The sequence below is a fragment of the Gymnoscopelus braueri genome, assembly GCF_963280865.1.
Source record: "Gymnoscopelus braueri genome assembly, chromosome: 14".
NCBI classification, from domain to species: domain Eukaryota; kingdom Metazoa; phylum Chordata; class Actinopteri; order Myctophiformes; family Myctophidae; genus Gymnoscopelus; species Gymnoscopelus braueri.
In genome coordinates, this window is record NC_137619.1 from 53,855,519 (window position 1) to 53,927,607 (window position 72,089).

The 72,089-nt window shown below is 42.0% G+C and overlaps 3 protein-coding genes and 1 long non-coding RNA gene across 5 annotated transcripts in view; 3 read left to right on the top strand and 1 right to left on the bottom strand.

Annotated features, from left to right (window-relative positions):
* Positions 1-32,091: 32,091 nt before the first annotated feature.
* Positions 32,092-34,199, top strand: LOC308100712 (piggyBac transposable element-derived protein 3-like; the record flags this gene model as incomplete). Its single annotated transcript, XM_080449780.1, has 4 exons — positions 32,092-32,556; positions 32,677-33,144; positions 33,262-33,393; positions 34,191-34,199. The coding sequence occupies 4 exons, from the start codon at positions 32,092-32,094 to the stop codon at positions 34,197-34,199; spliced, it is 1,074 nt and encodes a 357-aa protein (XP_080305906.1).
* Positions 34,200-41,889: 7,690 nt separating this feature from the next.
* Positions 41,890-47,038, bottom strand: LOC308100225 (uncharacterized protein). Of its 2 annotated transcripts, XM_080449194.1 has the most exons (11): positions 46,725-47,038; positions 46,118-46,299; positions 45,780-45,924; positions 45,571-45,614; positions 45,412-45,438; positions 44,468-44,539; positions 44,029-44,178; positions 43,446-43,590; positions 42,815-42,886; positions 42,696-42,717; positions 41,890-42,007 (listed from the first exon to the last, which is right to left on the bottom strand). In XM_080449194.1, the coding sequence occupies exons 1-11, from the start codon at positions 46,936-46,938 to the stop codon at positions 41,974-41,976; spliced, it is 1,107 nt and encodes a 368-aa protein (XP_080305320.1). In that variant the 5' UTR covers positions 46,939-47,038; the 3' UTR covers positions 41,890-41,973. The 2 variants fall into 2 exon arrangements, with proteins under 2 accessions (XP_080305320.1, XP_080305319.1); XM_080449193.1 differs by lacking the exon at positions 42,696-42,717 and having other exon boundaries at positions 41,896-42,007.
* A 98-nt stretch (positions 47,039-47,136) lies between these two features.
* LOC308100226 lies at positions 47,137-49,676 on the top strand. The gene is made up of 3 exons (XR_013934423.1): positions 47,137-47,500; positions 48,231-48,304; positions 49,650-49,676. It is a non-coding gene; the product is annotated as an uncharacterized lncRNA (long non-coding RNA).
* A 21,895-nt stretch (positions 49,677-71,571) lies between these two features.
* LOC308100713 (general transcription factor II-I repeat domain-containing protein 2-like) overlaps positions 71,572-72,089 on the top strand; it is a gene marked incomplete at both ends in the record, with an annotated part of 1,176 nt that continues 658 nt past the window's right edge. The window contains one exon of the mRNA XM_080449781.1: positions 71,572-72,089. This exon is cut by the window's right edge and continues 658 nt beyond it. Coding sequence (XP_080305907.1) covers positions 71,572-72,089 — 518 coding nt within the window.

The window sequence follows — 72,089 nt, forward strand, 5'->3', positions numbered from 1 at the left end:
TGCCTTGATCGGGACAAAGGAAATAGCCACATCACACCTCTGCCTAGAAGACTGCCCAGAAATGGACCACAGGGAAACCATTGGTCTGGTGAGTAAAGAATAACATCTTCCATATTTGTAAGATGAGCATAATTCATATTGTCCACAAACATGGGTGGATCCCATATCTATAATTGTACTTGAACTTTGCTATTTAGATACCTCAGTAAAATTATATAATGTGTACATTGGAAAATGAGATCGACAACAATGTGTGCCATCTTATTTTACTGACCCAATCATTATAAATGGTGTTTGTTCACTTCACACATTACAGTATGTCCAGTTTGTCTCCCAGTGCAGAGAATTGTGTTCTATGTGAACTCTTGTTCAATATACTGTGGTGTTCCTCTCTCCTCTGTACATCTCTGGGAGGTACAGTAGGTACTAAGACGCAAGGAAAAAGTGAGGGAAACGAGGATACAGTTCAAATGCATGGGCTCAACATGTGTATGTTAATGAAACTTTGTTCCAGTTGCTGAAGGAAGACTGGAGCGAAGAAGACTCTGCACAAGTAGCCAACCTTTGTGTGGAGTGGTTTTGCCCGGTGCCAACTAGGGAGACAAACCGGCTTCTTCTCTTCCAGCAGCTGCTCAATCATGCTGTATGTCTGTATGTTTGTCTATGATTTGAACAGTTTAGAGTATGTTGGAGCATGTTTCAGGGGGCAGTCAAACCAGCTCTTTGAAAAACCTTTAGAAGCACACCTTTTCAAATTAGTAAAAATCCCAAAACCACTCTTGAGTTTCATCTTAAAACTGCACCTGACCAGTAATGCTGACTATGACCACTTGGGGTTGCACCTTCTAATAAATGTAAATTATACTTTGTTTTCTCTCTTATCAAGCCCATTGCACACAGCACGGTTTAAGCTCGTACACACAAACGGACTAAGCCTATTCTAAACCCGTTGAAAGTCACTACCTATACTACAATGGTTCCTCTTTGCATCATTTATTAATAACGATGAATGTACAATGTAAAATGATTTAACTATAATTAACTATTTCAGGTACTTGTACAGAACAAATGCCCAACTCAGGCAACTACGAAAGGGTTTGAAAGACACTAGCATTTTGCCACTATTGGCCAGTCGCCCAGATGTTGCACCCCTTTTGTTCCCCAGAGAGTCTGATGTGATCCTCACCCCACAAGTAAGTTGATAATCAAGTCTGGTGTCTCTTCCTCAGAATAAACCATTTACCTTTTTAGGGGCATATTCCAGAATGCAGACTATTTATTTTTCACCGTTGTTCGCTCCTGCCCTGCAGAAGGCTTTTTAAATTTTTTGGTGAAAAATGTTTGGTGTGCATGCTCTTCTACTTGATGATGATATCGGCACTTTTCAGATGGTCCTACAGTCCATCAAATGGCCGACAGCGAGCAGTGACGACAGCGAAGATGAAGTCGCACCTGGCTCAATGAGCGCCATCTCAGGATTCTTCCGAGCATTTGTGGAAGAGGGTATGTTTGTAAACCAATGTATAACAATATTATTTACCAACATGTTTCGATGTAATAAACTAGTTTTTATTACTTCAGCATCCCCAGACACTCTGCGGCAGCTAATGAAGTTCTGGGTCGCTTGGGAGGTGCCATCCAGTTCCCTCAAAATGGAGATCGTCCGGTCAGATGGCTGTAACCCCCTGCCAACATCAAGCACTTGCGGGACGCGCTTACGGATTCCAGACCACTACACCAGTTACTCTGCTCTAAAAAAAAGACCTCATGGTTTGTCTGCAGTCGGTTTAGAGTGGATTTGGCCTGGTTTAATTGGTTTTATTTGGAAAACTTGAATGTGACTTGGGGTGCAGTCACACCACGGAGCGGTTTGTTGCCATTTGACGATTACCACCCAAAAAGGCTCAATTCCCATAGAAAAACATTGGCAGAATACAACTGTGTGACCACACCCTTAGGCCATTATTTTAAGGTGAAGTTGTGTAAACCCAGCATCGGGCACTTTGCTCTAGTTCTTACTTTAAACTCTTAGACATTTTCTACTTTGTTCAGTTTTACTACTTGTTCAGTTTTATCTTAACTTTTAAGATCAATTTTGTATGTTCAGCAACTGAACTTAAAAACAATTGTTACATGTGTTGTTACATTTGAAACATGTTTGTTCACTGTGTGGTCTAAGTATGGCCAATCTACTTGAAATCTGCACTTTCAGGAAATATTCCAACTTACAATGGAATGTTACCAAACAAATGTTCATTGATCTTGTTATAGATTGTTTATTCACTACCAGCTGTTAATGTGACTGGTTGTAATTTGAGTGATAAGCTTTAATGTTCACCAACTAAAAAACTTAAGTCAATTTTTTTTGGGGTTGAAACATGTTTGTTTTCTTGGATGTCAGTATTCCTACTACTCGAAATCTGCACTTTCAGCCAGGTAGTAATATTACAAGTTACGGATTAAGTCTGTTCATGTCTGTAGTCAGAATCAGCAGCAACTTATCTTGTAATTGTTGAATGTCTGTTCACTACCAGCTGTTGTAAGCTTTGGATGTCCACCAACTGAGAACTTGGGTCAAAAAAAGGGCTCTTAATTAAACTAAGCAAACAACAGAATGTGTGGATTTCTACTTTTGTTAATAGTTTTGCAGAGGGGCATTGACCAAGTGAGCGAAGGCTGGGCATTGGTGAATTGAAACTTAGAAACTGCATGAATTAAGACATGACATACTTATTTACAAACGAGCTATTTCTGTTAGGACAGAGGATTGGTATGGTCAAAGGTCTGGTTCCGGCCATATGTTGTCCATGTGTCATAAGAAGGCAATAAGGCATGGTATCATAAGGATATCAGTTCAGATTCTGCTTAATGATTCCAGTTATCAATTCCACATTTCAGTTCTATAAAGGTAAAGGCAATTGCTAAGATAACATTCTATTAAGCGTTACCTCAAGTAAATATCACTGTATTAGTACCTGAGATCTGATGCTGAAACCCTATCTTGAAAATACTTGTTAAAATTAACCAAAAACAGTTGTCGATGTAAGCTGATTTTATATCAATAATTGTCAACCTTAAGAAATGTATTTAAAAGTATCCTCTCATACATTTATGTCAACACAAAGAAAAGCAGCAGTTAAAGCTTGTTGTACGCTTTATTTTTATAAGAAATACTTGACCATTCAATGTAGTTAGTCTTCAGGGTCTTGCAAACTTTCAACATATGTCGACACCATTGGATTCTGAAGGTTGCAGAGGATCAATGTAGTGCTGTAATACAGCCAGTTGCTCAGCTGTTAATGGGCTCTCAAGGACAGGAACATCCACTCCAAAATGTGGTTCTGGGACCTCCCCACTTTCCTCCCAATCAATTTGAGGAATGTTAATCTCCTTAAGAGTTGAAAGAAAAACAAAGGAAGGGCTGTGTTTTTTTTGGAAGAGTAAAACATTGTGAATTGTGTGTATTGCCGTAATTTGCTAATTAAGAAAAAGGAGTATGACAGAAAATCAATTATATACCTCTGGATTTGGAATGGGATGCTGCATCTGACCAACCTCCCACAACTGGTTTGGTGTGAGGTTGTGCTCAGTTCTCATCGGGTGATTATCCCATCCTTCTCGAAACACATCTAGGCTGGCTTGGAGACGTGGCAGAAAAACAAATTGAAGGCAGAAGCAGTGCATGGCATTGCTCAGATCGAGGAGGCCCTCTTCCTCCAGCAGATGGAAAATGTGGTAAAACACATTGGTGACCCCAGACCAAACGTCATGCCACAGTCTCTCAATTCTGATGAAAATAAAATGCAAAATATATACAGACGGGTCCATAAATATTTGGACATCAACACAATTTTAATCAATTTGGCCACCACGATGGATTTGAAATGATGTCAGCTTTAATTAGAGTGCATTTACATCAATTTCTATGGGCCTCCCCTTTTTAAAGGGACCAAAATGTATGGAATCAAATTGTCACTTTTAATAAATGGTTGCAAATAATTTGCAATCAATAACAGCCAGATGTCTGGAACCCATAGTCATAACCAGACGCTGGGGTTTGTCCCTGGTGATGCTCTGCCACTCTGCTACTGCAACTGTTTTCAGTTTGTGCTTGTTTTTGGGGTATTTTACCTTCAGTTTTGTCTTCAGCAAGTGAAATGCATGCTCAAGTGGATTAAGGTCAGGTGATTGACTTGCCCATTGCATAACATTCCACGTCTTTACCTTAGAAAACTCTGGTGGTTTTCATAGTATGCTTTGGGTCATTGTCCATCTGCACTGTTATCAAATTATAGCTGACAGGTCTGCACTGAAAGCACATCTTGATTGTTTCATTCAAATCTATTGTGGTGGTGTATAGAGCCACAATTAATTGTGCCAATGTCCAAATATTTACAGTGCTACTTTCCATTTAGATCATTGTTAACAAACGAACAGAACATGATGTTGTTTGCAAAATGATTATTTCTTGTCCATTTGTTTGTGAGGTGAGATCACAGCTTCTCTCTACTTTTGTGTGATATTGATAGCATACAACTTTGAATTTGTTTGCAGTTAATTCCTATTGCTTACTGGATATTAAGAATTTGGGGATTTTGCTGTATTTTGTCAAATGTATCGCTGTTGATCAAGACAAAATAAGCATCGGGTTTTTGCGATTAGATGTGCAGTGCACACTGCGCTGCCAGCCACTGACAACCAATTTAATACCTTTACTAGTTAGCCAACACTGCTTTTGCAAATATATATATATTTCTAATTGGTCCAAAATATTGTCTATTCATGAAACCACCTGCTGACCAGCTGTCAGCATTGGGCAAAAACATGTTTATAGGTGGGAATATGTGACCATTCCTCTCTATTACAAAACTAGACTAATTGGACCCAGAAGTGTTGTTTTTCTATTTACTTTTAATATTGAAATGTAATCTATAGGCCTATTGTATGAAAATAAACTTTGTTGCTAAGAGTTGAGTGTTGAACAAACGGCACAATGTCATAAATGAGTGTCCTATAGTCTTACTATTAGACCGAGGCACTGCCGTAGCGTCGGATATTACCCGATGTTTGCTTTCTAAGCTTGATCTAGCCTTTTGATTGCCTTTCAATAAAACCATATATAGACATAGGTATCACCTACATGTTACTGATTATAGTGAATGTTATATTATTGTAATCCGTTGTTTATTTCCTGAGCAATGGAATTATGTTGCGGTGAAAACTCTTTCTGAGACGCTTGGACACTATACCGATGTTGGCTCCATGAGCTGTAGCCTTTGATTTCCTTTGAATAAAACCATATTTGATCAAGGAATTGACACTCTCACTTCTGGTGATCATAGGAAAATTAGAATCACAGATTTTCGTTGAGAATTAGCAGAGAGAGAGAGAGAGAGAGAGAGAGAGAGAGAGAGAGAGAGAGAGAGAGAGAGAGCCTGATGTTGCCATTCTGCGCCGTTGTGCGCCCGGCCCGACAGCTACTGTATCCATTGCAACCACAACAACTGTACAAGGACAAAACGATAATAATAATTATTAGTATTATAATAATAGCATCAATTCATTCACCATAATAAAGAATAGGATGGACGCACACTGTCGCACAGGCTATTATATCGCATAATCCAAGTAAATCCACCGTGCGTAAAGGTGAGTATAAGGATCTCGTTCTCTCACTTTATTATGATGTGGGAACATCTTAGGATCTCGAGCGCTCAAGTTAATAAGACGTTAGAACGAGATAAGGATCTCGAGCGCACGACATAAGGATCTCGTTCTCTCACTTTATTATGATGTGGGAACATCTTAGGATCTCGAGCGCTCAAGTTAATAAGACGTTAGAACGAGATAAGGATCTCGAGCGCACGACATAAGGATCTCGTTCTCTCACTTTATTATGATGTGGGAACGTCTTAGGATCTCGAGCGCTCAAGTTAATAAGATGTTAGAACGACATATATGTCGTTAGAACGAGATTAAAAAAAATCTGCACCATGGCCCTTTAGGGACTCTGTACTTGTCTATGTTTCCCTAAACATAAGTATTCTGAACATTTTGAGCACCTCAGTAAATCTGTAGCGCCAACGGTTTAGCAGATAGAACCATGTTGGAAGTAATGCACCGGTTATGGTCATTTAAAAAAGGGCGTGGTCATTTTCAGGTATTTCGTCCTGGATAGAGAATTAGTCAAAGTTCCTAAATTGTTCCCCGGGGTCATATTAGCCAAGAACAGTTGAGATATTCTCTCCTAAATTAAGTGCATACATATCTTAGCTAGGTCCTCTACTACTAGGAAAACGGGGAACATAGGACCCGGGGAACATAGGACCCGGGGAACATACATTTTAACCGATGGACGATAACGGAGGGTTTTGGGTTGTGGTGGTTTCCCACGAGCTGGACAAGATCATAAATTATGGAATATCATTACGAATAATAATAACAATAATAACAATAATAATAATAATAATAATAATAATAATAATAATGTTACTTTACAACATGTTTGTTACTACCTCTGCTATTAAAAATGCTACAATATATTAGTCAAATTGAGAGCGGGTTGTGCTTTGGCATAACGTCACTGCCATGCGCCAAAAAACAGATCTACAAATGAATAAAGTGTTGCGACGTGGCGATACCTTGTAGATCTGCACTTTTGCACAACACCGTCGTACTACGGAGAATGATTGCGACAGATAGATAGCAATAGTAAAAATTGCTCTTTTGAATGAGACATGACTGTTGTTTACAACGGAGGTTTTATATTGATCTTACCTGGGCTTTCATCAGCTTTAATCGGGTGGATGCCACGGGGTCCCGCGGTGCCGTTGGAACCAAATGGACCCGGGTCCGCGTGTGGATCATGGATTGTCTTTTAAAGACCTTTTCCTTTTTTTGGGGCGGTGGTGTGAAATGTTTTATTTTATCACAAGTCTCTCGCGACTCGTGCGAGTGGAGTTGCGCATCATATGCGCATACAATAATTAATAAATAAATACACTTTTTAAACCACGGTAGTACCGTATACCTTTACATGCCTACTTGAATCCAGACCCTCGTTGACTCTCGCTCACTCACTCCCCTTCTATGCATTCATAAAAAAGACAGAGCTGGATGTTGAATCCTGCGGGTGAGTTGGAGCGTTCTAACTGGGTGATCTGCTAGTTTGGGATGGCTCGGGTAGAAGACAGGGTTAAAGGGCAAGACCACTTTGGTAGAGGTTTGGGTTGTGTAGTTACCTACATGGCCCAAGCCCCCAGAGTTGCTGAGAAACATTGAAGCTGCCACCCCAGTGGCCAAAGCTGGAACTGCAGGCGGGGAGAAATACATGCACGCGCAAAACATGCTGAGAGATATTTATATATATAGATATAAATATGTAAACATATTATACATAAACACATATGCATTTAGTTATACATAGGCATCTCGAGTGTATTTAATAAATATATCGCGTTCAATCCTTGACACACGGGCTGCCGTAGAACGCAAAAAGGACACTAGTGCGCATGCTCATAACTCTATGGGGGTACAAAATCAAACCAATAATTCTACTTCCGGCAGGTTTCCGGGTGCTTCAAAACGCCACTGAGCACATTCATTGAAATGATAGCTGGGGGCGGGGCAATCCGCCCTCTAGTTATATTATACCTCTATGACATGGCCCCATGACCTACATGGCCCGTTAGGCCATGTAGTGGGATACATTAGCAAAATTAACGATACAAAGCTGATAATAGCGCCAAATTTTGCATGAGGCTTCTTTAGGACCTACTGATGGATTCTAGCCTTGGGTACCAAACTTTATTTTGAATATTTTCCATACAATTAGGCTTATCAATATCCATAAAAAAAAAAGGCCAATTCACCTTTTGGCCTATAACTCTTGAACCGTAGGTCATAGCATCACAAATATTTTTTCCCTGGACTCCTTGGATCATGACGCAACTTCCCATATAGGTCCCGCCTCTTCTCCGATTTCAAGATTTTCCGCCATTTTGCGTTATCTTCAAAACACATATTTTGCTACTACTCCTAAATATTTTGTCCAAAACTCACACAAATCGGCACACCCTCTGTCTTTGGTCATGTGATCAAGATTTATCAGTCAGAAATTTCATATTCCCTTCGGATTGGCTACGATTGGCTTCTGAAATTTGTGGGAGGGTCTGTTTGGAAAAAAATGGCACAAATCATAAACACAGCGTCCTATTTGCCCTAAATTCATATCATTGAGGGGCCATTAATAAACGTAGAGCCAATGCGATTTCACTTCCACCCATAGGGGGCGCAACAAATTCTACAAATGTCACTGTTTTTGCACCAAATTAAGTACAAATGGTCTTGTGAGTCAAACATTTGCAATTGCAAAGTGGAGAACAGTCCAAATTTGATTTGCCACATTTGCAGGTGGAACAGTCCCCTTTACAAGAGCATTTGATCAGCTCTCTGCATGCTTTGGAGACTTCTGGAATTGTCATCCAAACTGGCACCCATGCCTCAGATTCCTTGGTCCATCCATACTCATGTGGGGAAGGAATAACTTGTTCTGTTTGTAGGCTGGTCGCCCAGATGCCTGCTTGATACACTGCCCGCTTAACATGCTGAAGTAGTGCATCTTGGGTGGGTGGCAGTTTCTCCATTGACCTATTCCCATGACAGAAGAGTTCTTTTCTAGTCTGGTTGATGGAGCTCAAAGGACTGGCATTGTCATACAGGATAACCGTCAGTCTCTCAAGCTTCTGGAACTGCTGACTGTCAACATTCAGCAGCTGGAAGGGATGTTTGGCCAGACTGACAAGTATCTCTGTGACATCATCATAGGCTTGCCAGGCATGCCAAGCTGACTTCTTACCCTTACTGTGGAAAGCAGATGTTGTGTCACAACCTGACAATGCATAGAACATAGGCAGAGCACGAGATTGTGTATCCCCTAGAGATTTACACACGTGTTGATGCGGTAAAATATGTTTTTTACCCATGCCAAAATCCACCCAGATGTCAGCCAAAGGTTGAATCGTAACTAAATCATGGAACAAGCCTGCAAGGATTACAATGACATCAGTGTCCACAGTACGCACAAGGATAGTTTTTGCTCCTTGCTCCAGTGCATGGCGTACATGAACCAGAATCCTGGTGTCATGATTGCAACAGGTCATGGTACTACTGGAACCAAAAAACGACATACACAGCTTTGGATGGTGGCCAGTTCAACTTTTCAGTCCTTGAAGTCAAAAGGGCAAACAGCTCCCTCTTATTTGTTGGGTCACAAAGAAAATCCATCCAATTGCCTGGTAGCTTTGTCTGACCTGACACTTTCCTACGAACACCTTGTCCTCTCTTTTCATGGGTGGACTCCTTCAAACCATCTGGGATATACGTGTCCCATACAACATCCAACCGCTTCGTTTCCTGCAGCTGCTTCAGCAGATATAAAGGATGAAAACGTCATCTGCATACTCATCAAATGCTTTTTCTTTGAAGCCAATTACAGGCAAACAGTATGGAATATCAAAAGCCTGTTGGACGGTCATTGTCACATGACTCACTAGACCATTTGTACTTAATTTGGTGCAAAAACAGTAATCTTTATAGAATTTGTTGCGCCCCCTATGGGTGGAAGTGAAAACGCATTGGCTCTGCGTTTATTAGTAACCCATTAATGAAAAATTGGGACAGATAGGACGCTGTGTTCATGATTTGTGCCATTTTTTTGACAAACAGACCCTCCCACAACTTTCAGAAGCCAATCGTAGCCAATCCGAAGGGAATATGAAAAATCGGACTGATACATCTTGATCACATGACCAAAGACAAAGAGTGTGTGCCGATTTGTGTGAGTTTAGGACAACATTTGTAGGAGTAATATCAAAATATGTGTTTTGAAGATAACGCAAAATGGCGGAAAATCTTGAAATCGGAAAAGGGGTGGGATCTCTATGGGAAGTTGTGTCATGATCCAAGGGATCCAGGGAATAAAGATTGTTTATGCTATGACCTACGGTTCAAGAGTTATAGGCCAAAAGGTGAATTGGCCTTTTTTTTTAATGGATATTGATAAGCCTAATTGTATGGAAAATATTCAAAATAAAGTTTGGTACCCAAGGCTAGAATCCATCAGTAGGTCCTAAAGAAGCCTCATGCAAAATTTGGCGCTATTATCAGCTTCGTATCGTTAATGTAAAAAAATAGGGTTAAGGTACTGGACTAATGATGGATCTCCAAAGGTGGACAAGAAATAAAAAAAAATTTTGGCTCCAGATACAAGTAATGGATCGCCACAGTGTGTTGGAGTGTGTGTTTGTCATCTAGGTGTCTAGGCTTATCATGTCTTAGTTTAGTTTCAGAACATAAGTGTGTGGTGGTTTTGTTCTCAATTTCCAATGTTTATACATTTGTTGTGTTACTTAGAAATGCATGCCAACAAGGCTGTGGGTATGTAGGTATTTCCCTGCATTGTGTTGTGCTCCCCCCTCTCTCTCTCTCTCTCTCTCTCTCTCTGCATGTATTTTCCCATTGATTTGTATGGTTGTTTGGGTGGTGTTGAGTGATTGACTGTATACCAGCTAACCAGCTGGTGTGAGTGGTGATTGATTGTGATTGGTTGTCTACTAGATGGAATCCAGTTGGTGATTGGCTCCTGTGACCTGTGCTCTACTATAAATCTGGCTGCCAGTAGATTTCAGATGTGATTCCTCTGTCCAGCCTTTACACACACCAGCACTCTGTTCTCAGTATTAGCTAGTAGTATCTAGAATTGCCATGGGCAAATGCTTAGTTCAATGAATAGTGGAAGGAAATTATAGTGCTGCTAAAATTAAAGTCTTAGAAGTATAATAAATGTGTCTTTAGAAAACTGCATATTATAGGAGATTAGAAGAGTAAAAAAAGGAACCAATACATAAATCTAGAATAGAGGACCTTTGATTTACAGCTACGGCCTGGTCGGCCTGGTCTGTTCTGACATTTTTATAGTTGCTCATTTTTATATCCTGCTATTACATATAACAGCTCAGCTATTCTGATCACTTAAAGGGGCTACACCATGAATGTAAAACAAATATATTATATATAAATATTGCCCCCTAATATTTGAACAGGTTGTAAGCCTAAAAAAAATCCAGATATTTTTTCTCACAATCTTACTGTCATTCCAAGCCTTTTCAGCTGCAATACCAAAACGTCCTCTTTTTGGCAGAGGGGCGCTACTGAGCAATTCTGTCTGTCAATCATCACCTCCCCCTGCCCTCCTCATCCCTTTTCCCCGCCCCCATTAGAATACGGCCCGCCTTTCGCCCAAAACAGGAAGGAAGTCCTTGTTGCCGTGCATTTAGCGTCCTGGTTTCATAGCAACCGGCTTTTTTTTCTCCCCCATTTATTGCTATGGCTGCAAATGCTCTTTCATTTGATCCAGTATCAGCTGTAGACACTGATTCTGATTTAGTAGACTCCGACGACGACCCGGCACCCGTGTTGAACGTTCGGCCTGCGAGAGCACCGAGAGTAGTGGGTGATCTTTATGCCAGAACAACTTGGTAATGTAACATTCTAACTATTCTCCGTTGTATAGATCTAGGCTAGGTTGCTAAAGCTAACGTGTTCTCCGTACCTATTTCCTTGCAAAACAATCGCTCTAGAAGTCAACGATGCTTTTGGAAACATATTAATCCTTATCGACGCAGACAAATTGCCTTTTATATCGCCAGATTCCATAAAAAAAAATATACAGGAATATAACGCTATCATTAGAAGTTATACAGCATGCTGTTATCAGTATCCATAAATGGCTTTTAGAATTTACACCTTATAAATATAGATAGTCAGTTCAGTATTTCATAATCTTCATTTAGCCTAGTCTGCAGGCAACATGAGATTCAGTGTGTGATTAATTGTGCATGCAGTACAATCACAATGTTGTAGACAGTACACGCATAAGGCCACTATGTACTATAATGATCCTAATGTTTTGAGATTGATTGATTGATTGATTGATTGAAATTTTTATTAGGCAAAAGAATGTAAAACAACACAGTTACATTTATAATGCTTTTGTCTAAAAGGTCCGGCCAAAAAAGTCCTTGCGGACTTGTTTCCGTTGGGGTCCTTGAATTAATTTCACAGACATATATAGTAGCAACCAAACAGTTCAAAAATCAACATGAAAATACAGATAATACAGAACAAATACCACTATGTACAAAAAAAATCACACCCTGTGTGAAGTGGGCGGTGTCTTGCTAGCTAATCACAATACTGAATGGAGTCGATCAATCATGTACAAAGGATAAATACATTTATTGAAACACTCTTTATGATGGACAAAACCATAACTTGAAAAAAACCAAATTTTGTTTTTTTTCAAGTTATGGTTGCTTATATAGGGCTATGCACATGTGTCATGTGACACTGGCCAATCACAGTCCTGAATAGGCTGTGATTGGCCAATCACAGCGCAGGATAATTCTACTAATTTCCTGGGCCCAGATCACAGCGCAGGAAAATGTACATTTTTCCAAATCTCACTTATAGGGGCGGTTTCACCGCCCAAAAAATGCATGAAAAAAAATATATATATATGTACAAAAAAGAGGGGGGGGGAGCATGGAAAAATAAAAATTATATACAAAAAAAGCATGAGGAAATACAAAATATGTACAAAAAAGTGGAGGGGGGGGGTCGTCTGTCTACAGGGAAACTGGTACTAGCTCCTCTTTCGGCCTCCAGAAAGATGAGTTTTTAGGGCTGTTTTGAATGAGCCCAGCGAACTGCATTTTTTGAGGGATGGGGTTAGACTATTCCATTCCTTGGTGGCTGTGCTATAGAAGGAGAATTTGCCCATGTTTGTTTTATGGGTGGGTGGTACCAGATTGTTGTTTACGCTCCCTCTAGTTTCGTGGCTGTGGGTGTCACTAACTTTTTCGAGGTATTTATACAGATATGCGGGTATAGGGGGCATTTCGGGCAAATCTGCATTTACAATTTTGAAGACCAGACCCATTTTTAGTTGTTTAACCCTGTCTTCCACCCTGAGCCTGAGTTCAATAATACCCTGAGACTCATATTATTGAACGTGTTAGCCAATAGGCTTATTTTTTCGCCTCAATCATTGCTTTGTTTGATATTTACTTTTGTCCTTATCATTTTATATGTGTTTTTCCAAGCCTTTTTTAATCATTTATTTTTTTATAGGTGCAAATGTGGTGATAACTGTCGAACTATGGCAACAGAGGAGGAAAACTACTGTTGTCAAGAAAATCCAAAGGTAATCATTTATATTTACAGTAATTTATGTATCATTTTAAATTTTCAAAGAACATAAAATTAACCATATTCAATCTCCCATATAGGTCACAGCAACAATGGCACACCTCGCTCCCAGACCAGAATGCATGAAAGATCATCCTGGAATGGACCCTGTTTGTCTGAACGTGTATACATTACAGGAGGCAGCGAACGCCTACAGAGCAGATTATGGGCCAGTGCCTGTGCCAAGACGTGGACTAGTACATAAGTAGGTTTTTGTCATATAAATATAAGTATTTGTATTCCAGTGTCTGTTTTTCCACCTTTTGGACCATACCAGGGGTGTGATAGGAACATGTTTTTACATGAACCACTTGAACCCCAGCATCACTATTCGGAGTGGAACATTAGCCATAAATAGCAGATCTACAAGCTCACATCACTAGGTGCTGTGAGCTTTACCTTTACACCTTCTATTGTTAGAACAAGATGTTTTGTATAGAGGGGGGGAAAAAATATTGACGGTTCAAGTGAATAACTGTATGAAAATACACATTAATCTAACATAAACTGATGAGAGTGCTGTCAAAGTCTATGAAGCCGTCTAAGATATCTATGAAAATGTTGAATTTACAAAATATTTTGATAGAATATGGAGGGTAGCTCTCTGCTTCTTGTCTCTCTCAACCAAGGGGTCCTTTTCCCTGAAAATGTTGAAGACCCCTGTTCCAAAGGGAAAAAAATATTCAAAATTATCCAACACGTCACGTCCTGGGCTTGTACATCAGCTATATTGTGATACTACATATATAGGTGTATATGCTGTACAGCCGTAGTTCTCAAAGTGAGGTCCGGGGACCCCCAGGGGTCTTTGAGGTTGTTCCAGGGGGTCCCCAGCCAAATGACTGATAGTTAGGAATAGGAACAAAATGGACCCTTGTGTCTGTAATTCAGAGACTGTACAAATGGAACCAAATGGACCCTGATGGGTCCATTTGGTTCCATTTGTACACTCAGAGTTCAGTGAACACTGATGAAATGGTATCAACTGGGGGTCCTTGAAATTAAAATGTTTGAAAAATCATAAATCACTGACTGTACTTCCATAAAAATCGTCTCTTTGGGGGTCCCTGGCATATCTTTTCAAATGGCGGTCCGCGGGCTAAAAAGTCAATTTGGGGGTTCTTGACATGAACATTTTTGAGAACCACAGCTGTACAGCATTGTTTCTCAAATCTTTTCGTTGCAAGGAACCCAAAATTCATATAGATTTGTGCAATATTTCTGGCAACAAATAATCAAATAAACATAAATACTTTACATACAAAAAACCTTAGTAGTTTCATATTTAGCAGCTTTGTCAGATCGTGAAAGAGAAATATGTCAGGATTCAGTGGCAAGCAACATATTTATTGTCTGGTCAGTACTCTTATAGTGTAGTATTTGCATTTGACTAATTTTCATTTTTCCTGTCAGACGTTACAGATATTTGGCCTACAGACGGTTCATCAGCTGGGTCTTCAAATCGCTTGGGAGAGGGAACAGAAAACCTCTTCCTTCATGTGTCGTCGCTTACATTCGCCAGGTCTTCCCAAATGACGTGGGTGACGCGTACGTGGGATTCAGACGTCATGCCCTTGATTGAACCTGGACACGTACTTGGCGATGACTTCCTCTCTATCTGGGCGCCGGTATTTTGCACACAGGTCTTCAGGAATCGGGATGGCCTTCACCACGTCCAAGTATGGCTTTGGGTCACACATGACCTTCTCAAAAATGAGGTCCATCAGGTCGGCCACATAACCTGTGCAATATAGTCATAAATACTTTAGTTAGATTAATAATGTCACTTTATGTATATACTAGAGGTCCGGCCGGCCGCCGCTAGCCGCGCACGGGGCTCTATTATTAGGCCTACGTCGTCTCCCCTCCCCCCCCCCCCCACCGCACACGTTCGGTCGCGTCGCCGTCGTTGTCTGTTGTTGTTGCATAAACATGGATGGTGGCTTGTTTCTCGCGCACAATCTGGCAACACGGAATGTAGTCCAGGTTGTTGGTTGGCTAGTAGTGGTCACGTGACAACAACACACACACACACACACACACACACACACACACACACACACACACACACACACACACACACACATGTCTCACAGACGCACACACATCCTCGACTTTTTCTTCACGGCGCTCGTGACTCAAAATTAGGTGTTTTTGTTTGTGTGTTACGCACTGGATTGGAACTATTTTTGCAATGTTATTCTTCACAGTTGACCTCAAAGAAAGGTAGGCCATAAGATTGTTTTGTTGTTGTTGCTGGCTGGGTGACGATCATAGTGGAAGGATGTCCGTGCGGAGATTTAACCTGCGGTGCTTACACACACACACACACAGTAAACTGTGGAAACACACCAGACTTTTTTTTTGCACACGCATATACGCTCACACGCACTTTTAGATCCAGTCCTATTTTAAAGGCTGTGTATGCGGGACTCGCGTATCCGCGCGGCTGGTGTAGCCGCTATCATTGATATCAATTGGATCTAAACAAACGCGCTGTACGCGCCACGCATACGCGCGCTTTGAAAAGTCTGGTGTAGATCGTAGGTGGTCTTTGGGATGTACATGGCACGTGAATGACGAACATATTAGCGTGAGTGTGGTGTGATAAAGTGAAAGCAACGGCGTGGTTCGAACAGAAAGGTAAGCAAGAGGAGGGGAGGGGGGGTAGGGGTGAAGCGAAGGACGTGCTTCTGTTGTTGTTGTTGTTGTGGCGATGCAGAGAGATTGAACCTGCGCTGTTTGGTTTTATGCTTTATCCAACATGACAGCCATGTAAACAAACAACCAATGTCATTTACAACTAAACGTTGCTCTCAAGAATGTTTTGGAAAACATTTGAAGTGAGAAATAGACGATGCAATGACCAAAAAGTGATTCTATTTGATCCACTGCACTTTCTTGTTCATCTGCGCCGCGGAAAACAAATGAGGAAATGGAAAAAAAGTCGCCCCAAAACACAGTCGTCCCCTCAGTCTATATACTGGCGATTTGCCTGTAATACCGGCGGATTTGGCCCGGGGCGACTGTGTATAGGGGCGATTTTTTTTGTGTCATTTGTTTTCCGAGGCAAACTTGTCCGCCCAGCCCAATACTTATGGAATACTTTCATTGCCGTAAGCAAGGAAATACTTGGTTTTGTTGTTACTTTTGGGTACATTTATTGATGTATTTATTAAGTAGCCGTGTAATAAGCGGGATAATGGTGGTTAATCGCCCTGAAGGGCTTTAAATGAGAATAATGACTACGTCCCCATGCATTATCCCTTACATACTTGTGTCACACTTGCCTGCACACTTGCATACTGTGAGCAGACACTTTGATGGCAGGAGTGTGCCAAAGTGCTCCTCCCACCCATGTTCCATTGGTGCTAGTCTTGCCTCGGGTTCCTTGGCTGTCGAAAGCAGGTGGCAAGCCCTATGCACCAGAAAGGCACCTCTTTGGATGTGTCCTCTGATCACACTCCTTGTGGGAGGGAGAGCATCAATTCCAGCACTGGCGCTAGTATAATTTTCTACCCTGAGGTCATCAAATGTCTTGGCTGTTGTACTTGACCTGGCCCCCTCCCCCACCTTGCTCATGCAGTCATCTCCAGTCAGGATATGTGCCTTGATCACTGTCTTGGCTAGTGGTGCTCCAAGACGAGAGACTGCTTAATGCAGTGGAAGCATGCGCCGCTTCTCACCAGTGCCATACTGCTGCCAGATATCCTTCATCCCCAGTGCTTGGAAGTATGGGGTGTAGTATAAAAGTAATGCAAAGGTGTCTGTGTCATTGGAGACTACGACAACTCTTTTGCACTGTTTCACACAAACAGCCCACTCCACATGCACCACCACCGCCTCCTCAATCCAGTTCAAGAGGTCAGGGATCTCTTCGCCACCAGCCGCCTTTGCTGGAAGCACCTCATCATCAGAGACAACAGAGCTGACAATGATGGTAGCATTGCCACAGGCTTGATTGCACACCATATCCCGAACTAACAGCTGGAGATTCCGCTTGTTCTCCTCAGATGCCCAGAACTTGTCAAGTTTCTGAGGGATGGGTGTGTCTCTGTTCATGCCAATGATGTTGATGCCTGTTGAGTCTGTACGCCGCATGTGCTCCTCTTCCTTTAGAGACCTCTCAATGTAGGAATCAAGTACGAGATGCATGAACTCTGGATCTTGGCAGAGGGATGATGTTGAGCTGATGATGGCGTTGATGACAGCACCTAAAGTAGGGAATCGTGCTAGTGGCATCTGCCGCATCTTCGACATGAAGTCTACCACAATGTGAGTGGCAAGAGTAGACTTCGGACTACATTGAGTGAGGTCAAGTCCAGGCTCAATCTCACTGACAAGTTTTGACTTGTTGACATGAGCTGGAAGGTCACCATCAAACAGGGCAGATGCTGGGAGCACATCATGAGTAAGTACCTGCCGGATGTTCATGCCCCGCTCCTTAGCAATGTCCATACTTATTTTTCTTTTATGCTCAGGCCGTTGCTAAGATGGTTCAATAATGATTCTGAGGTACCATGGGTAAATATGGAGAAGCACATTGTATCTCCATATACATTCAAAGATATCCTCTTTTCTGGTCTATCCCAAAGCTTTTGCCAGACTAAATTCGGCCCAATTATAGCACATTCAATTTATGTTTGGAAACATATTGCCGAAATGGGACAGTGGGACACAAAATGGCACCTAGATACCCCTATTTTTGATAATAACTCCTTACTGTTGGGTGGGAAACCAGTCACATTTCCCAACTAGCAAAGACAAGGTATTCACAAACTATCTGACATATACAGCGAATACGGCCTCAGATCTTTTCAAGAGCTCAAACAAATCTATAATGTCCCTAGTACAGCCTTCTTTTTTTATTTACAGTTGCGCACTGCAATGCGCACATATGGTGTCCCATGGAATCAACCTTTACTAGTCCATCCCTTGATGCTTATAGTAAGAGGCATAAATGTTAAAAGTGGCTTTGTTTCTGGGATATATAATAAAATACAAGGAAAATTAAACAAAATTACAGGAAACATAGATTTAAAAGATTATAACGCCTGCATAAATTGGCAGAATGTATGGGATAATATTCCGTTAACTTCCCGTAATTATAATAATCAACTAACTCATTACAAACTGATACAAAGATTTTATTTGACACCCAGGAAACTCTGCCAAATCAAACATCTACAAAGTCCTTTATGTTCTCTATGTCCGCAAAGAGCCATGGGAACATATGTACATATGATGTGGGAATGTCCAGGAGTACTAGCTTTTTGGGCCAAGGTTGCACTATTTCTCACTGACATAATGGAGATAAATATACCTTGTTTGCCACACATTCTATTATTAAATGATGATTCATCTCTAAGATTAACACCTCATAAAAAGAGTGTTTTTGGCTGGTTTAACGGCAGCAAAGAAAATGCTTGTAATGAGATGGAAACCACCTCACAATCTCAATATTTACCGTTGGAAGTTGTCCTTCTACGAAGTCTTGAGATTAGAGGCATCTAGTGCTAGAGCACAGGGCGCAAGGACAGAATCGATTCAAATTTTACTTACTGCGGCCCAGAAGGTTAAATCAGTACTCCACTAGGTTGAACACATGTACTCTGACATCTGAGACTGAACAAAAAGAATGTTGTTATTTTTTTTGTTTTTGTTTTTTTATTTTGTTCTGTTTCGTTTGTTTCCCTTCCATTCACTCTAACAAGATTAGAGGGTATCTAACAAACACAATTATGATTTACTTTGATTTTTCACTTCATTGCATTATCAGAAAAAAATATTTTATTATTTATATGTATACATCATGGTTTCACCGTCCTATAATGTCTGTGCGAACCCGGGGGTCTGGTAGGGGCGGGGGGTTTAAGAAGCGACCTGGGCTCTCTAGCAGCCACAGGATCAGAGGATACAGTACATGACTATATGAACTGAAAAGACACTTTCGTATGTCACTGTGAGTAACTGTATGAACTGCTTACCCACACAAATGTGATATAATGTCTGTCACCTCTGAAAGCTTGTTTTAAAAAAAGATAAAATAAAAAAAAGTTGGTCACAAAAAAAAGCAATGTCCATACTCCTATTGCCTCAGCCATGTCTTTGGGTGAGACTAACTTCTGCTCCTTCATAATGGTTGTTGGTGTCTTCTGTGGTTGCTTGTTGAACTGAGGTAGCTTCCTCTTTGATATGGTTGTGCTCATTTTCTTGGTCTTCTCGACTAACCTCTCCTGCCTGTATGAACAGTAGACACCCTTCCCATTTTTGAGACAGTTGAGCAAGCGTGGAGCGACCCTTCTGTCAACAGCCTGCTTTGTAAGCAGATTGTGCAGTGGCACTGCAGGCACATTGACCGTCATTGAGTATGGGTTTTGCCGCAGCTTTGCCACATTCTGGTTGAATGTAAGGCGGCAAGTGGTGCTCAGTGCATGCTGGAGATGGCATTCTGTCTGTTTCATGGTGTGGTTGTTGTTGAGAAGGTTGAGGACATTGGTGATCGACCCAATCTCGTGAAACAAGAGCTCAAACTCTGCCACAACATTTGCATTGTGTGTGGCTGAACAACCCACTGGCCTATAGAGAAGCGCCGGTAGAGCTCAGGATGTGTGAACTCTAGCACCTTGATTTGTTCAAGATACCATGAGCCATGACGCAGGTAGTTTATACAGTCACATTCTGCAAATATCGGCATAGAGTCCTCGACAGCAGCAGCATGTAGATTCCAGTTTCCTTCTCTTTCAGAGACGACAGCATTCTTGATGACGGCCACCAACTCCAGCCAAACTCTGACTTGGCCTCATACTCCTTCTCAAACTCCAGAAAGTCCTGATTCAACTTCTCTACTTATCCAATCAGGGCCTCAAACTGCTCTGGGCAATGTTCAGTGCCTCTACCTGTGCTAGCACTGGATATGCAGCTTTGTCCTTGTTGTGCCAGAACATCTCCCACTGGAGTGACCTGATCACATCCTCCACAATCAGCATCCCAGTGAGAGCCCGGACATAATGGCTGCCGTTTAACATTGACTCTATCACACCAGGTCCAAACACGGCACACTCAACCAGTGTGTCATCCGGGCTAGAACCTCGAAGCAGTTTTCCCTGGCATCTGAGCAGAACACGAGTCCAATGGAAAGGGCCCATGCAGAGGAAGCGATCCTTGAACTGTTCTGTCTTGTGCAGGTAAATATCTACAGCCGGGGCGAACATGCCTTCATCGCACCATATCGCCATTGATGCCTGATTTTGTTGTCTACGGTAGCAGTGAGGACAGTAGCACGCTCAGTGATGGGTCTTGGTATGACAGGGAGGAAGCCAACACGCATTATCGGCACCACAGTAGATGAGACAAGTGTGCGCATCACTCCACTGTGAATGTTATACACAAGTATTTGGAAGAGACTCTTGTGATCTCTCACCCAGTTCTCCCCATGGTCAAAACAATATCAGAAATGAATTATACATGTCAGAATTAGTTGAATTAGTCTTCTTGCACCTGTTTTTAGTCCTAACAATGGCCAAGTTATGGTAAGGTCTTCGGAATAGCAAAATGACCTTGACTATGACCTTCCAAGGTCAAGATCACCCAAAATGGTCATAACAATATCAGAAATGAATTCCCCACCCCACAATTAGTCAAAATGGAGGTATTGCATGTATATATACACTCAGAAACAAAAAAGTTCGATTTTCATCATAGCCGATGGCGGACATATTTGATTTGGCCATTGCGCCATTCGTGGCACTATGGCGGACGAGCACCTCGTTGATTTTTCATGTCTAGGTACCCATTGACTCAGTTCAAGTGAGAAATTCCCCTCACACCAAGTTGCGAACGGGTCTACAGGCCAGGTACAGGATTATTAGCTGTGCGATCTATTTTATATACACTAAACCAGGGGTGTTCAACGTTTTCAGGCCAAGGACCCCCTAGCTGAGAGAGAGATGAAGCATGGACCCCCTCTATATAGTTTTTAACTTGTGCTGCTCTTTTTTCCCTCTAGACCTATTACTATTTTCCAAAAATAGCCGATCTACAAGCTCACAACGCCTCGCAGCGCGAGGCGTTGTGAGCTTGTAGATCTGCTTTTTTTGGCTCAAGTTCTCCTCAGAAAAGGGATGCTAGGGTTCAAGTGGTTAATGTAAAAAAAATTATATATATATCACACAAAGATTTGGCGGACCACCTGTACTAACTCTGAGGACCCCCTAGGGGTCCCGGACCCCCTGTTGAAGACCCCTGCACTAAACATTAAAATATGGATATGGATAATATGGATTGAGACTCACCTGAACCAATTGAAGATCAATTATCTTGTTTTTTCCCAAGTCCATCATTGTGTAACTTCCAAATTTAGCACAATGGCCTTTTAAGGAAATTGTAATATTAGATGAAATCTTACTGTGATAACATTTCAATGATCCACCTGTATCCGCTTCATAGATAAAGAAAAAGAAAGATTTTTACCGGGGCTGTCAGCTCGCATGTCCCCGCCAAGAATTGTTCCCAGCTCTGGCTGTGGCTGCTGTAGCATCTCCAACTGTGACCTTTTCCAGTTATGGACTATGGCTGGCTTAATGACACTTTTTGCATGCCTTAGGAAGCTATTGTAGGAATGCATCTGCAAGTGCTATTTCAAGATAAGCCAAAGCAAAGTCGTTAGACATTGATGAATATATTCAACGACTGAGAAATTATATATTTGATGTACCTGTTGAACTTTTGAAAAAGATGCTCCAGAGAGGTAAATTGCAGCAGAAAGATTGAAGTTGCCAGCTGGAGTATATCCATGTTCAGGCTGGCTCGTCCACTTTTTCTCATAGTTGCAATAAGTGCATTCATAGAGAACAGTTAGTAGTGTCCCTTTTGTTCTTTTTTGAATTACCAATTCACCCTGGCACACTGTACAAGTCCGGAAAAGGTCCATAATTTTTGACTCATACACTATGTATTTTTTTTCTTTATGGGCTGGTGTGGATTGCACTTCTCTGTAAAAAAAAAGAAGGACATAAGGCAAGATGTTTAGACAACATGAAATGACTATTCACATGATTATAGCTTTTATTTACTTTAGAGCAGTATTTCTCGTACATTGTAGTGTCATCGTCAACACTTATCTACCGAACCACACAAGACAATACTATTTTCTTTGTGCGTTATAATTGAAAAAAATATATATATCAAGGGTGTTATAATTATCCAATCGACAAGTGTTGCATCGCACAAAGCACGTTGCAATTACACGTGATGTGAGCTTTCTTATCATATGTTTTTTAATAGCTGCTGGGTACAGTGCCTTTCAAAACTATTGCCCTCACACCCTTCACCTTTACCAATTTTTGTTTGGTTACAGCCTTATTCCAAAATTGATGATCATTATTTGTTTTACTCAACACTGTATAATTTCTGGAAACTCACAAGTGCATAAATATTGACCCTCTTGCTATGACACTGAAAGTTGAGTTTAGGTGCCTTCGTCATTCGTAAATGCAAGAAGTTTGAAACCATAGTTTGTCCAGGTGGAGCTGATCACATGGACAAAATGAGCAATTGGGGAGATGGGTCTTGGGTTCTTGGTAATTTTGTCATTACGGGGAACAGTGTGGAGAATGTAGAGTAACAGTAATTATGTAATCCATTAACCCTGCAAGACCCGCTGTTGTAATAATACAACATTTGTATTTTATCAAAAAGAGTGTATAAATCATTTGTTTCCCTGTTATTTTTTCACCTAAACATCATCATTGGATCCTATTGTTTAGTCTTGCAATGTCATTCGCCAGGATATTTGCATATAAATACCCCCCACATAGGCAGGAAACGTCACAACTTCAAAATCCTTGTAGGAAGAAAAATCTCTTTTTCACTGGACAGGATTCCTCACAAAAAAGTAAGTAAAATGTCTGTAATAATTTTTTGGGTGATCATTAGAATGTCTAGAACGTGTACATATCTTGTTATTGTGAAAGATATCCCCCAAATGTAAATTAGAGCATGCTTTATGCTTGTTGTATTTTTACAACATTGGGTCATGGTGGTAGCAAATAGCAATGCACCTGTTCAGCTGGCAGAGTGGAGTGGAGTCTTATTAGTTTTCACAATACATTTATACAGTTATATGTGTATTTTCCCCACATTGCATTATTTATATATTGTTGAAAGTTAGGGCAAAATTATGTTAATAATGAATACACTTATTCCACATAATATCTGTAACCTGGTAAATAAGAATGATACTAGGCCTCTCTGTCTAAGAGCATAACAGGGAGACACCGAGAGGTGGGAGGAGGAGAGAGGTTAGCAAAGGTGGGGGTCTCATTAGCGTTGGATCCCCCTTCTATTCACAGTGGAGCTGGCTCTATCATTCTCTCTTTCTCTCTCTCTCTGTGAGCCTCTACTAAGGGTAATAAATTATGGGGCTTGTCATCTACTAGCAGATAACAGGGTCTGCAAAGGTGGGGGTCTCATTAGCGATAGATCCCCCCGGCAATTCAAAGTGATGCTAGCTCTACCATTATCTTCTCTCTCTCTAAGCTCCAACCTAATACAAATCATGTTTATGTTTTAGGTTGTCATGAAGCTACCTTGCAGAACCATAGCCTAGAGCAGCGCTACTCAACCCGCGGCCCGCGGGCCGCATGCGGCCCGAACGCAGCGTCTTGGCAGCCCCCTCATGGTCAAAAAAAAAAAAAAAAGTTTTTTTTTAAGCACCGGATAACATTTTTCAAAAACAAACAGACAGACATACATACAGGTGCGTCAATTGTTACAGGTATAATGCATAGTTTTCTATGCATTTCGGGTTTTTGGGGGGGTTTGACCCCCACATTTTTCCGGCCGCGCGGCTTTGCCGCGCGCCCAGGATAGGTGTCCCTTATTTCAATCTCTGGGAGTTGGCAACCCTAACCTTGCCATACCTTAGCTTTTGCTGAACTGATGCCACTGGACATACACACAAAATAAACTGGTACAGAGAAAATAATATGATGTCAAAATGTACATTTTCTTGTGTGTTACAAAATCGAAAAATCCAAAATAGGACCGTCATTTTTATGGCGGCCCCTTGGACTTTTGGTATTTTGCTGAGTGGCCCCTGAGCCATCTTAAGTTGAGTAGCCCTGGCCTAGAGAAAATCGCCCTGAGACAGGGATAGAAATGTTTAAATGAGTAACTATGGGTTTCAAACAATGGTGTTCACATATACACATATCAAATATTTAATAACCTGTATATGGGATTATATTAGTGTTTACTAAAGTATGTATTAACTTATAAGTCGAGAAATATGATTAGTTAGCTATAATCTGTGAAAAAAATGGAAATGATGTCATATACCAAAGGTCACTGAGTTGTGTTGACCGATAGACGAACCCACTGTCGCCTGTGGCAACATGTGCATGGGGGGGAAGTCCCTCTTTAAGGACAACGAGTTCACACGTGCGTAGACTGACTAAGACACCTGTGTACATGTGACTTACCAGCGACAAACATGTGTAATCATAAAAGTACATGGTGCCCGAACCCAGTTGACCCTGGTTGTCACTCATTCTGAGGTAAACTCAGTGAACTATCAGCCAGAATTTTGGTATAAATACAAGGTGAATTTTGATGTAGAAGGAGCGGAGAACGAGGTCACTGGATTTACGGCCGGTCAGCCCCGCTTCGGCGGGGCTCGGCGACACTTAGAATAATTTTGGACTTTTGATCTTTCGGACTTAGCCTCTGGAACTATTCTTGATCCCAATACTTAGAACTTTTATCGACACTTTGGGTTCAGAGGTTTTTTATTTTACAATACATTTTTAATTATTTTTTGACTTGAACTGACTGATTGACAAACGACTGACTTTATCTGGAACGTTGGGGCTTTTTAACCATTATGCTAGTTTTGGGAGAAAAACTATATTTTTCCATTATTACTTAAAATATACTTTTGAGGTCTTTTTGGTGTACTTTTTATTTTTTATATCTACCTGTACCTTGTAACTGATTTCTACCGAGAGAAATAAATATCTTATAAAAGATAAATATGTTTTAAATTGTATCTCTCCTTTCACGAGAACCCTGGAATGATACAGTAAGACACAACGCTCTCGCATTTACGGCTGATACACGCATCCACGCATTCATTTTACGATCCACACGGTCACGACTCTTTTCTGTTCTGGCCCCACAGTGGTGGAATGAACTTCCCACTGATGTTAGGACAGCAGAGTCACTGCCCATATTTCGCCTATTTTGTCTCATCTGTTTAAGGAAATAGGTAGCTGATATATTGCACTTTTACCTTAGCGCTAGGTATACTCTTGGTTGCTTGTTTTTGCAGAAAATGCACTAAAGACTTCTGGTGATTAGTAGTTTTCGTTCCCTACCTATGTTGAATACACTTATTGTAAGTGGCTTTGGATAAAAGCGTCTGCTAAATGACTGTAATGTAATGTAATGTAATGTAATACATAAAACACACCTCACGATTACTACGGGGGATAGATGACAGGGAGGAATTATGCGAATTGTTCATAGCTGTTGGATTTTAATGACGCTATAATTAAAAAACCGGAGTAAGGGAGAAAAAGAGTAACTCAGCTGGTTAGTAACCACCTGCGTTCTGACCAGCTCTGATAGATGATTAGAGTGAAGGGAGGTACTGCGCAAATACCTGCCCGTTCTATAGCTAAGCGGATATCGGAGCTCGTAAATAATTCTAAGTCGTAATCAGATGGCTATAATTGTTTGACGATACTGTGTTCGAGGAGGTAACACTCTGACCCTGTCATTTATTTTCAGAAAGGCAAATCGAGATTCGAGACGAGTTTTGAATGGAGACCTCAGTGTGTGTCCGCCCACTGACAGTGACACTATACTGAATTGTGTATTACTGTCGGGGGGACACATTACTGACCGTCGCTATTTATAGGCCTGTGGATATAAAATAGGGAGCCCGGCCTTTCGGCTCTCCCCCTTCCTCAGTAATTAGGAGGTGCTAAATAAGCCCTGGCTATTTTGCTTCAAGGACAAAACAGTGTCTTTGTCGGCACATTATTTATTGAAAGGGGTCCACGTACTGACCGGACGAATCTGACTTTTGCACTTGTGCCAAAACTTAACCCATTTCCTTGAAAGCTATCGGCCGAGTCGCTAACGTTCAGTGGATCCGTGATCTTTAGATTTGACAGATAAACTGAACTGTCAAAACGCCAGCGAGTGAAGGACAGTTTGACATATGTCTGTCTCTCAATCGTACCTTAGATAAAACCCTTTTTGAGCAGAGGGTCTCGTCTCAAACATTAGCCGAGAGTGTGTGTGGGAATTGAGACCGGATGGTTTATATGGGAGTCTGCCCACAATGACCTACAATTGGTCTTTCGGCTGACATGCCGGGTGACATCTGGTTTTAATTCTCTCACTCGCCACTCGCTTCAATATATACATATACATATACATATACATATACATATACATATACATATACATATACATATACATACACACGCACACACAGACACACACACACACATCATTTTGTAACCAATTGTACTCGGAGACAAATATACTGAATTAGCTTATAATATTGCATTGCCTATAATTGCCTATAAACATTGTGGTAATGTTTGTGATTAGCAATCAGTGTATGGTAATTGTTCATATGGGAGTCGCCCAGTTAAGACTCTCTCATCATTGTTCATGTGATGGGTGTTGGGGATTGCCCGCTTACAGCCATCCTCAATCCCTTTGTTAGGCTAAGCACCATCAGTGATGATGGTGCTTAGCCTTTGTGAGGATAAGCAAAGCACAATAGGTTGGCCAGACAGTATTGTGTGACTTGTGAAATATGTACCTGCAGTGAGATGTGCTACTAATGTACTAAAGGTATGTCTTTATTTTCATTTCAGAATGCCACAACCAAGGAGAGAGCCTCGCTTCACTGCAAGGGATGTGTTGGATATTGTAATGAATGGAGAGAGTGATCGAATAAAATAAAACAAATCTTAAAAATATGGCTTATTGATGTTATTATTCATAATGTACTGTTCTGAGGCCAACTATTATTCATAATGTATACTGTTCTGAGGCCAAATGATAAACCATAACCATATAAATGAACCCTCAAGTTGTTTTAGTGAAGTATATAGACATTTGCCATGTTATTCTGACAGTGAGTAAAAATGGCCCACAGGAAATTCTGCTACCCGTTAGACCCAATGTTGTAATATTACAACATTTCAATAAAACCTTACGAAAATATATATTTTTTAAAACATTTTATTTTCCTCTCCAAAGTACTCCTACAACACCATCTGAAAGGTTGAAACATTTTTTTTGCAAGTAGAAATATATCCGGGTCTTGCAGATGATCATTATTTGTTTTACTCAACACTGTATAATTTCTGGAAACTCACAAGTGCATAAATATTGACCCTCTTGCTATGACACTGAAAGTTGAGTTTAGGTGCCTTGAAGGTCCATAAATAAAGTGGTCTTCGTCATTCGTAAATGCAAGAAGTTTGAAACCATAGTTTGTCCAGGTGGAGCTGATCACATGGACAAAATGAGCAATTGGGGAGATGGGTCTTGGGTTCTTGGTAATTTTGTCATTACGGGGAACAGTGTGGAGAATGTAGAGTAACAGTAATTATGTAATCCATTAATAAGGCTCTAACATAAGCAATTGTGGAAAAAGTGGAGGGGGCTCAATACTTTCCCACGGCACAGTAAAGGATAAAAGTGAGAGTGATGCTGCAGTTATATATTTTGCTTTGGACATCATAGACACAATTTTGGAGAGACAGCGGGATCCCAAAACGGCGTTGGCGGCCGCCGTGACTCCGCCGTGGCGGAGACAGGCCCGCCACGCGTCCGTCGCACCCGCTGTGGCGGAGACGCGACCGCCACTGACAGCCACTGACCACCACGGACCCGCCACTGACAGCCACACCCGCCGCGCCTCCGCCAAACCCACCGCGGCGGAGACGCACCTGCCGCCACACCCGCCGCGCCGCTACGGCTGCCGCGCCTCCGCCACTGACAGCCACTGACCGCCACTGACAGCCACTGACCGCCACTGACAGCCACTGACCGCCACACCCGCCGCACCTCCGCCACGGCGGCCGCTCCTCCGCCACTGACAGCCACTGACTGCCACTGACAGCCACTAACCAGCCACGGACCGCCACTGACAGCCACTGACCGCCACTGACAGCCACGGACCGCCACTGACAGCCACAGACCGCCATGGACCCGCCACTGACCTGTGGCATATTTTGCGCATTTAAGGCGGTTACACACCGGCGAAGACAGAGCAGTTGAGATTTCATTAGGCCAGATATCTCTCATTTTTACTTGGATTCTTATCATTTTAATGTTTCTATGATCTGTCAAGTTTATATTTTCCGGTGTATCAGTCATGAATGTATTTTAATTTAGTTTATAATTTATTATAATGTCAAAGATATCAAGCCGGGGTTTTCCATGCGTAATTACGCACGTGGTCTGCTCTTTTTTTCCCCCTCTACACCGATATCTCTTTGCCAAAAATAGCCGATCTACAAGCTCACACTCTTTGCCAAAAATAGCCGATCTACAAGCTCACAACGCCTCGCGCTGTGAGTTATATCTATCTATCTATCTATCTATCTATCTATCTATCTATCTACATATATATATATATATATATATATATATATATATATATATATATATATATCTGTCAAGCTCTTTGCCAAAAATAGCCGATCTACAAGCTCCAACGCCTCGCGCTGCGAGGCGTTGTGACCTTGTAGATCGGCTACTTTTGGTGTGAGTGAGTGTGTTCCGACGGCCTTTGTCTGTCTGTCTGTCTGTCTGTCTGTCTGTCTGTCTGTCTATCTATCTTTTGTTTACGTGGTCTGCTCTTTTTGCCAGACCCAAGGGGTCGGGCTTACATGAGGCTTTGTACCTGTTTCGTCCATACATGGGCATGGTCACTTTGTCCTCCGGCCCCAGCCCAAAAAAATTCTGTCCCCCAAAAAAGTCTGTCCATACATGGGCATAGAAGGGACACACGTCGTGCGAAGCCCGGCCATTCATGGGCATAGACACAGGCTGACACGTCATGTGAAGTCTGGGTCTGGCAGAACCAGGTCTCCTGGTCTTTTTTCCCTCTACACCGATAGCTCTTTGCCAAAAATAGCCGATCTACAACCTCACAACGCCTCACGCTGCGAGGCGTTGTGAGTAAATCCTCTAATAGTGACCTCTATTCAATCAAAAACCGGCCCTCTATTAATTACCGGGAGCGCCTTGAAATAAGCAATTAAAAGCCTCCCTTCTAATAGAAGCCGACCCTTCTATTACAATCCTCTTTTTTTCCCTCTTTTTTTTAAAGTCTGAAGACTCTCGCCTCGGCTACTATATACGCCTGCCGTCGGTTCAAATCACCGTGACACAGAGTAATGTATAAGACAACATTTCAGTAAAGTACTTGAGTAAATGTACTTAGTTACTTTACACCTCTGCAGACGAGCTGCACAGCGTCCGTTCTGGGCGAGCAGCGTTGCAAGATTCTGCGAGAGATTAAGCAACACTGCTAGTGGCAACGAGGTCTATGAAAACAAGCCGCGACCACCTGTAAATACACATTAGGCCTACACAGTATTCCATGCGCTTTCTCTCTCCCTCTCTCTCTCCCTCTCTCCTCTCTGGGGTCCACGGCCAAATAAGCTACATATAATTTGTGGGGTACCTGACAGCATGAAGGTGTCCCCCCCCCCCTCCTCTGAATGGAACAACTACCGTAACAGCGGAATTTTACACGTGCGTAATTACGCACGTATACGTGCATGTTGTAGCATAATAATACACAACGTGTACTGTACCTATATAGCTCACTGTAGGCTAACATTCTTGGGGGTCTTCTTAGGGACCCCCAAGCTCCTCCTTAGCGCCACCTATGGAGCGGTTTCAGAAAAGAAAAAAGGAAACTTAAAACAAAGACAGCGGTTTCAGAAAATAAAAAAGGAAAAAAGGAAACTTAAAAAAAAGACAGCCGCTGTTGGCATAGGCTATCAGGTCGATTTCGGATACCGCTGTCACTCTATAGGCTATACCTGCCAACCTCAGACCGTCAGATAAAATGACACTTCTGTTCTGGGGGGGGGGGGGGGGGGGGATGTCCATCAGTGTGGACGATTATTGTTATGCAGTTATATTTATCGTACTTTGGTGTGAACAGACTTTATAGGTTCGACAGCTTCGACTCATCTGCCTAAACGTTCAAATTCCAAATATGAATTGCTTACCCCATGGCCAGGGATGTTAAAATTATGTTCGGGCCCTCCAAAGTACTTGTCTCGTCCGTATTGTTCAATAAAATACTTTAATCCGATCGGTGGCCATTGTCTCATAATGTATATGAGTGCAATACACCTCTCAACCAATGGGGTCACGTATTTGAAAGCACATAGAGAAAATACGGAAGAAATGTCCACCAATCCGATTCAAATGTTTTTTATTGAACAATACAGAAGATACTGGTATTAATGAGTAAACGTCCATAAATGTAACATCCTTGGCCATGAGGTCAGCACTTTATTTATTTGATATATGAACGTTTATGTGATTTACGGTCTAAAAAGGGAGACATTGCAAACAACAGGTTGAAGTTCATCCATGACTGTCATATGACATTGATGTTTCAGGACTAAACTCGTTCATGATTAGGCTACGCCGTTCTCAAATAGATTAGCCAAAATAAATAAAATACTGCGGCACTTGGGTATGCACGTTTTATTACTTAATGCTTTGATAAGGGCAGTCAATCCACATAATCAAAGCTGTAACGTTATGCGTTATGAGCATATCAATCAATGAAATTAGATATTAAAGAAAGGAGCCCCACAGTCCGTGTATTATGGCCGGTCCAGTAAAGCAGCTGTACAACTTAATCAAAATGTTTTAAAATTTCCAAATTTCATACAAATCTTTTGAAATAACCAGATCTACAAGCTCACACAAGCTACGCATTGTGACATTGTAGATTGGATTGATGCCAATGAAAGTTATTAGCAGAACCTTTTTTTTTCTTCGAATTTTTATTATTTTATTTTGTTGACTTCAGAGCCATGTTTTTCGAATGCAAAATTTAAGCTGTGATAAAGTTAATTTTGAAGTTATTAAATGATATTTATTTCCATTTAAAAAAAAAAGACAAATGTCTGAGATGTGTTTTTGCTCCAAAAAAATTACCGAAAATTGTATCAAAGTCCGGCTTTAACCCTCTAAGACCCATCGATCCCTTTTGGAAACAATTATATTTTATAAAGAAAGATGTTTAAATCTTTTTTTTTTCTGTTATTTTTTCACCTCTAAATCCTCATTGGGTCCTATTGTTTAGTCTTACAATGCCATTGGCCAGGATATTTGCATATAAATACCCCCCACAGAGCAGGGAATCATCACAACTGGAAAAATCTCTGTTGGAACAGATCTCCTTTTTTCTCTGGAAGATATTCCTCACAAAAACGTAAGTAATATGCCTGTAATAATTGTTTTGGTGAACATTACAATGTCTAGAACATGTACATATGTTATTATTGTGAAATATATGTCCCAAATTTAAATTAGAGCTTGATTCATACTTGTGTCTTTTTGGAATCGTTGGGCCCTCTTGGTTGCAAAAAATACAAGGGCAGGCCTAATGTTCACCTGCTACTGTTCAGCCTTATATATAGTTTTCACAATAGATTTAAACAGTTATATGTGTATTTCCCCCACTTTGCATTACTATATATATATATATATATGTTGACCTCGTTACATCTGGTTGACAACTTGACCGTGCCAGAGAAGGACAAGAAGGACAAACTCTGGAAACTCCGACCATGGCTGGATTCGTTCAGAGAGAAGTGCCTACAGGTGGTTCCAGAAGAGCACAACTCTGTGGATGAGATGATGATTCCATTCAAGGGAAGATTCAGTTCCATCAAGCAGTACATGAGAGGCAAGCCACACCCCTGGGGCTTCAAAGTGTGGGTCAGAACGGGGATCAGTGGCGTCATCTGTGACTTTGACGTTTACCAAGGGAGCATCGATGGCGTACGAGCCAAATCTGAACTTGGCTTGTCGGGGGATGTCGTCATGAAGCTTGCTTCGACACTGCCCAGCGGGCAGAACTACAAGATATACGCAGACAACTACTTCACATCTGCTCCACTGGTAGAGAGGCTCCTTGGTCGCGGCATTCACTACACGGGGACAGCAAGACAGGTAATGACCACAATGATAACAAGTTATATGCTTTTAGTAATCCTTTTCATATTGCTTCTGTATGTGTGCTTCTGTACAACTTACTAATAAAACCATTAATTCTTTCATTCAATCACACAGGTCCGCCTACCAAACCTCACCCTCGAAGATGACAAAAGCTTGAAGAAGAAGGGGAGGGGGGCCTTTGACTACAGAGTCGAGAAGGACCAGAGCATTGTTGTGGTCAAGTGGTTTGACAGCAGGGCAGTCACTCTTGTCTCATCCTTTGCTGGAGTGGACCCTGTGGATGTTACTCAGCGCTGGGACAAGGCCAGAAAGACCTACATCGATGTTCAAAGGCCATACATCGTGGGACTCTACAACAAGAACATGGGCGGTGTGGATTTGCTGGACTCCCTCACAGCCTTGTACAAGTTCCCTCTGAAAGCCCGTCGCTGGTACATGTACATCTTCTGGCACACCATCTACCTTGCTGTGGTCAACGCCTGGCTGATCTACAAACGGGAGTGCCAAGCTCTCAAGGTGCCACGGAAAGACGTCCTGAAACTCAGACTCTTCCAGGCACAACTTGCATCCTCTCTCATTCTGGTAAGAATCAAGTTCTGTTTACCATATGCCATTTTAATATTTCACTGTTTGCATTATCTCAGACTTGTATCCTCATGAATCTTTGATGTGTATATTAATTTATTCTGTTCTAATCAGGTGGACACTGTCAGAACGCCAAAGAGGGGACGGCCATCTTCAGCTCAGAAGAGACAACTGGAAGAGAGTCCGAGCCACACTCCATACAAGGTGGCACGACCGCATCAGCCATCAGATGTTTGCAAAGACCAAGTTGGACACTTCCCAATGAAGACACAGAAAGGGCGCTGCAGGAGTACTGGTTGTTCAAGTTACACCAGTATGAGCTGCGACAAGTGTGATGTCCGCCTGTGCATTGCAGAAGGGAAAAACTGTTTCTGGGACTATCACCACTGAAAAGAAAGTGATTGGGGGTGCCTGTGTCATTTTGCAGAGCAGGTGTGAATTGTCAGGAATGTGCAGGGTCATATTGGGTGGAGATCAGTTTGCATCCTTTGATCAATGCAAATCAGTGAGTTGGCCAGACAGTATTGTGACCACTGACAATGGTTTAGGTTATTAGGTTTCTTTACTACATATATTGTACAGATTTTTATTTTGTTGTTCTTTTAATAAAATTCATTTAAAAATATGGCTTATTGGTGTTATTATTCATAATGTATACTGTTCTGAGGCTAAATATTATTCATAATTGATCTGAGGCCAAATAATAAACCATATAAATGAATCCTTAAGTTGTTTTAGTGAAGTAATTACACATTTGCCATGTTATCCTTAAAAATGGCCTATAGGAAATTTTGCTACCTGATGGACCCAACGTTTCCTTATGGAAACATTTGCGTAAAAACTTACCAAAACATAAAAAATAAAAAAACATTATATTTTCCTCTCCTAAGTACTCCTACAAGACCATCTGAAAGGTTTTTTTTTTTTTTTTGCAAGTAGAAATATATCCGGGTCTTACAGGGTTAATGGACATTTTAACATAAATGGAGATCTTCATTCTTCCGTGCCCTCTTCATCAGTGTCATCATTTGTTGGGATTTCAGGTCGAATAACTGTCTCCCATGTTATTTTCGCTGATCCACCTTGCTGCATCTTGTCAGTGTTTAGATGAATAAGATGATTATTAATCAACATGTATATTAAATTAACCACAATATAGTCAGACTTTCTTTGCTCCTACATTAACGCTGCGGATTTCAACGCAACAACTTACTGTTATTGTTATTAGCACTTTAACAAATGGAAGGACGCTGTCAATACTGCTGTCAATACACTGTCGTACATTGAGTTTCTCTGACTGACAGCGGCCTAGAATGACGACATTGAGTTGCTTTTGGTCAGTAATCACTGAGGCCTACTAGATCCTAGGGGATTACTGACCCGTCAATCAACGTGCGCGCAACAGTGAGCTGTGACGGAACATCAACATAAATGTAATAAGGGTAATAATAATAATAATAATAATAATAATAATAATAATAATAATAATAATAATAATAATAATATTATTATTATTATATATGCTCAGATTTCACAGATGTTTTCTCGTTAATTAACCCACTGCTCACATCTCACTTGAAGTAGTATACGCATCAGTGGTGGAAAAAGTACATAGCCCAAGTATTGGTATCAAAATGTACTTAAAATACCAAAAGTACAAGTACTCGTTATGCAGAAGGTCCCATTTCACAAGTTTTCTAATGTATAATTGATTTGACGCAGCTGGCGTGATCGGTTGCTACGCGACGCAACAGCTGTGGAAACTGATTTTGGGTGATAATATTGAGTGGTTTTATTTGCGTACAAATAAAGGCTATATTGACATCTTCTAAATGTAACCTCAGAAATTCCTCTGTTACGGTAGTTGTTCCATTCAGAGGAGGGGGGGGGACACACCTTCATGTCAGGAACCCCACAAATTATATGTATTTGGCCGTGGATCCCAGAGAGGAGAGAGGGAGAGAGAAAGCGCATGGAATGCTGTGTTCTGCAGACAAGTAACCTAAATCAAATTTTGGGGGTCCTTGGCATGACAAGGACCCACACACGCCCCCCCTCGCCCCCCCACCAGCCCCCCAGTGTTATCCACACCTGTCAGCTGGTACAATTACCTAACATCGTTGCTTATCTGTGCGTCTGTGCGTATCAGTGTGTAACCAACATCTGAAGTGAACTGAGCTCCTGACCTCTGGTAGTTGAGTATAGTAGCATTCTTTTGTTATTTAGCAAGCTGCTAGTAGTGGTACCCTAAGTGCTTTTCTATTAGTATTGTATTATTAGCTTGTGTGGTAGTCTGTAGTTTATAGTTGTATTGTTTTTGTGCTTCAAGCAGTAGGCTAGTGGCACTCTGTAGTAGTAGAAGTAGTTTCACCCTGTATAGGCCACTTGATTGCCTTGTGAAGTGTGTCGTTTGGGCAGCACAGCTCAAGGGATAAATAGGCAGGTTGAGAGTATTCTCTTCAGTGTGTAACCAACATCTGAAGTGAACTGAGCTCCTAACCTCTGGTAGTTGAGTATAGTAGCATTCTTTCGTTATTTAGCAAGCTGCTAGTAGTGGTACCCTAAGTGCTTTTCTATTAGTATTGTATTATTAGCTTGTGTGGTAGTCTGTAGTTTATAGTTGTATTGTTTTTGTGCTTCAAGCAGTAGGCACTCTGTAGTAGTAGAAAGTAGTTTCACCCTGTATAGGCCACTTGATTGCCTTGTGAAGTGTGTCGTTTGGGCAGCACAGCTCAAGGGATAAATAGGCAGGTTGAGAGTATTCTCTTCAGTGTGTAACCAACATCTGAAGTGAACTGAGCTCCTGACCTCTGGTAGTTGAGTATAGTAGCATTCTTTTGTTATTTAGCAAGCTGCTAGTAGTGGTACCCTAAGTGCTTTTCTATTAGTATTGTATTATTAGCTTGTGTGGTAGTCTGTAGTTTATAGTTGTATTGTTTTTGTGCTTCAAGCAGTAGGCACTCTGTAGTAGTAGAAGTAGTTTCACCCTGTATAGGCCACTTGATTGCCTTGTGAAGTGTGTCGTTTGGGCAGCACTCCTGGCAGACGATTATCAATCAGTTGAAGTGGCCTTATACCACCAGCTGAAAGCGTGTCACTAATCATTGATTAGTGACATATATAGTAGTGTGATAGATATAGTAGTGTATAGTAGTATATGTTTAGTGATCTACAATGTGTTTTCTTCCTATTCCTGTCCTCTCTTCTTCCTGGTGGTCGCACAAACACTGGGTTACACCCAGATGTCGCGACACAACTAATCTCATCTATCCTACTCTTTCAACTCACGTCGAGCAAGTGGTAACGGGAGGGCTTTGGAATTGCCACTCGGCTGTGGTGGAAGGCAAATCTGCTTTCATCTCAGCCTACGCATCCTTGCTCTCCCTTAACTTCCTTGCTCTGACTGAGACCTGGATCAGACCAGAAAACACTGCTACGCCCGCGGCTCTGTCAGATGTGTACTCTTTCTCTCACACTCCCAGAGCCGTGCGGACAGGTGGTGGGGCTGGTCTGCTAATTTCCAGAAAATGGAAATACTCTCCTGTTTCACTGTCACAATTCTCTCCTACCTCATTTGAATTTCATGTGGTCACTGTTTCTCATCCAGTCAAGCTCACCATTGCAGTTGTTTATCGCCCACCGGGCCCTGCTGGTGGCTTCCTGGAGGAGCTGGACCATCTAGTCTCCCACTTCCCTGTCTATGGCTCTGGATTCATCCTTCTGGGTGACTTCAACCTCCCGACTGAGAAGCAGCTAGACCCACTACTTTCGTTTCTCGCCGCCTTTGACCTAGTTATTTCCCCATCTCCTCCTACCCATGAGGCGGGCAACCAACTGGACCTGATCTTCACCAGAGGCTGCTCTATTGCTAACCTGTCTGTCACTCCTCTTTCCAGTGAAAAGGGTAAGAAACTCTCTGATCACTACTTCATGTCCTACTCTCTCTCTCTCTCCTCTCCCCCCTCACAGCCCCTCCCTACCCACATGATTTCCTCACGTCACAATCTTCGCTCACTTTCCTCCACTGATCTTTCCTCTTCTGTTCTCTCTGCTCTCCCTGCCCCTGAATCCTTTGCTCTTCTATCCCCTGATACCGCCACAGATCTTCTTTTCTCTACTCTATCCTCTTCTCTCGACCATCTCTGTCCCCTCACCACCAGGCCTGCACGCCAAACTCCACCTGCCCCCTGGTCTTCGGATTCAGTGCGGACTGAGAGACGGAGTCTGAGAGCGGCTGAGCGCAAATGGAGAAATGGCAACCTCCTGGAGGACCTTCTCACCTTCCAATCTCTCATTTCTACTTTTTCCTCCTCTCTATCAGCTGCTAAAGCTGCTTTTTTCTGCACTAAAATTCGGGCTTCTGCTTCCAACCCTAAAAAACTCTTTGAAACTTTCTCCTCTCTCCTGCAACCACCACCCCCTCCTCCCTCCTCGTCCCTCCTCCCTGACGATTTCGCCAACTTCTTTGACAAGAAGGTGAACGATATCCGATCCTCCTTCCCTCCTCCCCCAGCTGGTGCCCTGCGCACTACCCACACCCGTCTGCCTGCCACCCCCCCTCTCTACCTTCATCTACTCCTCTTCCCCCCCCATCCCCTCTCTATCCCACTTCTCTCCCCTCTCCCCTAACGAGGTCCTTCTCCTTGTTACCTCTAGTCGCCCCACCTCATGCTCTCTGGACCCGGTCCCATCCACTCTGTTGCAGTCTATTGCACCTGAACTTCTTCCCTTCTTAACCCACCTTATTAACACCTCTCTGACATCTGGCTACTTTCCCTCTACTTTCAAGACTGCCAGAGTCACCCCCCTCCTGAAGAAACCGACACTTGACCCCTCTGAGATCAAGAACTACAGACCGGTTTCCCTTCTATCCTTCCTATCTAAAACTCTCGAACGTGCTGTCTTTAAACAACTGTCCTCCTATCTCCACCAGAACAACCTCCTGGACTCCAACCAGTCTGGGTTCAAAGTGGGTCACTCGACAGAGACTGCCATCCTGGCAGTGACGGAGTCGCTCCATGCCGCTAGAGCGAACTCTCTCTCCTCCGTTCTGATACTCCTGGACCTGTCTGCAGCGTTCGACACGGTGAACCATCAGATCCTCCTCTCCACCCTCGAGGGGATGGGTGTCTCAGGCTCTGCACTCTCCCTGTTTGCATCCTACCTGACGGGTCGCTCCTACCAGGTGATGCTGAGAGGGTCTGTGTCAGAACCACACAGGCTCACAACTTGGGTTCCCCAAGGCTCGGTTCTGGGTCCTCTTCTTTTCTCTCTCTACACTACATCTCTGGGTGCTGTCATCCACTCCCATGGCTTTTCCTACCACTGCTATGCCGATGACACCCAGCTGATCCTCTCATTCCCCCCCTCTGATACCCAAGTGGAGGCACGCATTGCTGCTTGTCTGGCTGACATCTCGGAGTGGATGTCGACAAACCACCTGAAGCTCAACCTGGACAAGACCGAGCTGATGTTCCTCCCGGGGAAGGGCTGTCCGCACCGAGACATGGCCATCACCATTGATAATGCTGTGGTGACCTCAACTCGGGCTGCGAAGAATCTGGGTGTGACCCTGGACGATCAACTGACGTTCTCGGCAAACATCGCATCAGTGACAAGGTCCTGCAGATTCCTCCTCTACAACATCAGGAGGATTCGCCCCTTCCTCACGGAGAAGGCAGCCCAGGTGCTCATCCAGGCTCTCGTCATCTCCCGCCTGGACTACTGCAACTCCCTCCTTGCTGGTGCTCCGGCATCTGCCATCAGACCTCTGGAGCTTGTTCAGAAAGCTGCGGCTCGTCTGGTGTTCAACCGCCCCAAGTTCTCCCACACAACTATCCTTCTCCGTTCTCTACACTGGCTCCCCGTAGCGGCTCGCATCCAGTTCAAAACCCTGGTGCTAGCCTATAGGGCAGTGAAAGGAACAGCTCCTTCTTACCTCCGGGCTATGGTTGATGCCTACACCCCTGCCCGACCACTTCGGTCTGCCACCTCGGGGCGACTGATTGCCTCGTCACTCAAGGGTCCTTCTGGCCGATCCACACGGTCACGACTCTTTTCTGTTCTGGCCCCACAGTGGTGGAATGAACTTCCCACTGATGTTAGGACAGCAGAGTCACTGCCCATATTGTGTGTGTGTGTGTGTGTGTGTGTGTGTGTGTGTGTGTGTGTGTGTGTGTGTGTGTGTGTGTGTGTGTGTGTGTGTGTGTGTGTGTGTGTGATCTCTGTTCTGTGTCACTGACCTGTCAAGCTTCGGGGGGCGGGGGGCGGACACACAGACAGACAGACAGATCGATCTACAAGCCAATCTACAAGCTCCATCGCCTCGCAGCGTGAGACGTTGTGAGCTTGTAGATCGGCTATTTTTGGTAAAGAGCTTGAGATAGATAGATAGATAGATAGATAGATAGATAGATAGATAGATATATAATTTATTATTCTTTAATTATTATTTATTCACCTTGGAGGGGACGTGTGGCGAGCGGGGTTGCGCATTTGTGTGTGTGTTACGGCCGCGGACCTTTGACAGACAGACAGACAGACAGACAGACAGACAGACAGACAGACAGACAGACCCAGGCCGTTAGAGCACACTCACTCACACCAAAAATAGCCGATCTACAAGCTCACTCGCAGCGAGGCGTTGTGAGCTTGTAGATAGGCTATTTTTGGCAAAGAGCTTGACAGATATAGACAGACAGACAGACAGACAGACAGACAGACCCAGGCCGTCAGAGCACACTCACTCACACCAAAAATAGCCGATCTACAAGCTCACTCGCAGCAAGGCGTTGTGAGCTTGTAGATAGGCTATTTTTGGCAAAGAGCTTGACAGATATAGACAGACAGACAGACAGACAGACAGACAGACAGACCCAGGCCGTTGGAGCACACTCACTATGATTTCGTTTTGATATAATTTCAACGGGGCATCATTCGAGAAGGCTTTCTGTCCGTCAGACATTCACTGTTTGTCATTATAATAATAATAATAATAATAATAATAACCATCTTATTGACTATATGCGTGGAGTGTGAGCTTGGAGATCGGCTATTTTTGGCAAAGAGTTATCGGTGTAGAGGGGGGGAAAAAGAGCAGACCACGTGCGTAATTACGCACGGAAAACTCCGGCTTGATATCGTTTTCCGGCTTGATATCGTTTGACATTATAATAAATTATAAAATAAATTATAATCAATTCATGACTGAAACACCGGAAAATATAAACTTGACAGATCATAGAAACATTTAAATTATAAGAATTCAAGTAAAATTTACAGAGATCTGGCCGTATGAAATCTCAACTGCTCTGTCTCACGGTCGGGACTCGGGACCATGGCTTGGCTGTCAGTGGCAGTGGCGGGTCGGGGCGGTCAGTGGCGGGTCGTGGCTGTCAGTGACGGTCAGTGACGGGTCGTGGCGGGAGGCTTGGCGCTCGTGGCGGGAGGCGGCGCTCGTGGCGGGAGGCGGCGCTTGTGGCGGGCGGCGGTCAGTGGCGGTTCGTGGCTGTCAGTGGCGATCAGTGACGGGTCGTGGCGGGAGGCTTGGTGTTCGTGGCGGGAGGCACGGCACTCGTGGCGGGAGGCGGCGCTCGTGGCGGGAGGCTTGGCGCTCGGGCGGCGGTCAGTGGCGGTCAGTGGCGGTTCGTGGCTGTCAGTGGCGGTCAGTGACGGGTCGTGGCGGGAGGCTTGGCGTTCGTGGCGGGAGGCACGGCGCTCGTGGCGGGAGGCTTGGCGCTCGTGGCGGCTCGTGCCAGAAGCGCGGCGGAGGCGCGGCGGGCGCCACCGCCGTTTTGGGATTTCGCCCCTCCTGCAATTTTGACTACCACTGCTCTATACAGTGTTGAGTCTACAATGTCTGTTTATTTACACAGACGAGTGGCCAATATGTCTGTTGACTATCACAGTAGTCCTGCTCTCATAAATCAAAAAAAGTTAAAACATAAAAATAAACTTTACTAAAGGGTAAAATATTCGTTTGATTCAATCATATTTATTAGACAGGAATTATGTAAAAAGCAGAAAAATATATTTTCAAGGTAAATAATGCTGTGAGAAACAACACAAGATCAAAAAATCATTGTTTTTTTAGAACAACAATTTGAATAAAAAGTACAAATGGATGACACATTTCCATGACGAATCTCCTAACCAACAGACGGTGATTTTGTTAGGGGAAGGTAGAAATAAATTTCAACCAAATATTACCCTACTACTAGCCATTAAGATCGAGGACAGCATCTGTGTATTTCATATTTCTTTTGATATTCGCAAATAGCTGATATACAAGCTGATATTGTGGCAACAACCCACATGGAAAGAAAATATATGAACCTATATTGCAACATACAGTAAATGTTCAACATATATGCTACATATATGAAATTGGACCCCTACATATATGTCTCTCAACATATATGCACATATATATCCATATATGCACATATATGCGCATATATATGAATGCTGCATATATGCCCATATATGTAGGGGTCCAATTTCATATATGCATTATATATATATGCTAAATATAGGTCATATACAGTATGTTTATTTACACATATATGTTAAATATAGGTCATATATGTTTATTTACGCATATACAGTATGTTAAGGATATGTATACATGTACATAAATACAAATATGCATACCTACATGAATTAAATAAAACAACATCTAGAAGTTATTAAACATTAATTCAAAATCTCAATTCACAACAGAAAATAATTGGACAGGAATAACAGGAATAATAATTTCAATCATCTGCCTTTCGGCGATGCCTGAGCTCTGTCAACTTGCAGTTGATGGCTTGACCCAGCTGGCCTTTAGTTGCGTGCGGCCACTTCTTCATTGTTGCCTCTGCAAAGAGACCAAAAGGACATGAGACGACAGTGGAAAAATGCCTCGAGTCTATCTTCTAAAGACTCCAAGCATATAAGTTTTGCTACACCACCTGATTTAGTGTACATGAGTTTCCTTGTGAGTTTATCGGCTGATAGCCTAAAGCCTTTATTCAAACAGTATCTATTTTATTAGTTTATTAAACATGCAATTATTTTGAATTGTCTGAAAAGTGAGTGCATGTATGAGTCCAAGACACCTTCTATGTTTACAATTATTGGTTAGAATTATGTAATAATAATAATAACAATAGAATTATGTAAGTTTGTCTTGTCGAATGATCTCATGGTATGTTTCACATCACATGAACTTCACTTGTACGAACAACAGATTATCAGCACAGGTTGTTTACCAGAAAGAGCAATAAGATATGCTTCGCAATCAAGCAAATAAATTAAAGGCATGAATGAAAATGAATTAAAGGCATGGTCTGGTCATTGCACGAGTAGGCTATGGGTGAAGGAGGGATGAAGGTGCCGGTGTTATAACAGTGTTAAAACACAGAGGACCACCACAGTGGAAGCAGACTAGGCCAGATCTATTGGAATCCTGTGATCAGGAAGTGAGCAATTGGAAAGTTAGTGTATGATCACCCTACAGTAGGTGCCAAGCCGTGCAAGATACCATTAATGGTGTCGATGCTTACCTGCTGCCGTCTCCACTGATAGCTAATAAATAGTGAAACAGGGATGTTAAAGTAGCCAACTTAATTAAGGCATCAGCTATTACCCTTTTTCCTTTCTCAATTATTTTGTTTTTACTCACCAATTATGGCTGTCTTTTTCTCAGCGTCCAGGGCCTCCAGCTGATCCCCTTCACCTCGCTTAGGCTTTCCACCTTAAGAAATATTTCATGATTATTATTTTGCAAATGAAGATGGGCAATCCTGCCAATTTGCAGCAGCTAATGTTTACATTAATGGCCCTAAAGGCAATCCGTCGCACACACCAAGACTGCGTTTTAGTTTTTATTCTTGCATGATGGATGAAGACAAACGTTTCGGCTATGAAGGCTGGATAGCCGAAACATTTGTCCATCATGCAAGAACAAAAACTAAAACGCAGTCTTGGTGCGACCCATTACCTTTCAATAATATGATTTGAACGGGGATAAGTCAGAGCTCAGTGGTCACAATAAATGTTATCTACATTAATGGCCCTAAATAGACCCTTGTGGAATTGGTTCTGATTCCAATCATACTCTTTGAGTTATGGGGATCCTTGAATTTATAATGTTTGCAAACCACTGGGATAGCGTGGGACAATTATAAAAGAAACATTACTCGCAACAATTGCAGCAGCAAAAACGGTTTAGCCCTTAGAAAACAAGGGCAAGATAAAGAGTTGTTTTGGTGAATCAGTTTAGAAAGGATAACACGTGTGTAATTTGTTTTTACCATTGAGGTTGCTCTGAAGCAGGGTCTCGATGGGAAACGTGCCGAGGAGGAGCATTCGCACCATTGCAGTAGCAGTGCCTGCATTCATGGATGCCTTCCATGTGTCCCTTTTGCAGCACACTCCTGACCCCTTCATTATTTCCACCTGAAAGATACACGCATATAAATGCATTAGCAGGCCTAGAACTTAAACAAATATATTTTATGGTACATCATAATTTATTATATAATACAAACTAATATAGTTTGTATTGATCAGTAGTAAATAGTTGTCTATGTATGACTGCAGATATCTCAAACCCTCACCCTAACCCTACGGGCACACCTAAACCTAACCTTAACCCTCTTCCAACCCTTAACGCACCCCTCACCAACCTTAATCCTGTCGGACCAATGCTATGTCTAACCAAAGTATGCCTCCCGTCCTGAACTCAGGCCTCCCGTCCTGAATCGAACATGGGCATTGTGGTAATGCAACAGTTTTTTAGTTACCCATCAAAAGTAGAACCACTGGCCAGATAATATTTTCAATTCATGTAAGGCTACACATCACACAAATCTTTACGAATATGCATCTACTTACCATCTCTGGAGTTTTCTCTGGCGCTGGAGTTTTCTCTGGCGCTGGAGCTTTCTCTGGCGCTGGAGTTTTCTCTGGCGCTGGAGTTTTCCCTGGCGCTGGAGCTTTCTCTGGTGCTGGAGCTTTCTCTGGCACTGGAGTCTCTCCATGGAGCTGGAGATTAAACAGTGACATGACATACATATACAGTTAATTCATAATGTGGTAATAAGTGGGCAATATATATAAAAAAATAACCCTATAGAATATGCACATGTCAAATAGCAAAAAATATCCATGTTGTTTTCCAGCCTCACAATGTGGTGCTATTTTGTGGAGGTGGGGTGGGTGGGCGTTTTGTCACCCACACATGGTGTGATTTCACGTGATCGGGGTGGATTAAGCTACATGTCAAACCATGTGCATTCATGAAACATACTGCTGTCAAACATGAGTGACTTACTTTGTCATTTCCTCCACCAACATCATCCACAGGCTGCTCCTGACGCTCCTCAGCTGCCACAGCATTTAGAGGCTTTTACAAGAGAAGCAAGGGGAAATAAATAGTTTTAGTTAGTTTTCTATGACGTACGTCTCATTTGTTTCAGCCTAATTTGACTGCCATTTATTTCCATTATGATATGAAAAAAATGATGGAGGTTTGTTGGTTTGAGGCACAATTGTCACTTTGTGAGATTAGCCCTGCAGACAAATTTGTAGACTTCTTAAAGGAGAATTTTGGACTAAAGTTTTCTTACCTTTTCTATGACGATATGATATCTTAGGATGAATGGTACAGTAGAAAAATTTCATAACTCCACCCCTGACAGCTTAAAAGGTGCGCGGATAGGCCTTAGGTTAGATCACATATTTGCAGCCAAAAAAAAAAAAAAAAAAAAAAACATAAGTCTCGCTAGACAAGATTGAAATCTCGAGATTTCAATCTCGTCTAGCGAGACTTTTTTTTTTTTTTTTTGGGACAGTGTTCTGTCACTATGAACGTCAGATCTCACCAAAAAAAATAATAAAAAAAGCTATTAAAATATGTGATCTAACCTAAGGCCTATCCGCGCACCTTTTAAGCTGTGGCGGCTCAGGGGTGGAGTTATGAAATTTTTCTACTGTACCATTCATCCTAAGATATCATAACGTCATAGAAAAGGTAAGAAAACTTTAGTCCAAAATTCTCCTTTAAGGCTGATACATAGTCTGGATTTTCGGTGGCGAGGTGACCACCGAACTACAACATGACGTCACAAGCCGCGGTGAAGAGCAAACCACCGCCCCAGCCCTTCTCTCACCACCGCTCAACGTTATTTCAGCTCCGGTGGTCACCTCACCACCGAAAATCCAGACTATGAATGAGCCTTAAAAAAATTAATCCTTGGAATAAAAAAGGTTACTCACATCCATGTACACAGAGGTTGCTGCACTCTGTTGGAGAAGGAAGACAGTATGTTACATTATTGAACAAGTAAATACAAAAACAGCAAGTGAATTGTCCTAATCAGCCTAACATCACACAAATCCATAGCTGATAAAGTGATACAAATAAGAGGAACTTACTCTTCTAGCAATTGAGGCAATGTCCTCCTTCATTTGAGGAATATCTAGTGGGGAGAATCACATCATTTACAATCAGATCAACATAGCAACTTAAATGCAATTAATACATTAACAACCAGGTCCATTGATAGCCCATTTACGAAACAGAGAAGTCCTATCCAGTTGTATTAAACCAATATGCAATACAATAATTAAAAAAAAATACTTACGCTTTATTATAAGGTCTTTTAAATTATCGTTTTCATTCTTCAGGACCATGTTAGCATCCCTCAACTCTTGGATAGTTTTCTGGAACTGGTTCATTTTTTTCTTTTCCCACATTGCATTGTCTCGTTCCTTCTGCATCTCACTTGCCTACACAGACACACAGAGACACTAGGTACTTGGTTTGACAGGCCATGTTACAAATAAAGATGTTGACTCACAGTTCTGAGTGAATAATGTTGAATATTAATGCAACAATGGAAAGCAATAATCAAAGCCACACACACACACACACACACACACACACACACACACACACACACACACACACACACACACACACCTTTTTCTTTGCATTAGGTCTCTCGACTCTCTCCTCCTCATCCAGAGGCTTTGGAACAATGTCCTCCTCTACATCACTGTCATCAGCGTATTTCCGGTTGCGCTTGAGAACCCGTTTAGCAGTAGTGTCTGCCTCATTGCTCTCAATTGCACTGAGTACCGTTTTCAGAGTCATCTCCTTATCTGGTGCAGATAAATAAACTTGTTAATATTACACTGTAGGCTCTGTATTAAAGACTCAGTTTTTCTCTGTTATGAAACAGCTACTGTACAGTTGTTCATGCCAAACATAGGTATAGGTGTAGAGGGAAAAAAAGAGCAGACCGAGTAAAAAAAAAAGAAGCATAATCTGAAACACATTTTTATATAATATAGAGGGGGTCCCTGCTTCATCTCTCTCTCAGCTAGGGGGTCCTTGGCCTGAAAACGTTGAAGCCATAAAGCATTAAGCTTGTTTAGGGTCCATCATTTGATCATCAGAACATTGAGACATACAAAAGGGAAAAACATATACAGTGAGGGGAAAGGGGGAGGCAAGCTGAGATAAAACAGTGCAGGTTTCTGTTAATTTAATTTTGTTACAAAAGCTAAATAAATATATCATGTACATACTTGCAACCTTATCCTGGCTTGGTATACCTGCCACGTTCCCTTAGGCCCCTTGCGTCCATGGCGCCATTCAACCAAATATACATCTGGACTACCTTCGTCTCCGTTTAGGTAGGACTCTTCATCAAAGTCTCGAATACATGCAATTGGGAGAATGCTCCGAAGTCCTTTATCGGAGCCATCTGTCCACTCCACCAAGGCAAATGTGACCATGATGACATAAATGTATTTTAATTCTCAAACAAAAGTATCTGTCGTAAAAGTTGTTCTCCTGTCAATGTTAACGGCTACCAGCTGGAATTCAAACATGGAGAAAGACGCCGTACTTATGCGCATGCGCATAAGCGCGACACGTGTTGTGAGTGTCGCTTTACTGTGACGTCACATGATCTAATTCTCTAATAATATATATAATATATACATATAAACAATAAAAAGGGTAACATAGTGACAACTGTTTGTTCAGATTGCATGTTTAACAATAATGTACATTTATAAAATTAAAAATAATATATTTGATACTACTCCGAAAATGATCACGTGACCAGAGCCACTAACTTCCGGTCAAATAGCATTAGCCTCCATTAGCCCGAGTGGACTTTTCTTTCCTCCTCCTCTTACAGTAGAGACAACAAGCAGTCGCCAGTTCGCCCGTTAATTTGCCCGAAAGACGTTCATCAATGGATCCATCGGATCGACTTGTGAGATATAAACGATACCTCGTCGACGATGAAGCAGCCATTCCACGCACAACAAAGAAAAGATGGAAAAAGCAGTAAGTTTTATTGTCCATGAAAATGTTTGCTAGCGATGCTAACGCTAGCATGCAAAAGTCAACATCGAACGTTATAATGAATTTCAGTTTCATTACTTTTATTTGACACTTGCTTTGGAGATGCAAACGTATATTTAGGGGAATCTTTAAGCCAGGGGTCTTCAACAGGGGGTCCGGGACCCCTAGGGGGTCCTCAGAGTTACTACAGGGGGTCCGCCAAATCTTTGTGTGATAGGATTTTTTTTTACCTTAACCACTTGAACCCTAGCATCCCTTTTCTGAGGAGAACTTTAGTCAAAAATAGCATTTTTGGCAAAGAGGTATAGGTGTAGAGGAAAAAAGAGCAGACCAAGTTTAAAAAAAAAAGTTTAATCTAAAACACAATTTTATACAATATAGAGGGGGTCCCTGCTTCATCTCTCTCTCAGCTAGGGGGTCCTTGGCCTGAAAACGTTGAAGATCCCTGCTTTAAGCTGTGGCCAACTCTTAATAAAATCCTCTTCTTTAATGCTAACAAACATTGCTGGGATATGAGGCAAATTGTCAAAGCATGCATTCTGTTGTTGGACAGAAATAAACATATTTAATACCCCCACCCCTTTTAAAATAATTATACAAACATTATAATCATGACTCTGGCGACTTTACATGTTACATGTTGTTTTGTATCACACTACATAGGATAATCCTACAATGAGGCTGACCTGAACTATTTTTTTTCTAATCTCAGGCATTCCACCAAAGATGATGCAGAGCAGAGGGCCTTGATGAAGCTGATGATGCCTCTACTGCTTCTACATCACAGTAAGTTTCCAACACACACACACACACAGTATATACACAGATCTGTTGCACCCGCTCCTGATTGGAATGAAAAATGCATAAATGTGATAAATGCTTCGTTTGTACTCACCCATTAACCCATTTAGACCTGCGGGACGATTCTACAAATGTCTTTTAAATCATGACAGTTTTCTGAATAACCTATGTTTCTATGTGAGTCATTCTCACACATTTTCATGTCAAGGACCCCCCAAGATTATATCTGTATTTGGCCGCCGACCCCCATCTGAAAATATGTTGTTACAGGGACCAGAAGAAGCAAATATTTGAGTTAAAAACGTTGGCTCTGAAAGAATATATAAAGCTTTGTACTACATTTTCATTAAAAAAAAATAGCAGATCCACAAACTCGTAGCGCGGCACTCGGTGCCGTGCTATGAGCTTGTGGATCTGCTATTTTTTAATAGGGGTAGATCTGCTATTTTTCAAAAGGGGTTCCCGCCCAAAATGGGTTAAATATCCATGTGAAGGTTCAGGCACAAAACGTGTATAGTCAATTATCTCCACTTTTTCACAAGATGCACACGGAAGACTTTCTCTCCGGAATGATCGATGGACTGAATTTACCAAAACCTCCTCTGATCACCACAAACGTCATCAATTGACCAGGGAAGCACAAATGTTTGGGACACACAATAGAGGGTATGCGCATGCTTAAAGTGAATAGCACATCAAGTGGCAAATCGAGTGGCATAGCAACATGCAAAGTGAGTTTAACTTTGTTTAATGCAATCAGATAGGACTTTTATGTTTGGATGCATGCGTTTCAAGGCCAGAAAATAGTTTTTTGCCACTCAGTAGGCATTCCTGCATAACTTCCGGGTTTGATGATGATGTCACACGCATACCCTCTATTGGCAGGTGCATTGCGATAGGTGCTGGGTAATTAATGACACCACCTGTTTCCCTGATGACGTTTGTGATGATCAACGGAAGTTTTGACAAATTAAGTCCAGCTGTCATTTCGAGCTCCTTTACCCGGAGAGAAAGGCATCCGGGTGCAGCTCGTGAAAAAGTGGAGATATTTGACTAAATACACGTTTTGTGCCAGAACTTTCACATGGTTGTGAAACTAGAGGACAATATCGCACTTATCACATTTTGCCGCCCTAACCGCAAGTCTATGTCTGCGATCTATGGCTCCGGTTAGTAGAATACTGTACCTACTGTATGTAACAACCGAGATATTCTAGGGCTAGCAATCACACAGCCTGTTCGTCGAAAAACTACTTATGTTACATCTTTCATGATCTGCTATACATGTTTTGGAAAAAGTTTTTTCTAATTTCAATCAAAATATTTTCAGGAATGTCATGACTGTGGGAACCCTGGACAGAGACATGTACCCCTCACTGCAGCGCGCAATAGGGAGGAGGGGGCGGGGCGGGGCTCCGTGAGGAGGGAGCGGGGCTCCGTGAGGAGGGGGTGGGCTTAAATAATTATGTATAAATTAGCCTATATTTTATTTAAGACAGTAAAAATCGCTAATCAAAAAATCATAGGCTACTACTGATTACAATTCTTAGTAATAATTAATGTTTATAGTTTAATATAATATAATAATACCGAAATTCTTTATAGGCCTAAATGGTAAATGGTGCATTTATATAGCGCCTTTATCTAAATAAATCTAAATCTATCTAATCTAAATCCTGGTATAAAAACCTTGTTTCATGGTAGGCCTACAATGTCTTATAACAATGGAATCAGCATGATATAACGTAATAATGGAAAATACCATCCCTGTGAGTGACAAGTGCAATACAAATAAAATATGAACAACAAATTACCTCTTATAGTGACTTATTATGTACTCACTGTATAATGGATTTTAATGCATTTTAAGAGTGACTATAAAGCATTATAAAATGATTGCAATGTCTTACAACTATGATATTTAACATAGATAGAAACTGTCATTATACAATGGTTTGTGTTATGAGTGCGTAGAACTGTGTTATATGCATTTCATGATGCATTTATACTTGGCCTTATAATGATTTATAACACATTGGCTGGATGGCAACCACAAGGTTCCCAGTTCAAACCCGGGCTAGAGTTAGTGTCGAAGTGTCCTTGAGCAAGACACTGAAACGTTGGTGCCTTGCAGTTGAATTCCTCATGTGTAAATGGGTGAATGTAATGCACAATCTATGTAAAGAGCCTTGGATAAAGGCGTTCTATAATTGCACCATTTTACCTCCCCATAGATGATTCAGGACAGTGATTTTTCATATAGAAATCACATTTATTATTGAGGGTTAAATGCCTTGCTCAAGGGAACCTATTTGGTAATTGCTGAGGGAGTGTACGGCATTTCTCATTTACCTTCCTAACCAGGACTTTCCCAGCCAGGACTTTCCCAGCCAGTATGGGTTTTGAACCACAGACCTTCCCCAACTTGGTGTCACTTATGGTATATCATCATGTCACTAGATCTCCAAGCCCACAGCACATTTTTCACATATTCTTAGATTTAACAAATACAGTATAGGCCCTTTATACATTGTACGGATATATGTCAGAACATGTTCTGACATATATCCATATATGGAGATCTAAGGGATGACATCAGGGGCCTCCTGTCGCATTTACTATGACATCAGGTTCCTAACAGATTCCTAACAGCAACCTTCGGTTGCAATGACCCTAATGTTACCCTAGTGTTAACTGATCTGAATTACTTCAATGGAATGTAATATAATGGATTGTATACTTTTACTGTCTTCAAATGTTTTAATAAGACTGTACATGTTTTTATTGTGTTGTGTTGTGAATACAAGATAGGTGGGCACATCACCTTTTTTGGGACGACTGGAACCTGGACGAGTACCCTCTGTGATTGACCATTATAAACCTAATTTTAACCTTCTATGATTTAACTGTGTAGCACTCCCTGTGAGTGACAATTGCAATACAAATAAAATATGAAGCAAAAATATTACCTCTTATAGTGCAGTGACTTACGTACCTAGTGTATAATGGATTGTAATGCATTTTAAGAGTGACTATAAAGCATTATAAAATGATTGCAATGTCTTACAAACAGCTATGAAAATGTAACATACTGTATGATACAAACAATTGTATAATGACACTTTCTTTGTGTTATACGCACTTATGAGTGCGTATCATCATCCTATAATTCTAGTAAGCTCTGAGACCAAGCTCTGAGACCAAGCTCTGAGACCAAACCTGTGAGCCCAAACCTCTGAGCCCAAACCTCTGAGCCCAAACCTCTGAGCCCAAAATGTTTCTGCCCGGTTCTCCTCAGTGCCTGGAGCTATTCATCTCAAATTGCGCACAGCCATTGACCATTACCATGTGCATGGAACTGTGCAGCCCGTTTTTCGATTACATCAAATCTCAGCTTATTATTACCGTTTATGTGTCATTATGTGTCAAACAATGGGAGATCACGCTGCGCAGGGTTGCCAGGTTTCGCGAGACAAACAAGCTGGAAGGTCTATGAAAACAAGGCCAAACGAAGCGAGCCCTACAAGCAACAAGGTCTATGAAAAGAAGGCTAAACGAAGCACCGTCACACATATACATTGCCTCTTGGAAAACAGCCAATCTACAAGCTCACAACGCGTCCCCACACCCACCTCCACTTTCACAACCAACACCAAAAACACACTTCCACCAATATTGCCCCTAAACCGCTTACAATAGGCGAACATGGCAACACCAAAGTCTGTCACACCATAGACTCCGCCCACTCTGGCCCGGGGCGGGAGGGGGCGGGCGAGTAACATGCCTACGCCAGGGAGTCGCATTTCATTCTACATCGTGGCTCCGTGGTGGTGTGTGTGAGATGATCGCACCACAACTTGGGTCCGCGCCCGTGTATGCGTGGACACGCACGTGCGCATGCACGTTGGGGAGGCACGTGTGACATGTCACAATGTACATTATTTGTGTTTGCGCGACGCCCGTGTGTGTGTTCGCGACGGGCCACGGGCCGCATGAAGATGTACCGTGTGTGTGTGTGTAGTGTGTGTGTGTGTGTGTGTGTGTGTGTGTGTGTGTGTGTGTGTGTGTGTGTGTGTGTGTGTGTGTGTGTGTGTGTGTGTGTGTGTGAGCGCTCGCAACGGGTCGCGCGCGTGTGTGTGTGTTGAACGTGCTTCGCCCAATTTAAGTACATTGGAGTTTTGGAGGTACAAGCATGTGAAATTGACAAAGGCTCTTTTGTCTCCCCTAAACACGGTCGCCCCGTATCGCAACGAATGGTGGAGAGCGTTTATTTGTTAAGGACGCCCATACATTCTCCACTGTTGAATGTGCACCCTTTAAGTGCATATCTGGATGCACATATTATATTGTTGTTGTTAAGTTGAAATAATAGTTGTACAAGTTGTAATAACAGTGTTGTATAATTATTTTTGCTGTAGTAATCAATTCATTATAATATAAGTACAATGAATGACAGAATATATATGTATGTATGTATGTATGTATGTATGTATGTATGTATGTATGTATGTATGTATGTATGTATGTATGTATGTATGTATGTATGTATGTGTGTGTGTGTGTGTGTGTGTGTGTGTGTGTGTGTGTATATGTATATATGTATATGTATATATGTATGTATGTACAGTAGGACGTGCAATAACCCCACGTTTGCAACTACTTTTGCCTGCGCACTTCACCGGGTATGGTCTAGTAACTGTAATTATAGTGTTATATGCATTTCATGATGCATTTATACTTAATAACAGTAACACATGTCATGAAGAATTTTAGAATTACTTAGTAAACTATGGTTATAATGCATTAGACATGTGAGGCATAGTGCACTACTTTCTGATCCTGCATCCTTCTATGGCTACATTATATTGATGTGGACCTTTGTGCTCAATACCCATGTTTAGAATTCCACAGCACCAGCTCCTTATGGGAGCTCATTTGGCACATTTCTCACTTCTACCTCCTCATGATAATCAGGACAGTGACAACTTGCCTTTGTCAATTTCACATGCTTGTACCTCCAAAACTCCAATGTACTTAAGGTGACAATATTCAGAAAGATGCTACAAGGTCAGTAGTTGAAATTGTGTTGTATTAGATGGAAAATTGCAATACCCGAAATATACCCCACTTGGTCCGTTAGGACAGTGGTTCCCCCAAACATTTTCATGTCAAGGAGCCCCAAATTGACACCAATTAGCCCACAGACCCCCATTTGAAGAGATATGCCAGGGACCCCCATGATAAGATTTTTACAGCTCTATAAGCAGTGATCCTCAACCCATTTAATGGCATTTCTATCTCTGAGATACAATTTATATTGTAAATGTTAATTTAACTCCGAGTGTACAAATGGACCCGTTAAGGTCTCCCACTACAGAAACAGGAGATAGGCCCCCATGCTCAGCAAGGCCTACTTACTTTCTAAACATAAGATAACATGAATTACTTGGATTATGTAATTAAGGTAAACGTGAAGTGTCTCACTGAAAATCATGTTGTGTATTTATTGTACCTTTGATGCAAGCCTGGGCCATCAAGGAACAGACGCTCTGCGTCGTCGAGGTCAACATTGTGTACTTGTGCAAGTGCACATATAGTGGCCTGTCGGGTAGGAAAAAACAAACAGACATTAGTTTCCAATCCTTCTCCCTCCATCTCAAGCATGGTGAAGCTGTTTTTTTGCCAGATCTCAAGCTTGTCAACATGTTACCCATGAACCATCTATCCACCCCAGAAGGATTCATTGGTTACCGGTAACAAGGATGTCCAATTGAAACATCAAGGTTTTAGTGTATGCTCTCATGTATGGTGAGTGGAGAGGAACTCACTTCTGGATACAGCACGTTGAGGAAGAACTCAATGCGACTTGGTCCATGGTGTTGGGTAGGTGAGGTGTCGAAGAGACGGGACATGTGTTCGTACAACGTTGCAGACTGCCGTTCATCCCTAAAATAATAAGGAGCCTGGAATCTTTTGTCACCGTTGAATTTCTCTAACCACTTTGATGGCTCTTCACCAGTGAGGACAGGCTGTGCACAGAAAATGTGTTATTGCACACAAATGCATTTCAAAGCACTTTGTCCGCATTTCAAAAGTGGAAATGTGTGGCTACTGGCTAGTGCATTTTCCAACCTACTTTGAGGCGTTGATCCGTCCTTCCTGCCGTAATGACATCTACGATCTCATCTGCCGACCTCTTCCTCTTCTGTGCTTCAAGGACATTTTGGGGGATGTCTCTGCTCAGTCCTCTTTTGACGTGGTAGATGGGCTTCAGGTTTCCAGCAAGGAGTTTGCCTGCCTGGTCAGTCCAGTGGGCAAATCTCTTGCCTTCCCTTTTCAATTAAGGAGATGTTAGGAGTTAGTTATCAGGCAACACCAAGCAATACAGTAATGTTTTGCAGCTATCAAAGTCAAATCAGTTAGGGACATCATACCCCTCCGTTTCGAAGCGCTCCATAAGACGGCTACACCACCACCATCTATTGCGAGGCATGTCCTCCTAAAACAGAAAGGCACAGGTATAAGCTTTGGGATATTTTTTTTATAAGAGAAAGCCAAGCCACATTTGATACACATTCTGTTCATAAAAATGTTACCTCACCTCCTTGAAGTTGAATGGGACATCCGTTGCAAGGCAATGTGTGTACTGAAACAGGAGACGATAAAGAAAATAGCATTCATTCAAAACCTGGTGGGAGCATACTGTGGATATCGCCAACACCAAGTTTTAAAATTTTACATTAAAAATGAAAACCATATGAGCAACCTGCTCATTGTCAGATCTAGGTATGCAACCCTAGACCTAATTAAGAGCCAGTGGCTCGAATGGTTGTTAAAAAAAAGAAAAAAACTAAAATAAATTAGTAAACTACTGGGAGCCATCACCAATGTTGAGTCTCATCTTATGAAGAGTCTTTTCTGACTCATCACCAGGAAGGGTAGCACACGCTACCTTAAGACATCTTACCATGAGCATGAAAACCCCACAATCATTCCCGAACCACTGGCAGGGCAAGTCCTAAAAAAAAAAGAAAAAGAATATAAACATTTTAAATTACTTTTACAACTTTGCTGTTAATGTAAATTCCTCCTATAAGGCTCTGAAAAGAATTACGTGCATGTCTACTGTACACCATGTTGGCACAGCTTTAAATACCATTGAAAAAAATAAAACACTGATAGACAGTTTACTGTAAGCCTATATACTGTATACACATTTTGTAAGTAAATTATGAGTCACCGTAAAATCATGTCCGGTCTTCTCAGTCCATGCACAGGGCATATTTGCTGTGCAATCCGCCTAATAGTAAACATATACAAAAATAAATAAATAATATACACACACACACACACACACACACACACACACACACACACACACACACAGTATATATTTTTTTTTAAACCATCCTGCTGCAGCTTAACACCCATGTGAAAATGGACCATATCTCGATCCAAACACCCATCACCCAGCAGGGCCTGTACCTGGGCTCTTGCAACAGATATACAAAAGTGTCGATTAGAATTTGGATAACTGGATGTGATGTTATAGTCACATTGAAAGGTGAGACCATGAGAACATGGGGGGGGGGGGGGAACTCTGTTGCAAGTGCTCGCAGAGTACAAAAACCTTTTCACCCGAGTGCAAACAGAAACATGCAACCTGGCAGTTGGAACATAACCATACCGTTTCTTTTTTGTGATCTGAGAAAAACAATTTCCTGAACAATCTTACGCTCCGATCCGTAACCTCTAGGGCCACTTCAGGACTTCCTTGTAGTCACATCTCGAAACAACCTGCTCATGCTTTTAACACTGCTCGTACTGCTGTCAATACATTCTAGCCATATAATATGGAAACCAAAACATGCAAACTGGCTTTCAGAACATAGCCACAAAAACATGCAAACTGGCTGTAGGAACATAGCCATAGAATATCAGGGGCTATACAGGGGTGAAAGTGGGCCGGCACGGTCCGGAACGCCGTTCCGGTAAAAGATTAGGTGCCGGAACGCCGTTCCGTTAAGAAAAATTTGAAGGTAGTTGTGAAAATCCCATATTAAATAACCTGCCACAGACCCATGGCCATGTTCAAGAAAAAAACATAATCTACTAACGTCAGATTAACATACACAATTATTAAATTTTCTAATAAAGTGCTTTTGAATTGTTCCACTGTGTGTTTGTGTCAGCTTAATCCGTGCTATTTTTACGGTGTTTATTTATTTTACGGAGCCGAGAAGCGTCTGCGTCTCCTCTTCTCCAGCGAAACGAAACTGGGACTGGGATCAATTCACTTTGCAGCTTGGAGATCCGGTATAAAACGGATACGGAAACGGCCCTTGTCCGTGCCTATGTGTGTATGTGCAAATTACCGGATAAAGAAGGCGGGCTTTACGACGAATTAAATCCCACCAACGTTCAAAACATGTTTCTGGTTGGCTGACAGACTAGCATAGTTAGTTCTGATTGGTTCAACACGTCTTTTCTGGAGAAGAAAAGAAAAGAAACGCAAGGGGAAATAAACACTGTTTTGATGAAGAATGCAATTTAAAAAATAAATGAAGCACAATGCAACGAAAACTAACTGAGATGTTTAAGAGAAAAGAAGACAGAGTTGAAGAAGCTGACAATGTGGTTAAAAACAAAGTTTGTAGAACAACAACGCCCAGGTACAGTGGTGGGAAAAGTACTCAATTACTTAAGTAAAAGTATCAATACTGCAATGTATGTATGTAAAGCACTCTGTTAACAGTTTGGAATTGAAAATGTACTTGAGTGAAAGTACATAAGTATTGGTATCAAAATGTACTTAAAGTACCAAAAGTAAAACTACTAAAATGTTTGAAAATAGCAAATCTACAAGCTTGTGGAGCTTGTAGATCGGCTATTTTCAAATAGCCTAGGTATAAAATAGGGCTAAAGGGATTAATGTATGATTTATAATGTAATAATGTATATCTGCAAAGTAACTAAAGTTTTCAAATAATTGTAGTGGAGTAAAAGTACAATATTTGCCTCTGAGATGTAGTGGAGTAAAGTAAAAGTATAGACAATTGGAAATACTCCAGTAAAGTAAAAGTACATTACATTAGTATAAACCCATTTTGTTTGAATATTTTATTAGGCAGAAATTGTTTTTTGTGATAATAAATTGGTAAAATCAGGCAAAAATATGAATTAAATAACATAACCCTAACCTAACTCCTAATCCTAACCCTAAAACCAAAATAAAGAAACCAAAAACAGGAAAAAAAAACTGACCCAATCCGCCCAGAACCGCGAAAAAAACGGACCCAATCCGCCCAGAACCGCAAAAAAAAAATTCTGCCGCGCGGCGAACGCACTCCCCCGGCCGCGCGGCCTAATAGTTCCGGCAAGAACTCTCAGCCACTTTCACCCCTGGGGCTATAGGAACTGTGGGAACATAGCCCAAACATTGCCATATGAACATGGCAGTTTCCTATCTATAGACCTGAAGATGGATCTGTACTGGGCATCACCAAATCCTGATGCATGGGATCGGTAAAGGGAGTCTAAAAACAATATCTCCATCAGGAGTGGCTTCATGACCTATGGTGGGTAAGATTAGATGCACAAGGCCTTAAGTTATGGAGACTACAGTGGCAGTTAAGTTAATACATTATATAACTCAGAGTGCTTCACATACACGGAATAAAAACACCATACAGCATTCAAATCTCTGAAATATACATATCCACGGGGTGCATACTTAGTTTAGACTTGGTTAGACATAAGGTTGGTGAGTAGTACGTTAAAACGACCGGATTAAGGTTGGTGCGGACCAATGTACCCACCTTTAATAATAAATACAATTCATATAATCCAGGACAACACAAAAGACATCCATCCTTATAAATCACTTCAAACCAGAGTGCTGTTCGGATTTCAAAAATCAGTCTTGTTTCCCCACAAGCATGTGGAGGTGGTAAGGCTGATGTAACCAATTATGTCTATGAGAGACACGGCACTGGAACCTCAATTAACTTATTGCATTGCCGTTTTCCGATTATTAGCCGTTATAAGTTATGATGCCAGACCAGAAGTGGTCAACTCGTGGAGTGGACAGAGACCATAGACTCAAGCAATGGCCTAAGTCAGTGGTTTTCAACCAGTGGTCTGGGGACCACCGGTGGTCCTCGAGGGGGACCCAAGCTAAATGATGTTGGTAACCAAATGGACCCTTATAGATCTTTATTCTTGACAGTGTAAAATGACACCAAATAGATTCACTCTCAAGTTAAATTATTGTTAAACATCTGCATTACTTAACTTACAAGAAGTCTACATAAACTATTAGCGATTGTAGAATAAACAATCTCAGTTTTGGGTCTGAGAGGCTAAATCTCAATTGGAGAATATATATTGGACCCCGGTAGGAAAATGGTTGAAAACCACTGGCCATGTGACTGGTGTGAATCCCTAAGACTGATAAGACTTTTAAAATGTAAATGACTAATAAAAAATAAAAAGGTAAGATGATTATGGACTGCCATAATTGGCAACCATGGCTGATGTTACATATTTTCGCAAAGTCATTACACATTGTACTTACACACAAAACGTAGTGATCTACCCCAATTGTGGCTTTGCTCCATGCTGGAAAGACAACCAGGTGATCCAAGTCGATATCATCCTAATATTTGGTTGAAGGTATACGTTAGTCATACAATCCAATAACACAGTTGATTTAAAAACATCTGAGCGATATATATAGCTAAAGTTGACATGAGTTTAAATTTAAGATATTCAGTTGAATCAGTAGTATTTGACAAACTCACTGGAAAGTTTACATGGAGGTTGCCTGCCTCCATGTGCTTCCATGTAGGAACCACAAACATGTCTGCAATGAAAATGCGCTTGCCCTATGACAAAATAAGAAAATACAGCCAAGTTCCAGACATTTTACATAGCTTTCTCCAAGGTATGTACACTTATTCACGTTAAAAGATCGAAAATTCTTACATGTTGCAGAGCCTCTTCACTAATCAGCATCATGCAGGCATTCCCAATCTACAAAGAGTAATCACAACATAACAATGAAGACAGAAACTTAAATTCCATTTTTCCTTTCAGATTAAAAAAAATGAAACGTTCCACAGCTCACATGTGAATCCATGTTTCTCTCCAACCCAAGACTCCAGAACTCTTCCCGGGTCAGATTTGTCTTCCCGGGTCAGATTTGTCTTCCCTTCCTTGACAATCAGCTCTTGAGCTGGACGTTGTCGGTCCAGGATGTAGTCAAGCTGCAGGGAAGAGCTGTTAGTACAATAAATAGTTGTAGTCATAAACAAATGACAGATAATTGCACTCTGGAGTTTACCAGTTTGTCTTGGACAGGGTTCAAATCATCTTCCCAATCAAGAACTGTATCCGAGGCAGCATAGTGATCCACAGACAGGGTGGAATGGGGTAGAGGAGAGGGAGTTGGTCCTAGAAGTGATGTAAACAGAGAGTTTTTTCAGGGCACAGAAACTAATTCTGAACTCTGAATGAGTCCTACACCGTTTTATTGTTCTTGTTGTCCTGTGTATTAAAAAAAAACATTTGAGACTGTACTATGTTGATGTGGTGGTGGTTTGGTTGTTTTTAACTTGTGCCCGTGTATGGTTTCGCAATAAATTATAGTAAAACAGTGAAGGAGTCCTACCGGTAACACTGCTTGCTAGTTCCACTGACATCTGAAGCCCACCAAAGCCCACCAAGGTTTGCTGTGTGTCCGGTGATGTGTGTGGAGCTAATGATAGAAAACAGATTCCAAACACATCCTGAATTGCATCGATATTAATACTGTTAAACATGTTACCTACTAGCAGCCTGGCACCCTCCGAAGAGAAGAGATTGGCGAAAAACAAATATTTGTTGACCAAGGGAAGAATGACATCAGCATCAGTAAGCTCCATCCCTGATGATGTCACGTGCCAACCAACACACAATTCCATAGTTAACCTAAGGTCGCAATAATATCAATCAGAGCAGACTCACACTCTTGCTGCTCCTCATTTCCTCCAGCACTGTTATCATTCACTAGAGAGCAAGAGAAGATGGGAGAGCGGGGGGGGTCTGTTAAACCTAGGAAGACCAATATGACAAGTGCACCATACAACCTAATTAAGTCAATCGGAGAAGCTGACTCACACTCCTCAAATGCAGAGGACATACTGGTCATCACAGGTTGTGGGGGAGGAGCACTATCGGCAGGGGCTGTTGAATAAATTATGATTTATTCCTAAATAACATGTATGAAAAGTTGAAAACAACCAAATGGAAATGATTAAAAAAAAATCTTAATTGCATACCCATCACCATCCTTCCATAGCAGTCCAACTGCAGTGGAACAGCTGCTGGGAGAATCTTCTTGTATTCTGTGATGACGGTGTTGTTCCTTGTCACATTATAATGGTGCATTATATTGCGTTGAAGAAATATGTGCGCAGAGGGCGTCATCATGTTCAGGAAGTAGTTGTTTTTCTTCATCCCAGAGAACAGCTGCTCCGCACACTGGCTGTTGATGAAACCAGCTAGCTCTGGTACAAGTTCTATTCTTCTGAGGATATCGCCTTGATCTTTGCTGTTGCCCTGGTGGAACACATCACTCAAAGCGAAATGATCAGACGACCCAGTGAGAGGGTGGCCGTTCTCATCCGCTGGCACCTTCGAGTGTTTCAACCAAGGCAAATGGACACAAAGCTTTCCCTCTGAAGCCTGCTTGATGTTGTCTGGGCTCGGCTCTACCAACTTGCCTTGGAAAGGTTCAAAGATCTTCGGCGCCCTTTTCTTGGCATGTAATGCCAATCCTCTAGGATAATCGTACACTGCTATGTTTGGAAAGTTTTTCCAGGAGAGCAAAAGGTCCAGATAGTCACGTGGACTCTCTGCTCTAACAATGTACTTCACCGAGCACACAACACCACATGGACAGGTGATTACAGCCCAGCCACCTATAAAAGAACAAAAGTGTGAATTATTTGACTTTGATATCCTGTTGTGTAAATTTAACAGGTTATTTCCATTATGGTCCTTAAAATGTACGAGTAAAAACAAGTGTACTGATGAATGGATGCCTGAGTGAGTGTGTGATGAAGTGCAAGTGAGTAGCAGGGGTGCACATAGGAGTCTCTGGTCGCTGCGTGGGTGTGCCTACAACTACTGTTGTGGGATATACACACGCTTTTTTTGAGGGACGCTAGCTGTTGTATGCCCAGCTTTGTGTGTACGTACCACAGAATGTAATGATTTGATTGGTTGAGCACAGAATGTGATGATGTATGATGAGAGCAACCCCTCACTTCACACAAGTGTGCTTTTTTTCACTTACCAGAGGCACCCCACACCTTCTCAAACACTTTGTTGTATGTCACTCTATTGGACATCTTCTCTCGCAGAGCAAGGACAAGATCCATCTTAGAGCCTTTGCCAGCCAAACCACACTGTTTTGCAAGAACCCTTACTGCATCTACCTGTGATGCAAATGCATTTTAACCCATTTAGACAATTCTACAAAATGTCTTCTAAAACTTTACAGTTCTGAAAAACCCATGTTTCTATGTCAGAATTATATGCAATTGCCCCCGGACTCATCAAAAAATGTGTTGTTCCAGGGAGCCCCCAGAACCAAAGATTAGAGTTAAAAACGTTCGCTCTGAAAAAATAGCAGATCTACAAGCTTGTAGCGCGGCACTCAGTGCCGCGCTATGAGCTTGTAGATCTGCTATTTGTCAACAGCTAAAGCATAACATAATGCTTAATACACCAAAAGGGGTCCCCGCCCAAAATGAAGTCAATGTCGCTGTTAAATAACATGGCTAAATACATTTCAAGCATGCTTATTTCACAATGAGAATTCACCTTCAAGTTCAGAAGCTCATCCGTAAGCCGCTCTTCAGTGACCTGCTGGTCATCAGTGTCATCAGAGGATGGTTTGGGCTCATGGACCTTCTCAAATTCAGTGTTCAATACAACATTTGACTTCCTAGTTTGTGGGCCAATCCACGGTGCCCAGTTGTGGTAGCTCGGGGGCACAACAAAGGGGTTCTTCCGGCCACCTTTTGAAATAATTGCGATTAGTGGCAATGTAAACAAACATGTATTCTTATAGCCAATAAAGTTCCTTTGAATTGAATAGTGGTTTAGCATGAATAGACTTTATATAACTGGTAATATTACTCACATGGAATCAATCCCCAACTGATCGTTTCAGTGTCAACAGCATCCCAGAAAGTCTCTATATCGACATGACCATCATAGTCATCCGGTGGGCGCAGGATTTCACTGACTGTTAAAACAAAACAGTTTGTGGTTGATGAAACCTACATTAACCCATGTCATTTTAGTCGTTACTATACATAGTCACTGTACAGTCACTGTTGGACTTATGTTCAAATACATATCTTTACACTTTTAGGATTTAGAATCTGTTAAAAAAAAAAAACGTGTACAACTGTAAATCAAGAGAATGTTAGGCAGGCTAATTTAAGGATGAAATTCAGCACTATGCCAGCACTGAATCTTTTATAAAAGTAAACATTTGAATTGATCAAACGCACCTGGCATATTGAATACACCTTTTTTATGAAGGTCCATCACAACAACAGCTGGATTGTACCCACATGAGACACATGAAAACATGTAATCATGTTCAGTGAGGGCCTCAAAGTGGAGATAGGCATGTAGAACTTTTTCAGTCTTCGGAAAAGACACTCTCTCCGTTTTTTCAATGGTCTCTACCACTCTACTCACAGCAGTATGAGTCTGGAAAATGAGAAACAGGTACAATGTACCAGTATGGTTAGATTAATTGAAGCTGAAATCATGGTGCAATAACAGTTATGATTGGTGTACACAACGTTCCCCTTGAAGCCTGTTTGATGCTGCCCGGAATAGGATGCACTAACTTTACTTGGAAAGGATGTAAAATCCCTGGTGCTTGTTGGTATGTGATGCAGCTGATGCCAATACCTCTGAGCTAGTAATACAATTATTTGGGGAAAGAGTTTCCATATTCGGTGACATTGCCATTTGAATAAAAGCTAAAGCTAATTTTGTTTTTCTTTTCGTTTATTTGATCCTATTCAGCTTCACACGTTATTAATTTCACCCACTTACACCTGAACCTGGATATCTGTGCTATAGCTACCGTACAGTGTACAAGACAAGTATGTTTAACTAACAGTTAATTAAGACCCGAGTCGCTTTAGCTTTCAACCACTTTAACCATCATTTTAAACTTAGCTGTTGAAAAGTAGCAGATCGACAAGCTCATAGCTTGGCACCGAGTGCCTCGATACGAGCTTGCAGATCTGCTTTGTGCAAATCATTGAATATATATTCTTTCAAAGCGAACGTTTTTAACTGAAAATGTTGTTCCAGGGACCCCCCCCCAGAAGCAGATGGGTCAGGGTCCCTGACATGAAAGTTTTTCAGAAAACAGTCATGATTTAGAAGACATTTGTACAATCTGGTATGAGGTCTCAATGGGTTAAGTAATAATTTCGGCCACCAAAAAAGAAAAACAATGGATGAGAAGCAGTTGTGTAATTACACAACGCATAGTTCAGTGCAGTATAATGCATTTTAACATGCAGTATAATGTCTTTAGAAACAATGAATTCCAATTACTGTCTATAAGCATAGTAATGGAAAATCTTCATAAGCACACGTCACACGAAGTTAGTTGGTTTGTCCTCACCTGTAATGCATTCCTTATGAAAAGGCATAAATGCAGAGACAGAATTATGTGGTCATCAAAATTGTGGACACCATCCTCCCACTCCTGGTACCTGTAGACCACACATGGGCAACATACGGCCCGCGGGCCGGATCCGGCCCGCGGACCATCTCAATACGGCCCGCGACGTCTTCAAAGTGTAGTGATGAACGCAAGACCACCCCAAAAATTGGACTTAAGCAGATACGTTCATTTTTGGATATTAAAGAGAAATCAGGTTTTTTCCCCACACGCTGACACAGCATAAGGACCACAGTGACCTGGTCATAAAACCCCCTTTTGCCACGGACCCTGGGCTCCATCCAGGAAAGGGAGTTAAGGTCTAAGCCCGGTCGTAAAGATAAGGAGGGAAAGGAATGTAGATGTCCGCTGCCTGCTTCCACACCCCCCCGTTCACCAAACACACACACACACACACACACACCCACACTCGCTCCTCTACTTTCCCCACTATGACAATGGGATAAAGACATTGTGAAATCATTGTTTCCCTGAACCAAAGGCCCACAGGTATGGCCCAAGTCGGGTGAAGAGAGGAACCATTGAATGTGTTGTGTGTGTCACCTAGGAATGGGTAATAGAACCCATATCATCATATGTGCTGTGACTTTAAAAATACATTGTTGTCCCAAAACCATGGCCTCCCTCACCGTGGGTCAACCGGCCCCAACTGTACACAGCAAGGAAACCGTTATTGCCCCATGGAATGTTTCACCACAGACACACACAGCCAGTCTTTCGAGATAAGGATGGAACCTGAGACTGTTTCAACATGAAAGAATGTCCTGCCAAGCGCTCACAGTGTCACACACACTAACTGGCGGGGCACAAGACAATGAGCGACAATAAATGTGAATAAACTGTTTATGTGTTATGTTCTGTGACTTTAAAATATATAATTATTGTCCTGTCTTATGACTACCACAATAATATGAACTTTGGTGTTTTTAAATGTGATGCTTCTCTTGTAAATTAGACTTCGAGGCTTACCTGCTGCCTATTTTGACATAAAGCTGTCATGATTAGTATCTAGACGATTCTAAATTCATTGTGATTCCAAATATCCAGCCAAATGTGTCAATAGAAAGTCCCCAAGATAGTTAAGCAGAAAAGTTTTAGTTTTCATATTGTAGGAAGGAGGTTGCCACTCCAGCTGCCTCCACCACGCCCCCAATGGGGCAAGAAGGAGGAAGGCCCCTCCTTCTCACTATAAAAGAACTGGCCACCCAGTTCTCACTCTCTTCCTGCACCAGTCCTACAGCTCTTCTCTTCTCTGATCCTGACCTGATCCCAAAGGCCCAAAGGGGGGTGGGAGAAGGGGTGAGGGGCGCAGCCCCCTAGGGGGTCATGCCTATGTTCCCTCAGCCCTATGTTCCCTCAGCCCTATGTTCCCTCAATCCCTAACAATTTTATTTTATCCAAATTAGTCCCTATGTTCCCTCAGCCCTATGTTCCCTCAACCCTATGTTCCCTCATCCCAAATTAGACCCTATGTTCCCTCAGCCCTATGTTCCCTCATCCCAAATTAGACCCTATGTTCCCTCGGGCTCCCCAAGGTATCCCCCAAAGGTATAAAGGTATAAGACTATATATAGATATATTATTATAAGTTATAAGACTTCATAAACTTTGTTATAAGTTGTTATGCATGATTATGAAAAGTGGTATAAGGCCGTATAAGTGCATTATTATGCAATATAAATGTGATTATAATGCATTATAGACCCGACCTTAATATATAGTCTTACCCTCCTTTTTTCCTGGTATGGCATTCTGGGCCGTGAGACCTGTCTCCCCCCACCACACACACACACACACACACACACACACACACACACACACACACACACACACACACACACACACACACACACACACACACACACACACACACTCTTCTTTACACCGATGATGATGGTGACCACAACATTAAATTGTACGTGTTGAAAGCATATGTTCTGGGGGTACGTATACGTGTACATTATGTCACGAGGAAAACTTGAGGGAATATAAGTTTTGGTTAGAACTGATTCAAAACTAGAAAAAGTGCTCCTCGGAGCACAAGTCTCTGCCAGGTCAGGTAGGTTATTGTGGCCTCCTGGTGGCGCTATAATAGGCCAATGTGAAAAGGGTTCCATTTCTTCTTAGGCTTTTCACAGCAATCGGACACTGCATTCATGAATTTGTTCCAAAAATGTGGTTTGCTAAATTAGACCTGCTGGTGGCGCTACAACAGGCCAATGTGAAAAGGGGGGTATTTCTTCCTCAGCCTAGTGGGAATGTGCGTACAAAATTTCACGGAAATCGCACACGTTCATGATTTGAGGAATTGTGTTCAAAACGGACCTATCCTGCAAACTTAGTAAGGCAATGTTAGGCAAGTAGGATGGAATATGAAATATCGGACACATCCATCTTGATCACATGACTATAGAGATACTGTGTACCGATTTGCGTGTTTTTTGGACAGAATCTGAAGGAGTAAGAAGAAAACATTTGTGGACAACAGATAACATCTTCACTCTTCGAAGTCAGCCAGCATATTCCCTTGCTAATGTCACATGGCTGTATAAACCACACAGGCCTTGATTGGCTTGCAGTCCCTCTCACCCCATCAGTAACATGATTGGCCAAACTTAATTGCTTTGACCTGGTCAGCTAAGACACATTAAACTATATGTATAGTTTCTCTCATCAATTCAAATTCAAACAGCTGTGAAACTGACTGATGTTAAATTATATTGATAATTGTCTCCACCAGGCCGAAAGGCATGGCGAGAGAGTATGTTTTGCCCACTGTCCGTCCGTGTGTGTCCGTCCTTCTGTCTGCGAGCAGCTAATCTACGCCACCGTTGGCCCGGTCGCTGTGAAACTGCGCACACACACTCCCTGGATGCCACAGCAGAACCTCTGCCCCACATTTTTTAGATCAGCCTGTCATAGCGCCACCATGAGGCCGACTTTTGCAAAACACATTTTTTGATATTACTCCTACAGATTTTGTCCAAACAACATGCAAATCGGTACACAATATGTCTATAGTCATGTGATCAACACGGATCTGTCCGATTTTCCATATTAAATCCTGATTGGCTAAGATTGGCTTCCAAATTTGGCAGGATTGGTTCATTTTCAACAAAATGCCTCGAATCATGAACGCAGCATGCGCTTTCCGTGTTTGTTTTTCACGTAGATTACCACTTGGCCCAGGAAGAAATGCCACTTGAAAACTTTCAAATCAGCCTCATGGTGGCGCTATAACAGGCCGATTCACGTTTTTAGCTATAACTGCACCGATCTGCATGAAACTTTGCACGCACACTCCCTAGAGGCCAAGGAAAAACCTTTGTCCTGCATTTTTCACATATGCCTTTTAGAGCGCCACCAGGAGGTTGAGTTTTGTAAAACAAATTTTTTGCTCTTACTCCTTCAGATTCTGTCCAAAAATAATGCAAATCGGTACACACAGTGGCCCTCATTTATCAACGCGGTGCAGCCCAAATAATGGGCGTATGGCGAGATCACCGCACCTTTCGGCATTTATCAATATATCCTGACGTGGGCTTCATCCTACCGTACGCTGAGATCTCACGTCTGGTCGAGACCAGTTGTTGACGTTGGCTGCGCCCGTTTATTCCATTCTAGACCTGCGGAGCAGCATTGTCTGACTGTCTGACAGGCATCTGGACACATAATCCACTCCTAAATGTATATCTACACTAATAAATAATCCCTGTGAAAATATAACATTTTATAAAGTAATTTAAACAAACTGCTTTAAGAGTCATTCAGTTGCATTGGCTATTTTAAAATAGCAGATCTGCAAGCTCAAAAACGGGTCGCATCGCGACGTGTTGTGAGCTTGTAGATCTGCTATTTTCAAAATATACAGCTCTTCTGCGAGCGCAATTTCGGGACTCCCGACGATCTTTTCATGGACAGTGAGGTGTACAAACGTACAGTAGCTTGTCCTATGTTATGGAGTTATGTCATAGAGAGTTTTGAAGACTACAACCTGGCTGGGTTAAGGATATAAACCCGACGCTCCAATCTCTTATTAACGTGGCGGCACGGTGACGAATCACTGCCGCCCGTCTGAGTCTCACGGGGAATATCCTACATGACTGCTTGTGCACTGCTCGGTATGGGTCAAATACATTAATATACAAACGTATTCCATTCATGGCGATGTGATTGGTATCATAATATGTCATTCATGTAGGCTACAAGCCTACGTGACAAAGATTGTACCGCTACGGTACGGATTACATGATAAACACAGCTGGGCGGGCGTGTGTGTGTGTGTGTGTGTGTGTGTGAGAGAGAGAGGGGCGTGTGCGTGTGCGTGTGTGGCGAGGCGAGGCGATCGGGGGAAACTCTTTCTTATTGGCTTTTGATGTCTGTGGTCGTATTCTGGTTCTTCTTCATGTCGTAAAATCGGGGCGTTTTGAGAATATTTAAGGGCGTGTTATTTAAATGACGCTCGTTTTCAGACGTGAGATTTATCAAAGCTCCGACCTGATGTACGCCAGGATTGGCTGTGTAGGATTCGTTGATAAATGTGACTTCGACGTTGGTGTACGGCCGAATATATGGAAAAATATAAGCCGGTTTATACGCTCCGTTGATAAATGAGGGCCAGTATCTCTATAGTCATGTGATCAAGATGGATGTGTCCAATATTTCATATTCCATCCTACTTGGCTACATTGGATTCCAAAGTTTGCAGGATAGGTCCGTTTTCAACTAAATTCCTCAAATCATGAACGCAGTGTGCGATTTCCGTGAAATTTTGCACGCACATTCCCACTAGGCCGAGGAAGAAATGCCACCTTTTTCACATTGGCCTGTTATAGTGCCACCAGCAGGTCTAATTTAGCAAACCACATTTTTTGGAACAAAATGCCTCAAATCATGAATGCAGTGTCCGATTGCCGTGCAAGGCCTAAGAAGAAATGGCACCCTTTTCACATTGGCCTATTATAGCGCCACCAGGAGGCCACAATAACCTACCTGACCTGGCGGAGACCTGTGCTCCGAGGAGCACTTTTTCTAGTTTCTCATCAATTCAAATTCAAACAGCTGTGAAACCTATAGCTACCTATAACAACAGCTGCAAAGAATTACTGATCATTGCAGTGAACTATTGAACTATTGAACTTTTATCACAGCTAATAAAGTAAAATATTAATAATAAATATAGCTGCAAGCAGCAATAAGCGGTTTCGAGGGATAAGGCAGAGACGGGAAGAGGCAGGCAGAGAGCGAGAGAGAGAGAGAGAGAGAGAGAAAGAGAGGCAGTTAGAGAGAGAGAGAGGGAGGGAGAGAGAGAGGAATGCAGACAGACAGACAGACAGACAGACAGACAGACAGAAAGACAGTGAGAGAGAGACGGACAGACAGTGAGAGAGAGACAGACAGACAGACAGACAGACAGACACACAGACAAACAAACAGACAGACAGACAGACAGACAGACAGACAGACAGACAGACAGACAGACAGACAAGACAAAACATTATAATATTACATAGGGCTGATGGAACATAAGGCTGAAGGAACATAGGGCTGAGGGAACATAGGGCTGCCTGAGGGAACATAGGGTCTATTTTGGGATGAGGGAACATAGGGCTGAGGGAACATAGGGTCTGTTTTGGGATGAGGGAACATAGGGCTGAGGGAACATAGGGCTGAGGGAACATGGGGCTGAGGGAACATAGGGCTGAGGGTACATAGGGTTGAGGGAACTTTATCTCTCCCACCGTACCCTGGCAGAACTCTGACCGCTCTCTGGACTCTGAAAAAAAGGACTGTCGTGAAAAGCCTCCCAACCAGGTCGTATGAGTCTGAAACATGTGAATTGTGGCAACATCTAACGATATGCTGTATGTATGGAGCGGTCTCTACCTCCCTAAGGCTTCATGATCCATTCTTTTCCCCTTTCTCATGTCCAGATAGCGTTGGGTCATTTAAGTATCTGTTCATTTCTTTCCACACACGATATCCTATGTTTTACTTTATCTACTAACATTTAAGCCCTCATTTGAGTGGGGGAACTAATACATTCCTTTTGGTTCTAAGTTATCTAACTGGTTCCTTAGTAGTTAGCATATATGGATAGAGAGCCTGGGGTTACATGCCTGGCCTCCCTCCAAATATGGCCTACGATGGGAACCCGCATAGGTCTAAGTCATGACCTTTGATGACAGCAACAGCCTGTCATTAAACGTTGAATGAAAGATCACATAGATCGCATAGTGCGACGTACAACGAAATGCAGTGGCATTTCTGATCATTTTTGTGCATTTATTCACCTTAATAAATTTCTGAGACTATTTTTATTAAGAAGGCGTGTGTCATTCATTATTCTCTGTTTACAGTAATACTATTGGGATATTTATTGCAAGTCTGACAAGAACTCACGTTACTGTTACAGTGACGTAAGTTTCAATATATATCAATATATATTGTAATAATTCATAAATTATATTTATATGATTTATGGAATATTACGTCCTGTACCATGCTGAAGTTATGATCTCGGCGTATAGTTGCTACAAAAGGAAAAACAAAAACGAAGCAAAAATATATAACAGGCAGCATTATATGTGGCTTTCAATTAAATTAATTTATCTAAGTTCCAACAGAGGGCGCTGACGTGCTGTTTTTTGCAACTGTGTTCCAGCAGCGGTCACATGCTCATTCTGCAGCCAGGCGGCCCTATCAGAGAGATGCCAGTCGCATGCCGGAAACAGTCGATCTGTAAGCTCACAACATGGCTCAGCCATAAGTAGTTGTGAGCTTGTAGATCGGCTATTTTCAGTGCACAACACGACGGACACAACAGGTTGTGTTGCGGTGATGACAGAAATAGCAAGATGAATGCAAAAAAGTGACTCGGAATGTCGTGTCTTTAACAAAGAGTGGACATCTAAGTTTTTTGTCACATGTGTAGACAAAAAGGTAATATGTTTGATATGCAACGAGAGTGTTTCTGTGTTCAAAGAATACAACATCAAGAGACATTATACGACCAGACATGCCAAATATGGTGCGAACATCTCAGGAAAGAGAAAAAGAAGTCCTGAAACTGGCCTCCAGATTAACTACCCAGCAGAATACTTTAACAAAGCAGTCGACCATTCAAGAAACGGCAACGAAAGTTAGCTATGTACTGTCACACAGGCTCGCAAAACATAGCAAGCCGTTCTCTGATGGTGAATTTGTTAAAGACTGTATGTTGATCGCAGCTAGCATGGTTTGCCCTGAAAAGAAAACCCAGTTCGAAAATATCAGTCTCTCTCGTCGCACAGTCACGCGGCGTGTGGAATTAATTGATGAAGACTTGTCTGCTGAATTGTCAAAAAAGGCAGATGACTTTACAAATTTTTCCATCGCACTGGATGAGAGCACAGACATCAAAGATATTGCCCAGCTATTTATTTTTATTCGAGGGATCAATGACAAGTTTGAAATAGTGGAGGAATTTCTTTCAATGGAGTCAATGAAGGGCACAACAAGAGGAGCAGATCTCTACGACCGGGTGTCAGGCTGTTTGGAGAGGCTGAACCTGCCATGGAATAAATTGCTGAATGTGACAACAGATGGATCTCCAAACCTCACTGGCAAGAACATCGGTCTCCTGCGGAGACTGCAGGACCGGGTAAGAGAGGACAACCCCAGCGCAGATTTGATCTGCCTACACTGCATAATTCACCAGGAATCCCTGTGTAAATCTGTTTTGCAAATGGAGAATGTCGCTAAAACGGTGGTGAAAATCGTCAACTTTATTCGTGCCCGAGGGCTTAACCATCGCCAGTTCATCCAGCTGCTGGAGGAAAGGGAAACGGAGCACACTGACTTGCTCTACCACTCGAATGTTCGCTGGCTGAGCCTGGGGAAGGTGTTTCAACGTGTGTGGGAATTGAGAGCCGAAATAGCGACGTTCCTGGTCACTGTTGGGAAAGCTGAAGATTTTGCAGAGTTGCAAGACCCGGATTGGTTGTGTGACTTTGCATTCGG

Excerpts from the sequence above, each read along its gene's own strand:
- LOC308100225 (XM_080449193.1), bottom strand. The coding sequence starts at position 46,938 with ATGGTCACATTTGCCTTGGTGGAGTGGACAGATGGCTCCGATAAAGGA. Across the intron at positions 45,439-45,570 it reads TTGCCTCAATTGCTAGAAGA|AGTGCAGCAACCTCTGTGTA; the intron begins GTAAGTTCCTCT and ends CTTCTCCAACAG. Across the intron at positions 44,540-45,411 it reads CAACCTCTGTGTACATGGAT|CCTCTAAATGCTGTGGCAGC; the intron begins GTGAGTAACCTT and ends CTCTTGTAAAAG.